The sequence below is a fragment of the Schistocerca americana genome, chromosome 1, assembly GCF_021461395.2.
Source record: "Schistocerca americana isolate TAMUIC-IGC-003095 chromosome 1, iqSchAmer2.1, whole genome shotgun sequence".
NCBI classification, from domain to species: domain Eukaryota; kingdom Metazoa; phylum Arthropoda; class Insecta; order Orthoptera; family Acrididae; genus Schistocerca; species Schistocerca americana.
The window spans coordinates 477,527,945-477,600,033 of NC_060119.1; the positions used below are offsets into that span (position 1 = coordinate 477,527,945).

At 41.5% G+C, this 72,089-nt stretch overlaps 1 protein-coding gene across 2 annotated transcripts; it reads right to left on the bottom strand.

Annotated features, from left to right (window-relative positions):
• Nucleotides 1–10,075: 10,075 nt before the first annotated feature.
• Nucleotides 10,076–38,025, bottom strand: LOC124623979 (mediator of RNA polymerase II transcription subunit 28). 2 transcript variants are annotated; one of them, XM_047149078.1, is made up of 4 exons: nucleotides 37,719–38,025; nucleotides 37,459–37,638; nucleotides 12,519–12,878; nucleotides 10,076–10,231 (listed from the first exon to the last, which is right to left on the bottom strand). In XM_047149078.1, exons 1-4 carry the CDS (start codon nucleotides 37,776–37,778, stop codon nucleotides 10,091–10,093), a joined length of 741 nt encoding a protein of 246 aa, XP_047005034.1. In that variant the 5' UTR covers nucleotides 37,779–38,025; the 3' UTR covers nucleotides 10,076–10,090. The 2 variants fall into 2 exon arrangements, with proteins under 2 accessions (XP_047005034.1, XP_047005035.1); XM_047149079.1 differs by having other exon boundaries at nucleotides 10,090–10,279; nucleotides 37,719–38,019.
• Nucleotides 38,026–72,089: the final 34,064 nt, after the last annotated feature.

Genomic DNA, 72,089 nt, shown 5'->3' on the forward strand with positions numbered 1-72,089 from the left:
AGGATTTGATGGTGATCACTTAGGATCATCTTCATGAGCTATTGTTACAGAGCTCAACATGTGCAGGAAATAAAACCAACTGATTTCCTAAGGTATGAAGAATCTGCCCAACTGTATTTCTGTATAGATGAACAATAAGACTAGTGGTTGTGGTGAGGTCAATTTCACTATTGTTAGCATTTGTAGATAAGCATATCCTCAGTCTCTTTCTTCAGCAGCTTCTTAAAAATATACAGACCCATCTTTTATCTTCGGGTTATGAACTTGAAGCCAATAATGCTTAAAGATCAACAGGCATCACTGCCAAGGTAAGTGTTCACAATTTCATCACAAAAAAACATCTGAAAGCCTTTTCAGTGTTATGCACTATGTCATACTTCATTTGATGATGTCCTCATGACAAGACAGCTGTCACACTGAACAAAGTTCTGGGAAACGGACTCAGTGCTTCCTCCCCCTACAGCAATACAAGATCTGTGTCACCATAGTAGGACTCTCCTTTCCTGTTCCAGCACACATTAACATCCGATGAAATGCCTCTCATGTGGGTTGAAAATTTATGAAAATGTAACCACAAATGTTTTCAAAAGAAATAGCAAAATGGGAGCATAAATTATACTTGTGGCTCTTCAGCATTACAAAACCATAAGGAATGTGTATAATCTGTACACTGAGGACAGGAGCACAACAGGTCAAAGGCTTCAGCAAAGTGTTCTAAAGTTTCATCGAAGATACAGTTGTGAGGTATTGATGCACAGTGGGAGATCAATGCCAGATGAGTAACGAATTAGCCAAGATATAGAATTCTTTTGGAAAATAATGTACAGAATGCTTGGACAAAAAAATGGTTCAAATGGCTCTGAGCACTATGTGACCCAACTTCTGAGATCATCAGTCGCCTAGAACTACTTAAACCTAACTAACCTAAGGACATCACACACAGCCATGCCCGAGGCAGGATTCGAACCTGTGACTGTAGCGGTCGCTCGGTTCCAGACTGTAGCGCCCAGAACCGCACGGCCACTCCGGCCGGCTAATGCTTGGACAATATGACTAATTACAACCTAGTGAATTCTGCATAGTTACTGTTACTTAATCCATATAGTGCCTGTATGTAAGATCCTGTAACTTTGGATGGTATTCAAAGAAGACTGTGAGATTATTCTGCTGCCTCAAACATATACCCTGTGTAGGGATCTTGAGAATATAAGACTGAATGTATGCCAAGGCATTTGAAGTTGGCTGTAGAATTATTCTACTGCCACCAACTTTGCATAAGGACAATGAAATAAGAAAAATTAGGCAGCGTAAGGAGGCACATAGACAGTCGTTTTAACCTCACTCTGAGTGGAAAAGGAAAGAAAATTACTAGTAGTGGTACAACGTATCCTCCGTAATGCACCAAATACTGGTTTGCAGACTATATATGTAGCTGTAGACAGACAGTCATTTTCCTTCAGTCTGCATGCAAACAGAGGACAATGATATCCATATTTGCATGGACTACTCTCTGCCATGCACTGACAGTGACTTGAGAATTTATGCATTAATTTATTATTTAATGTGGTCCGACTACTTTGGATTACATATTGCCAAACTTTTCCTAAAGTAATCCTAATAATAAACAAATGTCATTCAAACAGCAAGCATATTGATGCTACAGTTATAATATCTAAAAACTGTTAAAAAGACCATAAAAGGATACGTAGGGAATTTATCTACAACACCTGGCACAAAAATTGAAGAGCCCAGAAGAAACAGACAGATGCAAGGGTAGCATCCTATATGTACACATCGGCGGATATATAAATGAAGAGTTGCAATTCTCTGTGACATGTGTCAGCCACCAGATGCATTAATGTTGTCGGTTGGATTGGATTGATTTGATGAAGAGACCAAACATGGAGGTCATCGGTCTCGTCAGATTAGGGAGGGATGGGGAAGGAAGTCGGCCGTACCCTGCCAAAGAAACCATCCCGGAATTTGCCTGAAGCAATTTAGGGGAATCACGGAAAACCTAAATCAGGATGGCTGGACACGGGATTGAACTGTCGTCCTCCTGAATGTGAGTCCAGTGTGCTAACCACTGCGCCACCTCACTCGGTAATGTTGGTGTTTAGTGTTGTAACCATATATAGTAGGGCATATAATGATTGTAAACACTGTCAGATGTTTAGGAATCATTGTGAAGGACATGGAGATGCCACATATGGGTGTAAGATAGCATTATCAGCACCTGTTAAGAGTTTGAAAGGGGGTCTCATTGTGTGTTTCCATACGGTTAGTTGGTCGATTTGTGCAGTATCCAAATGTATGGGGCATTCATATATCACAGTGGCCCAATGCCGGACTGCATGGGAACCTGACGGAAGGTGTACTCATCAAGAGTCCGACTGACCACTACATGACAGGATCACTGAATTGTGCACTCAATACATCATAACACATTCACATCTCCACTTGCCATCTGAGAAAAAGTAATGGACTCCCTGCAACATTCTGTCATTCCATACTATTGATTGGAGGCCAGCAGCAGCCAGCTAACGAAACACAATCCTGTGTGCACAGGCGCCGACTCCATGGGGCCTGAGCCCCCTCAAAACTTCGTTTGGGGGGGAACAGAGAGAGAAAAAAAAAAAGGTATGGTGTGAATCATGATAGTGTTATGGTGCTGCAGGCACACTTAGAATTTGTCCCAGTGTGCAAAGTTTTGGGCAGTCTGGTGCTGGCGAGCCAGTGCTGCGACCACGGTGACATCAAAAGGACTGGAGTACAAGTACCCGGAACCCTCCGCCTTGGTGTTTAGAGACATTACACCACGGCTGTATAAAGCCCACCCTGCTGTCGCAGTCATTCAGTGTGGGTAGTTTCATTCAGTGCATGCTGCGGACTTATTTAGTGTTCCGACTTTAGTGTCTAGTGAACTATTTTATATATTTTATTCATTTACTTTTGTCTCTTAGTGTATTGTGAATTAAGTAAGCAAAAGGTGTGCTTGGAAGTTGATACTGCAAGTCAACCTCCAACAATTATTGTTTAGTCAATTGCTTCGTCATCTTCGGGTGAGAACCGTTCACCGCCGAAACCTGGACAATCCAGTAAGGGAAGACCATTTCAGAAGTCTTGGTTGGTCAAATATACATGGCTAGGATATGAAGCATCTACTGAAAAAGCTTTTGCAAAACCTGTAAAGAGGCAGATGCTAAAAATCTATTACAATTTTCTTCCAAAAAAAAAAAAAAAAGAAAGATGCACTTTCTTCCATAGGGTTTTCTAACTGGAAAAAGGCTTCAGAAAAATTCCATCTTCATGAAAATACGTTTACACATACAGGTGTTCTGAAACTAAATTCTACCACTAACTGAGGTGTGGCCTCCCAATTGAATGAACAGTTAGATAGAGATATAAAGAAAGGCCGTTTATCTCTTGAGGAAATTTTTAATACCATGCAATTTCTAAGCCGACATGGACTAGCAATTAGAGGGCACGAAGATGTAAACTCAATTTTGTTTCAATTGTTGGAATTCTGAAACAATGACATACCTGAGTTTAAAGATTGGTTAGGGCATTCAGAGTATAAGTGGATGTCCCATGATATTCAAAACGAGATCATTGATCTCCAAGAAAAGTGTGTGTTGAGATAGGTATCGGCTTCAATCAGTAAGACTGAACATTTTTCTATTAAGGTTGACAAAGAAAGTGATTCTTCGATTCACAAACAAGTGTCATTTTGTATTTGTACTGTCGATGATTCCTTAATCATCAACGAAGTCTTTATTGGCTTATATGAGACCCCCAACATTGAATTACAAACTCTGTTTAGTATTTTAAAAGACGTTTTTGCTCATCTTGATTTGTCAATGGATAACTTAAGAGGGCAGTGCTATGATGGTGCCTAAAGTGTGAGAGGTAAGTTCAAAGGACTAAAAAAGTTAGTTTTGGATATACAACCAAAAGCATGTTACGTGCACTGTATGCTCACAGTTTAAACTTGGCAGTTGTACACAGTCTCCGCCATCTTACGTCTGTGAGGGATGTTGTGGCTTTAGCCAAGGACTTCGTAAACACCATAAGGGAATCCAACAAAAGGATGGGACTTTTCGGAAGCGTACGCTGTGAGAGCGCCAATGACCAAGCTGGTCTACAACCCTTTTTCCTGAATCGATGGACTATGCGAGCTTCTAGTATCTCGAGAATATTGGAAAACTTTGAAGAACTTCTAGAGTTTTTGAAACATTTTCTCCAGAGGACAAAACAGAGGCAGGTTACAAATGTGCAGGCTACCTTGAGTCAACATTACAATTCAAGACTTATTTCTTTTTACATCTTTATTGCCATGCAATGGACCCAGTAGAGGATGTAAATGAAAAAATTGTTGCTGATCTGGAAAAAATATATGAGGGCTTGATTTGTATATTGAATGGAAGGCATGATAGTTTTGAACATGTTTGGGAATTGTGTTTAAAAGAAAAACCTTCACAAGTTGATGATCCTTCACTTCCTCAGAATCGAAGTACACCAAAGAAGTATGAAAACAACAAAGCCAGCTCACTGCACATTTTTAAAACCCCGAAGGAATACTACAAAGCTATTTACATTGAAGTTTGTGAAACAGTGCAATCTTGCATTACTGAGCATTTTGCTTCAACTGGACTCACACAGGTCATTGCAGTTGAACAAGAGTGCTTGCTTTTAGTAAACAGAGGTGAAACAAATTTGGAAAAATCAACTGAGTTTTTCAAAAATTACCTAGACATTGAGAGCCTGCACTTATACTTGAATATGTTAGCCAATATCGCTTATAAAAAAACAACTGGTCTTAAAAACATGCATGATGTAAGAAAGTACATTAAACAAGAGCTTGCAGTTGGAGAAATGTTGTGTGAAGTGCATTAAGCTTCTCCGAGTAGTTCCAATCATGACAGCAACAGCAGAAAGGTCATTTAGTGCCCTTAGATGTCTGAAGTCATATCTCCGATCAATAATGGGACAGAAGCGATTGAACAACTTGGCTGTTCTTCATGCCCACCTAGATGTTTTGGATGAATTGGATATCCGACCAGTCATCAATGACTTCATATTCAGTAATCCAGTCAGACGGTCGACATTTGCACCTTTGTAAAGACACTCTAGCCCTAATAATGGCACTTACAGCACTATTAAAAAATCTTTATAAAATAGAGAATTAAATACATACATAATGTTAAATTTCCAGTTTCGAAATATTAGTTCTAGTTTAGTATTGTATTACTATAGTACTAGTTATTTTCAAATACTTAAATATTTTTAAGGTGTAAGACCCAATTAAAACCGGCTATTTACGTATTCTTTTGACAAAGTATTAGGCACACAATATTAATTTTATTAAAGCATTAACTTTGAGATATTGTTTTTCTTTAATGAACCCTGAGCCTTATTCGAGTAAGCATAAATTAGCTATTTCACTTAATAATCAAAGTGCTATGACTGTGTGACAGCAATATTTTATGTTTTATTCTTTTAATGATAGTTTAGGATTTATTTAAATATAAATTTAGTCTTTTCAGAGTTATATATTCACTGCTCTGTAATAGGCTATAAGCACGATTATTACTGAAAATTAAATTAGCTTTTTATGAAAGTGCGTGTATGTTTTGTTTTGTTTCTTTTTCAAAGCCAAAAAATGTGTCAGGCTTGTGGAGTTTCCCGGCGTGTCGAGAGTCCAGTTTTCGGGGTTCTAATGTTGATCACGTAACTCTAAAATGCTTTAAAAAAACTTTGAAACTCACTATTTTTCATCCAAAATTTTCTAAATTTCGTGGGGCAAGACCCTAAGTATGCCCCCCCCCCCCCATATTTTTTATAAGTTGGCACCCTGCCCATGTGTACACTAATTAATACTGCAGTGCAAATGACTGCATTTGGAATGGTGCCATGACCAGGATTGTGTTCAGCAATAAATCTGCATTACCTCGGATTGCTATCATTGATGAGTGGTGATGACCTGCGGAATGGTTAAAGCAGCTGGAATTCATTTCTTGCAACTGGGAGGGTACTGAATGACCAGTTCTCCTGCTAGATACCTTTACTGCATACTGTTTTGAAATCACTGTCCTCCACACATAAATGTCAGTTAGGCTGGAGTTCATACAACTATAAAAACAGCAGCACACTTTTCTGCATTCCAGAACTTAATAAGCATTATCATTTCCATGGACTGGTCAAGTCAGTGTTCCAACTTAAAAACAAAAAAAAAAACAACACACACACACACACACACACACACACACACACACACACACACACACACACACACACACACCCACCATGTTACTACCCATTGGTGACTTACAGAGTTTTGCTGCAGCATTTGGTAAGATTAGTAATACAGCATCAACCTCCATAGCTACATGGTAAACATGTATGTCTACTGTGCAGAGGCCTGGGTCCAGTTTCTAGCACTGCCCACAAGTTTTCTTTGCCGGGAAGATTGGAAGATGGTGAACTGAGCCTTGTGATGCCAACTGAGGAGCTATTTGAGAGAAGTTGTACCCGTACAGTCTGGAAGACAAATGGCTGAAAGAGCTGCAAGCTGAGCCCATGTCCCTCCATACCTCATCTGAATGATGCAGTTTGCCAAGGATTGAGGCTGGTTGATATTGAGTGCCTGCCAGTCCACAGAGGTGAAGAGTATTTCAGTGGGGATAATTATATTCAGATCTATTGATTAGGAGTTGTTATTACAGAAGTGCTGTAGACATCTCAGGTCCTTCAAAAATTTGTCAAAAACTTGTCTGTATTGTGGACTATATGGGTAATAAAGACATATGTGAAATGCATCCATGCTCATATGAGAGGGGACCCAAAAGTAACTGGAATCGTAATGCTGCACATCGTGTACTTGTAGTAGCAGGTTGCGCCGCCAGAGGGTTGTAGTAGGAGCTCTGCTGAGTCATTCTGTCACGCGGCGTCACCCAACAGTGAGAAGTGTGGTTTCTTTGGCAGTTCTTTGAAGTGTGCGTACAGTGCAGACGTGACATGAGGAAATGGCTAGTTCTTATGAACAACATGTGGCAGTGATGTTTTGTTTCTTGCTCGGCAAGAATGCAGCAGAAACTGTTGCGACGATTCAGACATCCTACAAAGACCTTGCTCTTTGTAAAACGCAAGTGTACGAATGGGTTTTCTCGGTTTAAAAAGGGAAAAATGGTGGTTGAAGATCAGCCCTGTTCCAGTTGATCTTCAACTGCTCGAAGCGAAGACAACATCGACAAAATCCGTGACCTCATCAGTGAAAATCGACGCAGGACAATCGACCAACTCGAGAACTTGTCCGGGTTGTCCTGGAGCTCAATTCAGTGCATCTTGACCATCGATTTGGGGATGCGAAGAGTGGCGGCAAAATTTGTGCCGAAGCTTCTACCAGAGATCAAAGGGATCGTCGCGTTCAAGCCTGTCTCAAAATTAAGGACGCGTTCAAAGATGATCCACATTTTTTCAACAAAATCATTACAGGTGATGAGTCATGGTGCTATGGGTACAATCCAGAAAGTAAACAACAGTCATCACAATGGAAGTCACCTGGCTCACCTCAACCAAAAAAAGCTCGACAAGTGAAATCAAATGTGAAAATGATGTTGATCTGTTTTTTTGATATCAAAGGGATCATACACTCTGAATTTGTCCCTGAAAACCAGACAGTAAACCAACAATTCTATTTGGAGATTATGAAATGGCTTTGCAGAAGTTTGTCACAAAAACTTCCAGCTTTGTGGGATTCTGGCGTGTGGTTCCTGCATCACGACAATGCTCCCGCGCACACGGCTCACGGTATTCGCCAGTTTTTGGCCTCAACAAAGACGACAACTTTGACCCACTCACCCTATTCGCCGGATTTAGCACCCTCGGACTTCTTCCTATTCCTGAGGATGAAAAGAGACTTGAGAGGGAAGCGTTTTGCAGATGTGGAAGACGTAAAGCGCAATGTCATGAAAGTGCTAGCAGGTATCAAAGAGGACGAATTTAAAAGGTGCTTCGAACACTGGAATGAATGTTTGGGCAAGTGTATTAATGCTAATGGAGAGTACTTCGAAGGAGATTAAGGCTGTATTTGATAAAAATAAAGTATATGCTTTCTAGAACCGGTTAGTTTTGGGTGCCACCTCGTATCTTCATTCCTTTAACTTCTACAATAATGAGACATGAGCCCAGACATCACAATGTTTACATATCCATCTACAACTATTCTGAATTTTACTTATTTCCACACATAATTATTTCTGATACATCACTGTATGCACATTTTTGAACAAAACAATTTTAATGTCCAAAATAAAGGTACAGAATGTGACATCAAAATATGAATCCAAACAGATTGATATATTTACACAATTTACAATTTGAAAACAGTTTTTACATGTGTATCCAATCGTATACATTTGTTTTGTAACAGGCACTGGGTTATTTACAGAATACATAGAATTTTTACTTTCCTTTCCACAAATACAGATTGTCAAAATTGTCTGGAAAAGACAAATGTCTAATTTAGAATCCTCTTTTTAAGAGAGCAGAGGCAACAATACCAAACCTCAACAATTTCTCAGTCCAATAAATAACTTTTTGCATTAGCGCTAGACTTTAAATAAGAGGAAATAAATACTTTTTTGACACTTCTTCCAATAAGCCTGTAACAAAAAATGTAAATTCTGAACATCCAACAACACTGTCTTGATCCTAATGACAATATATGATGTGACTGGCAGAACGTTCATCAATGTAAGCAATGTACTACAAAACAAAATATTAATAAGGATCTCACAAATAGAAAATACCATAAGGCACTGATTGTTACTTGTGAAATGCCAGGGCATTTAAGCCCCTAAAAATCAATATAACTTGCAGCAATAGGGAGTGTACACTAGTCGGTTTAAAGTAAAATTTATTTGCAGTGAAACACTAAAAATATTTACAGCCACGAAATGACTGCTACTGCAGATATAAGAAATACCAGTTTGAAGAAGAAACTGTGACTTATGCATCAGTGCACATAGGTGAGTATTTTATTAAAAAGGCACATGAACAGATAGATGCACATCCTTTCCTATTGTAATGTGAAATGATTAGCTGAGAAATATTTTGTGGTGAACTGTTACCTAAAAATACAAATACTAGTATCATATTCACAAGAGTTCTTAAAGTTTTACAGGAGAGCAGCAAGGATAACATCAGATCAAAATATAAAATCAGCTGAAGATACATATAAAAATAATTTACAGTTAGTGATCTGAACCATGATAAATGTTCATCAGTTTTGGCATCAGATTTTAAGGTATTAAAAAATAGTCATAATATTGCAACTGATTTCTGTAACATTTGCTGAATTATAGAAACCAGTTGTTTCGTGGAACTACCACTTAAAACTGGAAAGATGCCATTTATAATCAAATATTGTTTTTCTTCTCTCACATTCTATAGCATTAATACAATTTTAAAGCTACAGTTCTCAGCCTATGTCCTATCCGCTCACATCTCTGACATCCACAAAATTCCCAACAGTGCAGCAGAGGTTTCTGTTTCAGTCCCTCCAACAAAATAAAAATTCAAACCAATATACTACGGAAACTGTAGATGAAGATCTGAAATGACAGTGAAAATTTTTACATCAGTATTTCACTGCAAACTGCAATCTAGACAGACAACAAAGTCCAGGTACAAAATGTTGAATAGTATCAACGATGTGTTTCATTCGAGAATTTTTACAAGCCACTGATTTCCCAGCTGTTGCAAGAGGTTAATACGAATCATCTCATAATTCAGGAAGCACTAACATACAGTTTCTTTGCCAATTCTTTCATATACTGTCAATTATATCAAGTAACACCAGCTTCATCAAAACAGAGATCACAGACTGCAACTTAATTGGTGAAATGATAATAGTTAATTCTATAAATATGGTAACATTTATAAAAAAATTAACATCAACAAAACAATTGGCTGGAAATGAAGAGACAGGAGGGAGGGTTTAGGGGGCAGGCCCGTACTCAGGCGGTGCGCCACGCCCCCGGCCGCGCCCACGCCCCCGGCCTCTGCCCCGCCCCCTCCCCCGCCCCCGTCACCTCCGTCCTTCCGACAGCCCTATGTTGCTCGTCGTCTTTTCGAGGTAGGCCAGTGGACCCTGCAACGGACCCTGAGGGGGGAAAGGTGGCCCTCCCCCTTGTGGGAGAAACACCAGAGGGCCTGCACCTGCCATGCCCTGCAAGCACACACAAACAGTTCCAGTGAGAAACCCACAGGGGGCTCACTGAAACACACAAAAACCAAATGAAAACAGAACTTAAAGAAAATAAAAAAGAACTGATAAAATTAACATGGATTACAAAATTAAAATAATAAAAAAAAGCTTTAAAAATAGAGAAGAAATGAAGAAGGAAAAACCATAGCGTTCAATAGATGTATAATTACAGAAATAAAATCTCTAATTACTGGAAAATATTTCTGTGTACTTTAAATTCATGCAACGATATACCTGTAACAATGAATATATAACTGTAATAGTATCATCAAACCATACTGAATGCATGTAGGCTAATTTATTTAAAGGGGAAAGCACGCCCAATCTGCTCAATTAAGAATGTGAATAAACTACATAAGCTTTACATGAAAATAAAATAGTTCAATACATCATACTCTCAAAGTCATCCATAGAAGTGAATGTGTTAAACATGAAAACAACTGACTAAGACCTATGTGCTGCCTTTATATTTACTGCAAACTAATCTCCAGATGCGATTAAACAAGCTGAATTTAACTGCAGCTATTCAGAAGCACGAAAACATTTATGATAAAAATGTACTCTAACAATAGTCAGAAAAGCAACTTCACCAAATATGCTTCACAGACATCTGGGACACTTAGGAAATCCATTGGCACAGCTGTCTTCCAGATATGCACTGAAGATTTGATGGCCACACTTCTATTTAATATTAAAAACATTATTTATAACATGCCATCAAGTATGTAGTTTTTCTTATTTATTTAGCTTTGCATTTCTGAACAGTAACAGAATAGCTTATATGAATCTAGTTAGTGCTTATTTATAATAATAAATGTTTAAAAGGTACCTGTCATGTAAGATGCTGACTTTTCAACAATGTTTCCATTGTCTTAAACAGGTTAAACCCTCAAACTTACAAAATTTATTACTGTGTTTAGTTCAATGAACAGTAACATACAAGAAGGTACAACTGAATTTATGAGAAGCCAACTCCGATGAAGTCAATAAATATCTATCATCAAGAATATGTATTTCTTTTGCATATACTGTATGCATTCTACAATAAGATCCATGTCTATTAAGTAATTAATAATATTTTCATCTAGAAATTTACCATTTGTGCTATTAGAAGTACGTAACAAAACTATCGCCAATAACAAATTTTATTAGATTTGTGGTTATATATCTGATTCTTCACGTGAACTATATATGTGCATTTTCTTTCATGATACAAATGGCAGGTTGGATAAGTGTTTTTTTTTTTCTTCAGTTTCTATAGGTAGTATGCTCTTATCAAGGACTATTTTCCCACAGTGAATTCATATTTCCAAATTTCTCTTATTTTCAAGATGATAACCAGAATATCACTGCCTGAAATCTCCATATTCCTGTATCATATCCTTCACTATTTCCCATTCCCTTCACACCTCACAGTAAGTGATGCCAATATTGTGCAACAAACATGGAAGTAATAGTAAAAAAAGGAAGCTGTCATCAATCCGAAGATTTGTTTGAAGACCACAATGCTGTACTAGGCATGGTCCTGTCGGAGGCGGTATGCCGTTACCTACCTTCAAACTTACTTACCCTACCAGTTACAGGGGGCCAAAGTTTCACAAGGGCTCCATACCATGGTATAACTCAGTCTTTTTCACAAAAAAAAAAAAGCCTCCCAGAGGTGGAATAAGTGATAAAAGAAGGATAAAAATCCTACAATTAACCTGGGGTCAAATCCAAGACCTTTGGATCTATGGTAACACCGATATAATCCTTGTTCTTAATTTTCACCAAGAATGATAAGTAATGAGTATTCTCTTCCATGATACTGCACTGGATCCTGGATATTCTACAAAGGGCAATGCCAACTAAGCAGAATATACCTGAGCAGCAGGACATTTCATGTCAATTTCATGGGTACAATAGTCATGCAATATGCTGAATCATAGGTAAGCACAATTCAATGCAGGAACAGTTTGCTAACTTGAAACAAAAGTCAGCATATGAGATTTAGGTGGCACAAATTTATTAAAGGCAACAGCAAGGAGCTGTTTTAAGAGATATGCATGATTGTAGAGAGAGTTTGGAAGTATATCTTAATAAAAGCAATTTTAAATACAAACAGTTTCAACAAATGTTCTTCAGAAGTTATTGTCATGCCTTTTGTGATACATTTATTCTTCATAAAACTTTCAGTAAATGTGATTGTTAACTACTAGATGGATTTGTTACGACATGTGCACAGATTGAGGAATAATATAAAACATACCTGTTGCTGCATCTGTTGCTGAAGTTGCTGTTGCTGCTGCTGCTGCATTTGTTGCAACTGCTGCTGCTGCAACTGCTGCTGTTGGTGTAACTGCTGCTGCAATTGTTGCTGCTGCTGTTGCTGCTGTTGTTGTTGTTGTTGTTGTTGTTGCTGCTGCTGTTGTTGCTGTTGCTGGAGATTAGGGGCTGCTGGAGGTTGTGGTGGTTGTTGCGCTGTACCATTGGGTATTCCTGAGGATGCTGGAGACTTGCCCCAACCCTGCAGGTCAGCCAGCATATTCTGCCAGACAGTGATTTTCTCGTAGTGCCTTTTTATGAGTTCTTCTTTGCGCATTAACTCCACACGCAGTTCTGTAACATCCTCGAAAAATAAAAAGGTTCATTAATTTTGAGTTTAGGATTATTAATTTCCTAAGAAAGGTAAGAATCAGTCAATGATAGCTGGTCAAAGAAGCAACCAAAGGTTTTTGCAGAACTTTGCTACTACTGCACTGCACACCACTATATGAGCATATGCAACATTTCTTGACAAAGCATTGCAGACATTTTCAAAGACACAAACGCCATTAAATTTAACACATTTTAGAGAACAAGGGCAAAGACAGGGTTAAAATTATATTGTGCCTAACATTTTACAGTCACATTAAGCTTCCAAGTTGCACAGCTCTGAAATGGGGAACTTCAGTACCCTGGGAGAAGAATTAGATAACTATTGTTCAGAAAAAAATGGGTGATGATACTTAAATGTTTTTATGCAGCTAAATGTACAGTTTTGATACAAAGAAAAGAAAATAATATACAATCAAGTTTTTGCAATAACGAAGGAAGATTATGGTTTAACATCCTATTGACAACAAGATGATTAGGGACTTGAGTGTGAGGTTGAATTGGGAAAGGAAATTGTCAGTGTGCTTTTCAGAAGATCTATTCCATCACTTGCTTTAAACAGTTTAGGGAGACCAAAGAAAACATAAACCTGGATGACTGGATGGGGATATAAGATGTTCCCTCCCAAATGCAGCTCCAGTGCCGTAACTACTGCACCATTTTGCTGGTAATAAAATACATAATAAATTGATTAGAAACAGGCTTTTGAACCATCAATTTCACCAATACTACTAAAGAGAGAGAGCAAATGAACTTTAACGGCATGCAGCTAACTATTACCCTCTCATTCACCCTTATCAGGATATTGCTAGACTGAAGGCACCACTTAACATCCTTTCCACGCTGACTGTTTCTCACCGTTTCCACTGGAAGAAATAATAAAAGCAGAGACTAACTGGTGTTGGGAAAAAATAAGAAAAAAAAGTTTGATAACAACCCTGTATGACGCATTGCAGTGGCTCATGGATATTTACTCACTTCTGCAGCAATAATCCACATGTATTTTCTGAAGAATCCAAAAATCTGTTACTGTTACTCAAAAGTGTGTCTACCAGTACCAGTCCTGCGATATCTTTTGGCAATGGTTATAATGTATACAGTGATCACCATTATACGTCACCTACAGTAATTCATATTTCCTAGAAAGCTGTATGTGAAGTTTTCTTTTTATTTACAGGCCCTCAATCAGTTTTGTGATATGAAATCTCATCTTCAGGTGTAAATCTACAAGACAGGAAACAACATTGACATTATGATAAAAAGCTGGATACCTATCCCAATAATCAATGCTCTATGACAACCAATAAAATAATTACACATCTATCAAACATTAAGCCCATGTAAATGTAAATGTCGTGTGACTGGGGCCTCCCGTCAGATAGACCATTCGTCGGGTGCAAGTCTTTCGATTTGATGCCACATCGGCGACTTGCACGTCGATGGGGATGAAATGATGATGATTAGGACAACAGAACACCCAGTCCCTGAGCGGAGAAAATCTCCGACCCAGAAGGGAATCGAACCCGGGCCCTTAGTATTGACATTCTGTCGCGCTGACCACTCAGCAACCAGGGGCAGACATTAAGCCCATGATACAGGTGGAGTGGACTCTATCTTTTCAAAATGAAATACTGTTACCTGCAACAAGTAGGACATCATAGATCAATCAATAAAGGTATACTGCATATACATGAATTCGCTAAAAATAGGGAGAAGTCTAACAGTAATGAAACCACGCAGCAGGTGTTCGACGAGGCGAAAGACGAATTCATTGGTTAGCACAGGATTCCAAACTTTGGCGCAATATCACATAAAGTAGGTGAAAAACTAAGGACAAACAAGATAAAGAAAGCAATCTTTATTCCACAGAATGAAGGCCAAAGACTTGTACATAAACAGAGGAGGCTTGCGAAAAACATGATGCTTCTGGTGTATATTACATCAGTTGCAACAACTGTCCTGTCAGACATGTGGGGCAGACTGCCAGAAGGTTTGGAATTAGGTTCCGAGAACACCTAAGTATGAAGAATTCAAAGTTTACCTTAAGTAACCACTTATGTGATTCTGGCCACTACACACAGGGTTGCCACAAGTTTACCCAAGTGAAATTCCCTTATATTTCCCTGACTTCCAGACAATTTTTAGCATTTTTCCCCAACAAATTTTGACATCAAGGGCAAGTTAAGACATAAGTTAATACACTGTCTTTGCAGCTATGGTACAAGATACAATAGTGCAAACAAGGAAATATCTAACAAAAACTTGCAAGCACATGATGTTTCCTGATAAGAGAGAAAGTATTATGTACTAACATAACATCTTTTGTAATGAACTGCTTTTAGATGGAGAAAGCAAGACAAATGGTAATGTTTTCCATTTAGACCACTGATGTTATTTTATTTCAATAAAGTGAAACACATTTGGTGACAAAAATTTCCTTGGATTTGCAAGTCAGATTTGAAATACTTTCACTGAGGCCTCTTGAAAGAAGGGTATAAGTTGGGGAAGAATTGCGTAAACCAACACTGTAGGTGACTGCATTAAATGTTGGTTCTACTATGTTCATTATTGTTGGTTATTACCCACTGTGTTATACCTATTATTTTACATGTATCTTGTGATCTTCCTTTCGAGAAATCTATGAGTACATAGCATAAAATCGTCACTGACTGACAATCTTCTTCTTCTTCTTCTTCTTCTTCTTCTTCTTATCGCCCATACTTTCCAACATATAAACTACTTTTGAAGTGCCAAAATATACTAGAACAAATAAAATGTCCAGAAAATGCCATACTGTAGAACGTACTTGTGGTGAGACAGTCGCATGTCCTGAAATCCATCACCCATGGCCTCTGGCATGCTGATGAGCACCGCAGTCCTGGGTCCACGGATAAACCATGAAAATCTGCTGATTTACGCCACACCAAACAGATCCGGCCTGCAGGGAGATTGGTGAGACTACATCCAATGGGCAGGGTCTGCACATTAGTGGGAAATGAATGGCTTCAGATCAGTTACAGATACCCACAGTAACGGTCTGTGGCTTTGGCCTGTTGTGGAAATCCACTCATGTGGCCAGCTATTCATGAGCCAAAGACAACATGTTGTTGAAATGAGAGCACGGTGGTCAATCTATGCAACTGATAACTTGTTCAAATACTCTGATAATCAATAATAATGAGGATAGGTAGCAACTCACCATAAAGATGATTGCTGAGCCACAGGCAGGCACATAAAAAAGAGAATTACACTCTCACAACTAAATTTTGAGTCATAGCTTTTGTAAGTAAGTGACAGCAAGCATACGTACATTCACACAATCACTCAGACACAACTCATCCACACAGGACAAGCATCTCCGGCTGCTGCGTCTACAGTATCGGAGAATCAGATCCAAACAAACCAATCCTCATGCCTCCTTGCCTCTTGTCAGCAGCTGCTAAGCTAGTGGTAAGAAGTGGTGGCAGCACTGACTGCAAGCTGAGGGGAGTGGTAGGAATGAGAGAAGCAGTAGTAATGAGGAAGTAGGGAAGTAGTGCACATACTCAGCTGCACCCAGCCAACAATGATGCATGCCTCAGTAAACAAACCATTTCAGCTACTAAGACAAAAATGAGATTTTTTTTCCAAAGTTCCCTGACGTGTTTGAAATTTCTTGATATTACCTGACTTTCAGGACCTGTGGCAGCCCTGCCATAACAGGTATAGCCAATAATTTAAAAGTCTTACACAGAGAAGTAAAGGGGTAGACAAACATTCTGGAGGCAACAAATTATGTGGTGTCCAACACTGTACCCCTAATATGTCCTCAATACGGACGTGGAGTTAAGACGTTACAATATACTATCTAACTTTGCCTTTCAAGGACATGTCATAGTTTTTTGGCTGTTTGTTTATTGATCCTGAGCATGTTGAACGATTTTGTGTCTGGTCTATTTGGTTTCAATTTTTTTTATGCCGAGATATTTTATAGTGTATACTGTTGTACTGTGTAACAGGGGCCTCAATCAATGCCATATATTTTGATAAGCATGAAAACATTTGTATCTTTCCCTGTTATGTATGTGGTGGCACTAGTGCCCTCTCCAACACATGAGCATGCTGACTTGCAGTGCGGCCCTGCTCAGCGAGATGGTTGGAGGGTTGCTGTTCACTGCTTCCTGGTATGAAGCAAGTTCTCTTAACCATGAGCTTTCAGCTTCGCTAACTGGGACTTTTCACCTTTTTTGTTTTCTTATTTTGCTCTTGTCATTGTACGTAAATTCACTTTTAACAGGTCAATTTGATCTGATGCCCTGCTTGTTGTGGGTAACAGTATTTTATTTTGAGAAGGTCGAGCCCCCCTTCTTCCCATATGATGGGCTTAATGTTTTACTGACATGCGAATAATTTGCATTGTTTGTCATAGACCATAGATCATTAGGACAGGTATTCAGTTATTTATCTCAATGTCAATTGTTTCCTATCTTGTACGTGTACACCAGAAGATGTGATCTGAAATCATGAAACTGGTTATGCTCCTGTAACTAAAAAGGAAAGTTCATATACAGCTGCAAGCAGTTTATTTCTGAAATATTGCTGCAGTTACCCTCAAGAAAAAATTATTTCTAACGGACTGCCTCATGAGGCTAACACGATACATTCAGGACATATTTTCATCTCCTGAACTTGGAGAAATCATTAGTTAAACTGCATGCTAATACTATTTTTTTTTTTTTTTTTTTTTTTTTTTTTTTTTTTTTTAAAAAGACATGTTTAACAAAGAGGGTTTTACCTACATATAATAGATATCCATTTAAAAACCGAGTTGCATGGCCTGCAAACTGCATAAGAGGTGCTATGTTCTACTGTATCAGGAAAGAGATGTATCACTTGTTTTTTGTTAGGGGCATACATCTGTTACACTTAGAACTTGCAAAGATAATAAATACTAAAAAGTGGCTCTGAGCCTGTGAGCATATGTTGCCAATAGTCTTTAAGAGCAAAATAGCTTGCACTCTTGTCAATAAGTTGGGTGGAATGGGTATACATGATAAAAAGGATGAGGAGCATTTGCTTACAGGATGTGATTTTTAACTTTTATCCTCTGATATGTAACTATACAAACATTATGTTTAGTGGCAAGGAAAACAATTGATTGAGAACAGGATTGGAGTGTAATGTACATTGGACTAGCCTGCAACTGCAGGTAATAACACAAAGTGCTCACACAAATGTGGCATTGGATAGTGTAAAATTCACCACTGTGGAACACAATGTAGTTATAAGTTAGTGATAGTATCAAGGGCATATGAAGGAGATCACAAGGACTGGATAGGGCAATATATTATGAGAAAAGTGTGGAGGTAACTCTCAAGAATACTAAAAATGAGTTAGCAGAAAATCAAATATTAATTGTCCCAGCTGATAAGGGCAAAGATATAGTTATTTTAGAAGAGGGTCACAGAATGTTGAGAAAGTCCATCAATTCTTCACAAACAACCAGAATGATGAGTGTTTTAGGGATTCTATGCTGAAATATTAGAAGATATTTTCAAAGACACTAAGATCTTCCATGAGAAGTTTCAAATTAAGAACTCAGCTCCCATGCACTCTAGACCACTTACGCTGAGAGCCACGATTAAGGTACATAAGATAGGGCTCCAGAGAGACCTATTGTTAATGCAAGAGAGGGTTGGGTATCAGACTGAGCAAGCACTGGAAAAATATCTAAAAGAGCATTATTCTCACACAAGCAACTTCTTCAGTATTTGTAATAGAGAATGGTTAGTTAATAAGCTATACGATTTGAATATTCCGCAGGGCACACATCTGGTTTCGTTAGATATAAAAATAATGTATATTGATGTTCTGGTCGACACTGTACAGGATAAGATTGATCACAACTTGAGGCATTGCAGTGGATGGCCCACAAATGAGATTGATGACACCCTGACACCCTCAAGCTCCTCAATACAGTGCTCAGCTACAATTATTTCAGGTTTGGGAGTCATACCATCATTCAAAAGCACGGCCTGGCCATGGGCTCCCTGTTGTCATATTGCATTGCTAATATGTTTATGACTAAGCATGAGATTGATATTGGTGCTCTGCTTCCCATCTATGCTAGTAAAATTGTAGTATGGTGCAGATGTGTTGATGGTTAATGATCCCAGTATATTGTGCAGTGTAACAGGGCATCAATCATTTCCATGATATTTGGATATGCGTGAAAAGTTTGTAGCCTTTCCCACTAAGTGTGGTGAAAATAGTGCCCTCCATGACTTGCAGTGAGACCTTGCTCGGTGAGGCGAAGGTGAGGTACTGTCCGCTATTTAGTAGTATGAAAGTAGTTTTCTTAAGCCTAGGCTTTCAATGTTGCCACCTGGGACTTTTACCTTTTTTTGTTTTCTTATTTTGCACATGTCATTTTTTGGTAAATTCACTTGTCAGTTTTCCAACTGGTCAATTTCATCTGATGCTCTGCTTGTTGCGGGTAACAGTATTTTATTTTCAGTTGGCTGAGTCCCTTTCCATATCATGGGCTTAATGTTTTACTAACATGTGAGTATTTCATATCAGCTGTCATATAGCATATATTACCAGGATAAGTATCCAGTTTTTTTTATAACAACCTCAATTGTTGTTTCCTATAATGTAAATGTACATCAGAAAATGTGAGCTGGTATCATGAAATATGTCGTCTTCCTGCAAATAAAAAGGAAAGTTCATAGCCAGCTGAAAGTGGTTTATTTCTGAAACATGGATTACTTCAGCTGTGGCTGCCCTCAACAAAAAACTGTGTGTACAGTAATTCACTACTGGAGTGCAAGATGAAAATTGTAGGGAGTTGCACAGCAAACATAAAAGATTTTTTGTGGAGAAAACCTATGCTCTTGTTCTCAACATGTCATACTACTTCAGCAATGGACGTGACAGAGACTTGCAAGTGCAGTACTCAGTGACACGGAGGGGGGGTTGACACAATCTACGTTTAAATTGCAGTAACGACCGAGATGAGGTGGGTACATCATAGAAAATAAAATAAGTGTCTTTTATCCTTTCACCAGAATGTAATTCAAATATTGGCAAAAACTGTTCTTTTGCTTATTTCTGTTGGATGGTATCAACTCATTTGTGCTTTATCAGGAGATAAAGGACACGTGCAAAAGAACAACAAATGTAGCCTCACTCAATTTCTTGGTATGTTTATAAATTTCTTTGCAACAATGCAAGAAATTTCAAAAATTGTCTTCTTGTTTTAGTCCAAGACAATGTAATGAAAGACATTTTAACATAAAGGCACCACCTAACCAGAAAACAAACCCAGTGCATCCACAAACTTTGTATCCCCAGTGCATCCACCAACTTTGTATCAGTTACGAGTGCAAAGGAAAAAATGTTCCAAAAGAAAATGTCCTGGTTGTGTTTTGACTGGTCTGTGTGTTCCAAAGCATACCATACTATGCAAATGGTAAGAACTATTTTTGCAAGTTCTTTTTTCCTTCTTCAGGATAAAATACTGTGTATTCTGTTATTTATAATATAAAACAGAGAGACCAAGTTTGAACATTTAGAAACACATCCCTAAAATTTATAGCTATAAATGTGTAGACTTTTTAAAAACTTTGAAGAGAAATACTAGTTATTAATACTGCACCTTCCCTTATGCTTGTCTACACAGGATATAATGGGTGTAAGCATGAAAACTTTAAGTGATACCTTAATTTGTTCACATATTGATGTGCGTGGGGGGGGGGGGGGGGGGGGGGGGGAGCGGTTAGTTGTTTTGTTCTCTGCGTCAGGCATTCTTCCCACAAGCATGTGACAAATGTTATGACGTTCTCTGCATGGTCATAACTACACCACTAAGTGGCCTACAACTGTCAGTGAAGACTAACCATTTCATGTCCATGTTCCTACACTTCTACACCTGACCTGCTAGCTGGGGGCAAAATAGCTAATTAATGGCTTGCTCTTGCCCCACATACTTGGAGGTACTATTAAATGACCTTTTTTTTAATATGAATATTTATGTGTGTGTTTGGAGTGAGAGAGAGAGATTGATTTTTGATTGAGATTTTTACTTTAAGTCTTAACTGGTACCTGAATTTTGGTTGCTGCCTCCTTGAATGATCAGCTTCTGCACCAGTTGTTGACGTATTGCAATTTGGAGGAAGTTATTGTTCTTTAAGGTTTAAAATACAACTGTTTGTTACTTGGCCGTATAGCTTTGAGTCCAAGTTTTCGTAGCTTTTCATACCAAAGGGACCACTGTTGTAAGTAAATAAGATCAAACAGCAATCTGCTTTTCGTGAGAAAAGGAGATTGCTTAGCACACAAACTTCCTTCAAACTACACATCCTGCTACATCAAAATTGGTCAGTGGAGTTTATCACCATGCTATTGGACAAGAACATAAACCAATTACTGTAATTAAGAAATTATGGGAGGTTGTTACTTATTGAATGAAAACTATACAGAATGCATTTCTTTTCCTGTATTTTAGTGAATTTTGTACACTTACAATTCTGTCGATTGATAGACTGCGACAACAACGAAGTTCACCTCCTTTTCCAGAAACAAGATATTTCTATTCTTCACTTCCAGAAAATTTGTATACATAAATGTTTGGCAACTCTTACGCATATTTTACTCGGTTTTATCACTAAAATATCAATTTTAATTAAATGTAACAATTCGCTCTCAGCGATGGCCTAGCAACACATCCTCTTTCTACAAGATACAGATTAACAAATCTCTTTTTTTTATAAATCAATTGTCTTTTTTTTGAGTCCATACTTAAAGATTCACAGCTACTATTGTTGCGGGGATTGCATGCTCAAGAGTTTGTTGCTGTCCAGCTGCGCTTCGCTTCACTTCAAGCACTTTTTGAATCAAATTTACATTTACTGCATTTACATACATTACTGAGCTTCTCAGAATAAAATCAGACACAAAAATCAGCGGTGGCTGAGCACAGTTTGTTAAATAAACATAAGATTTTATTCGATGAAACAAGACTACTTGCTCACGCTTCAAACTATTGGGACTCTTGTCATCAGGGAAGCAGTTGAAATTAGACTCTGTGAAAATAATTTCAACAGAGATTCCGGTTATGCACTCAGCAATGCACGGAAGCGCGCAATTGATATAGAAAGAGCACAGAGGGAGACTTCTTACATTCCTCGCAGTTCTCCGCCTGTTGCGATGGATGGCGCTGCAAGCAACGCTGGATAAAGCGCGCAAACAAAATCTATGGATATAGAGGCCGCCACCTCAGTACACATCGGTTTCACCGTGACGTCATCCAGCCAATGAGAAACCGTCCACTGCTTATAAAAGAGGAAGCCTCACCGGTCCACGACAGTCAGTTTTACCCCTGACGAAGATGACGGAGGTAGTCATTGAAAGCTTGGGATTTTATCCAAATTTGACGCGGCAAGTAAACCGAGAACTTTTTATGCAAGGACTCCGTCGCGAAAGACTTCGTAGTCAGACACAAATTAGTTTAAAAAAGGGGCAGTGAGGCTCACATAACATTACAGTACCAACAAACCTAAAAACATACAACTTGCAATATCTATAATTATTAGTCTGCAAATGACATGACTACTGATTAATGTTGTTCAGTACATCGTCCTCAGTCACTGGCAGAAATATTTGCTTTCTTTCCTGTTACACCATCTCCAATCAAGCAAATATCCAACAACTAAAAATTAATATGTATTTTTTCATGAATTCAAGATGCCATCAGATTTTTGGTTTTATGTTCATCATTCTTCTCCCAGGTGTGTGTGTGTGTGTGTGTGTGTGTGTGTGTGTGTGTGTGTGTTTGTTTAGGTGCTCTAAAATTACAAAATTACAATAAAAAGAAAGGCTGTGACCCTTTCTGGATAGGGCACTACTAATTGTCAGCAATGATTACCCTATGAAAGAAGTATTATCAGCCATTTGTCAAAGAGAACTAACAATGAGAATTACAGGCAATGGTACTGATATTTTCAAGAGTAGGGGCAAGCAGTATCCAGGTCACATGAGACTGCCTAGAGGCCCTTGCCATATCTAGGAGGAATCTCTTCCTTATAAGAATGCGAAAAGTATATAGAATAAATTTTAAAGTCTGAACCAAATATCCTAACACAGAACTCTATTCCCTATTTAGTGTTGGATCTCAGAGTAAGTGACACCCATCTAACCCTTGCAGCCAACACTTGCAGCGCCATAATTTTTACTCAAGAACTATACTCCTGCTATACTGTAAATCAACATTTTAATGGTTAAGTCTCACTAGGGCGTTCACAGACTGAGAACCATTACCACCTTGTCCAGAAGCATATCCCATGACTCACCTACTAGTCTCTACACACCTACTGTCTGGCCACAAAGGAGCAATCCTCTTGTGAGTCAGTACCACCCAGAACTGGAGCAAATGAATCGCATTCTCTGTCAGGGTTTCAATTAACTCTCATTGTGTCCTGAAATGAGGAATATCCTCCCCACTCTTCAATCCAGCCAATGCATAATCCTTGCTTCCAAGCCCCTTGACACATGGCTCATATCCCTGACCTAGATGCAAGGCATACCCCATCCCTCCTCCTGCAACCACCTACTCCAGTCCTGTCAATGCCATCTCCTACCCCTCAAAAGGAAGCGTCACTTGTGGAAGTAGCCATGTGATCTACAAACTTAGCTGTAACCACTGTGCCACATTCTGTTTGTGCCTGACTACTAACAAGTTGTCTTTCCACAAAAAAAGCCAAACTATGGCCAAGAGAGAGCCCAAACACCCAGTTACATGATGTGCTTTGCTTTAAGGGGACCACACCGTGGTTCAGGTAAAAAAAAAAAAAAAAAAAAAAAAAAAATCGATTTTCGGTTTTCATCATATTTCGAAAGATTAAGGTTTTATCTAAGTACTCTTTTCTTCTGAGCATTTAAAGAGCATTTTCCTACCACATGTGTTTATGTGCCACGCCCACTTTTCTGCATATATTTTAGATCTTTATATTCCCTACATGCACATTAGGGATTTTTTTCTCTACTCTTGAGTGTGTTAGCTATCCTTGGTATGCAATGGTTGGTATTCTTTTGTTTCTGCTGTTTGTAAACAACACGCTTTCAAACACACATTTAGTTTTGGTCAAGTGTGATTGCAAGTAGTAGATATACTTACGTTTGCAGTGCTTGTTTGTGTGTGTTTATTGAAGATGGCAAAACGTAAAGGTGTTTTCAAGAAACGACAATTTGGAGGAAACAAGTTTAGAAAGCTTTCTGTACAAGAGGTTATGTCACATGGCAACGATGTTTCTAATTGGAATTCTTCAACAAGTGCATCATCAAAGAAGCTCTCACCATTTCAAGAGAGTTACAATGAATTTACTGTTAAGTGACAAGGGGTACAGTAACATTATTATAAATTTGAGAATATTATCAGATGTAATTTCTAAATTTGTACAATGTAGACAGTGTGGTGAGTCACAGAGTGTGAAAATTAGTGAGAGTGCCAGTGGGAGAAAAGGCCAATTGCTTTGGATTTAATTTGCACTAAATGCTCAGCTGTGATTTCATTTATGAGTTCTTCAAAACCAGATGCAAGTGGCCCTTATGAAATCAATACTAGATTAGTTTATGCCCAACGATCTAATGGCAAGGGCATGGCTGCAGGGAGAACATTTTGTTCAGTTGGATGTTCAGATATTGCAGTTGCACTTGATGGAAGTTGGCAGAAAAGAGGACATACTTCTCTGAATGGAGTAGTGACTGCCACGAGTGTAGACCCTGGTGAAGTGTTAGATGTGGAGATAATGTCTAAATATTGAAAATGTTGTAAAGTCAATGAACATAAAGAACACAACTGTGTGGCTAATTTTAGAGGAACAAGTGGTGTTATGGAAGTTTATGGAGTACAACAAATATTTCATCGCTCCGTAGAAACAAGAGGCGTACAGTAGGGCTCAGGCAACTGGAGAATCTTATCACCACCAGCATTGTCTTCCTGCTGCTGTTATTACAGCAATTAAACCTATTTTCAGAGACTTGGCTCATCCAGACCTTCTAAGGAAATGTCTGCATGGGCACACACAGAACCCAAGTGAATGTTTCAACAGCATAATTTGGAATCTCCTTCCTAAAACTGTATTTGTAGACATGCATACAATGAAACTAGGAGTTCATGATGCTGTTATTACATTCAATTGTGGTAATATTGGAAAGTATTGGGTACTGAAAAAGCTGGGACTTAATCCTGGTGAAAATATGATCACTGGGCTGCGACATTGCGATAAAATGAGGATAGCCAATGCAGACAGGTCTGCACATAATATGTGCCAAGAGAGCAAGACAAACATCCAGGAAGGTGAAAAAGAAGCTGGAAGACCCGCTAGAGGCCAAAGAAGGGCTATCATATGCAGCAGGGCAGTTTTAAGTAACTGTAAGTAACAAATTTCAAAAGTGTTTTCTTTAAAGTCAATTTCCCGTAAACTAAAATTTTCACTACATATCCTCCATAATATCAGAAATTATCACAGGTAAATGAATGAAATTTTCAGAGACTCTGCATAACATAAAAAGCCACCTGTGGTACTACATTCATTAATATTCTCCCATTAGGAAGTTCACAAAAAATACTGTCTGCAGAAAAAACTTAATATTTTTGTTAAGAAATTTAAAAAAATATTTCTTAAAAACTATAAAATGGATAAAGTAGATTTTAGTATACAGTTGACTATTAGCATCATCTAACATACAGTAAAAATATTAAGGTCCTGCATCAAATAGTTTTTTTCAGAAATGGGTCAAATACTTGCCTAAATTAACATGGGTTAGATAGGCAGGTGGTGGTCCCCTTAATGACAGCTTCAGGGCCTATGCCATCTGGATACTCCTCATCAACACCAGTTTCTCTGAATTGTGCAGGTGGAAACTCTCCTTGCAACACATCCTTCCCCATCACCTCCCAGGCCTCTACCTTCACAAGTTCCTATCTTCCACTTGCTATCCCCTTCCCTGCCCCCATGCCAGTACTACAGGCAACTTCTATATAGCAAAAACACATGCAAGTTCTTTGTCATTCTCTTCTTCTCTCCTATCACCTTCCCCACACTCCCCTCCTCTCTTAGCATAGCAACCTGATGCTGAACCTGGCAGCCCTATCTTGCCCTCATGACATCCCTGCATGCTCCCACAGGCATCACAAGTATCTTCCCCATCCCTACCCTGCTATCCTTCCTCCTCCCTGCCACACACCTCTTCCATATCCCCACTTCCTGCCCCAGCTAGACTAGTGCTCACCTCAGACGCAATGCAGTCCGTCAGAGATGAAAGTAGTTTTGCGTGCATGAGTTGTGCTTGTGTTTCTTTTCTATTTCTGATGACTCCACGCTTCCTGTGTGTGGTGAATAGCAGTCTATCCTTTCCATATTGTTATCCTATCCTGGAATTTCCATTGTATGTCATAGATTTACACATAACATGTTTTACTGCAAAGCTTCATTTGAGCAGAATGATTGTATTTAATGGCAGTGTCAACATTTAGATCTTTTTGTGTATGGCTGGTGTGTCTATATTACAGTAAAAATAGCACCACTTCATTGCTAACAAATGCTAAATGTATCCTGTTCCACAAATGACTAAGTTCAAAAGTAAAATAAAACATTTCTTGTATTTTATCAACTGTTTATCTGTCATCTCTTTCACACCTAATTTTCTCTATAATTAATGAGATGCTGAAATTATTTTGACCATGTCACATACTAGACATAAGCTATATAACTCCAGCGAAGAAAGTAATGTTTGTTATGCTTTCCAAATAAAACACCCCCACCCAGCACTTACGTAAATCAGCACGGAAATGCACTCTGATCTTTGATGAAAAGGATCCTCTATGATTTAGTGGGAAACATTTTCCAAATACCGAGAGTAACACTCAAAGAAATGCATAGTCATCAAAAAAGAAGTCCGAAGGCAGAACATGAAATATACTGCTATGTGTTGTGCCATGTTTTGAGGTTTAACATATAAAAACCATCAACAACTTCACAGGAAAGATGATGTTACATTGATACTGTTCTAAAACTAAATGGGGAAAAAATCAGGCCAAATCAAAAATAAAACAAAAGTGTACATCTTCAACTTAGCCAGTGCAAGTCCACAGCACAGATGGAAAATACAGGGTGTTAGGGATGTAAGTGCAGATCAGAGCTGCCTACAAGGTGTTGTCATATCTAGGACGAGTGTTTTCGTCATTAGACTGAGGACAGTGTACTGAACAACATTACATCAGTATTTACTACATTTGCGGACTAATAATTATAGCTATTAAGAGTACTCTGCATTTAGGTTGTTAGTACATTCAAGAACTCGAGGCGAGAGCAAGCCATTAATGTTTATTTTCCCCTTGTTAGCAGGTAAGGTATTGAAATGTTTATGCACAGACACAACATTGAGAGTCAATACTGAGAGGTGTAATCCACTTGGTGGTGCAGTTATGACTATGCAGAAAACATCAGGTAGTAAATTATGTTATGTGCCTGTGGGAAGACTGGTATACGCAGAGAAAAAAAATAACTAACACTACAGTGGATAAATATTAAGGTATCAATGAGCACAATATCTGTACCTATACCCCTAACACCCTGTATACATATGGTGTAAAAGGAATTCAAACACCCGGGATCCTAACTTTGAACATTCTCTCTGGATGAATTACTGTCCTGATAAATGTACAAAACTCACAGACTACAGATACAGTAATGTCTATTTTATATGTGAAGTACAAAAATTAAAAACACAGCATACACTGTATCACTGGAACAATATTATATGCAATTTCCTGTTACCAATTTGCAACTACGTATTACTATATTATTGAAGTATTCAGAAACCTTTATTATGTGGTTTAAAAGAAAAACTAAGAGAAATAATCTGGAGTTGTGCTCAAAATATAATCGTGGCTGATAGTGTGTTCTCTGGCACACAGACTTCTTCCTTTCCAAGTTGTTTGCAGAAGAGTTTTTGTGCTGACAGACTAACAGGAAATGAACAATAACTTTGAATCCTACAGTGTATATTTCCAAAGTTACAAAGAAAAAAAAGCAAGTTAAGAATTGTTGTGCCAAATAAAGCTCAGTTGGAGATAGGCAACAACTTCACGTTCACAAGAAATGGTTCAAAATTACAGCAATCCTTTGATTAGCTACTACATAAGACTGATGCATCTGTTCGTTACCAACACTGTTTACACAATGTACTTATTACAGGTAGCCTGTGATTAAGCCTTCTGTTTTCTACAGTCTAACGAATAAAATACACATGAAATTACCAAACAGCTCTCATGTAACGTATTCAACAAAGTGAAACAAAGACATCTAGTATACGATTTTCTCCTTCAAATGATATAGTAGGAAGTTTTAACCCACAAAACAAGCTTAAAATTAGCTGTGGTTTGTTTATTGTTTCTTGTATTTCAACTAAAAGGGATGCATGCAGAAAGGCAGTTACTGCAGGCAAGGAACTAAGACAGGTCACTTTCATCATAAGCTACTGAAATTGTGTATTAAGCTTCTGAAAATGTTTTCGAGAAAACACATTTAATGACTGAGTATGTCAAGCAACCCATCTGTAGGGATTGGAAAAAATCATTTTATTTCATGGCCAAATTTGGTGTTAATTTTTGCTAAATTTAACGTGTTATTTTTTCTGTCAAATTTTGTGTTGGTTTCTGCCAAATTCTGTGTTTCTTGCCAAGTTCGGTGTTGTTTGTTCTTGCCAAATTTCATTGTGTTTTTTGCTGATTTTTGTGCTATTTGTCAAATCACAGTTTGTTACCAGGAATTGAACTGATCACACATGGACCCCCAGCCTTGAGGAGATTAAAAACCACAATGCAGTTTTAACATGCACTATCAGATACGAAAATTAGTAAACTGCCATCTTTATTTGTATAACATTTTTATACACTGCAAAATTACAAATCCCCAATATGTCATAACCACGCCCTTTCACAGGGACCATCCTGGCATTTGCCTGAAGCGATTTAGGGAAATCATGGAAAACCTAAAAGAGGAGGGCCGGACACAGCTTAGAACCATTGTCGTCCTGAAAGTGAGGCCAGTGTGCTAACCATTGCACCACCTTTCTCGGTTTTCATTCTCCTGATCTGCAGGGCCAGCAGATGTGGCCGAGCGGTTCTGGCGCTACACTCTGGAACCGCGCGACCGCTACGGTTGCGGGTTCGAATCTTGCCTCGGGCATGGATGTGTGTGATGTCCTTAGATTAGCTAGGTTTAAGTAGTTCTAAGTTTTAGGGGACTGATGACCTCAGAAGTTAAGTCCCATAGTGCTCAGAGCCATTTGAAGCATTTGTTCGGCAGGTTTCTCTATTCTTTGATGAAGTTTCTTTTTGTTAAATTTTCTCCTTTCCTTGGAAATTCTTTACATGGTTAATTTAATTTGTGAATTTACCTGTTTTGGTAGTGGTCTTTGTAAGTGTAACTTAATGAAGTATCAGTAAATCGCTCCAATAATCCAAACTACCTTGGCACCCTGTACAGTAGTAACAACACAACTTGGCACTTTTCTGGGAGCGAGGAAGCTGGTGGAAGTCAGATGACTTAGCGGCGGTAGGAGTTGGTTCTACCTGTTGCCAAGCATAGCTAGAAAAAAATATAGAGTGCTGCGGCGATCTTCCATTTTATGGTGTAGCCATTGTGAGATGGGTCCCTTCCAAGGGTGCACGTGAAGAAGGGGCGCAAAAAGTAATGGAAAAACAAGCTAGAAATGAAGATGGTTTAATAATTGCTCATAGCACGGCGCGCATTGTCACTAAATTTAAAGGAGAAAGTATGTGAGAGTGCAGTGGAATGAGATGCGTATTTTAGAAAAGCTACACAAGGTCATAATTTCAGTTACACAATTATTTATTTCTCCACAAACTACACACAAATGAAAACTACTTATAAAATTGTTTAGCAGTCTGTTTATTACAGTTCTGATCCATGTTGGTAGTGTTCTTAGATTCTCCAGTCATGGTACAAAATAAAGTCTCACAAAGAAATTCAAACCAGTGACACATTTTAATTTCCCACCAGCATAGGATGTGAGATTCTTGATTTGAGAGAGTATTACGACTGGGCGCCATCGTATGTGGAGGGCAGAATCAAAACCCTGTGAGTCCAGAAAGTGAGGAAGTGGGGTGCACATGGTTGCTAGGCGTGGACAAGAATCAGTTAATACTTTGCCAAAATTATATAACCACATGTGGAATTCATTGTCCTGATATCAGAGGGAAGAGCCTACAATGAAAAGCTGCCTGAGTTAAAATGGGCAGCTGTACATTCAAGCCATGCCGTTGGGTACACCACTTGTCCTTTTTGGTAAAGAGTGCCTGCAAGTTATTTGCAAAATGCGATCCAAGACCAACTCATTGTAATTTGTCCATATATTGCCACTGGAAAGCCATTGGGTTGCATCAGTTATGACTCTGGGTCCTCTTTAGAAAACACTGCACCTTCACTGAATTAGGAAACAAAATACTCATGAAGCCACTGTTACTATTGCTCAGGGCACGCACACGCACGCACACACACACACACACACACGAGAATGGTGCCATCTACAGCTAGGAAAAATCTGACGGAAGTGTCTGTTTTCACATGTGGTGGTGAGGGAAAAGACACTGCTGTCAGCAGTTTCCAATTATGTAGAGGCGCTTTGGAGAAAGTTCAGGTGTGGCTGAGCAGATAGAGTCATCAGCTAGGGCAGAGTGTGGGGTATGAAATTTAGAATTTTGAGGCACCACATAGTTTCCTCCTTAGTAGAGATGGATACTGGGGTGGCAATGTATGAGGGAGTCAGTCACAGATATGAATATCCGTGGGAGAGGTGCATGGAGACACTGATCTGACCGCACTTTGTATGGACAATGCTCACCATGTTGGCAGAGTTGTGCAGCATCGTGGCTTGCAGTGGGGAGAAGCAGCTGAGCCACTGCTGGTGGCTGTGACGATGGGACAGTGGCATTGGGTGGGTGGTCATGGTTGATCTTGGCAGCCACTGCATTGATGCACAGTTATGGTGGCATGGTGTGTGGCAGGGTAATGCAGCTCGCTGCTTCCACTGGCCATTGTATGACTGCAGTGGCCATGGCATATGGCTGTGACACGTGGTTGGCAGCAATGGTAGCAAATGTCTACGGCAGATAGGCAGAGTCGGGAGTCAGTCTGGGCTGCATTCTGTGTGTTGCAGCAGGCAGCAGCCAGAGCATGAGATTAACAGCTGGACCTGTACCTCAGGGAAGAAGGTGTTACATGGTGCAGTGATGGTTACAGGAGCACCCCAGGCAGCGTGAGGAACTCCGCTGTGGTGCAGTTTCTCTTGATGCGGGGCAGCAGTGAGGAACTAGGCAGGCAGGGTATTGCCAACCACACACAGTGCGACCGGTATGTGTGCCTTAACGTGCATCGGAGTGCTCAGCCATCAGTGAGTGCTACTGCTGACTGCACTGTCTGCTAGATGACCTGATGGGATGCTGGTTCAGAATCAGGGGCACGTGTAGCTTCTTGGGTGTTGGGGGCCATGTTCTGAGCTGCAGAGAGAGCTGCTCAGCTGACAGACGATTGGTACCTCTGGCTCTATTGGTCGGCAGTAGTGAAGCTTTGGCCTCAGTGTCGCATGTCATGCCTTTGGCGTTGGGTTCACTCAGGAATGACAGTGGGAGGGGTATCCAACAGGAGAAATGCGGCTACATCTGAGTTCCAGGCACTGGTGGTGTCAGGGCAGGCATTACTGTCGGCAGTGGCGTCTGTGGTGTCGGAGGTTGGCAGGGATATCTCGACTGCCAGTGGTGCATCGGTATTGTTGATGATGAACACATAAGCTGGCTTTAGTTTGTCAATTGTCACTTCACTGCAACACAAGGTGAGTACCGAGTACTTGGGTGGTGCAGGGCCTGACAGTCATTGACACATAGTACCATGAGAGTGCACAATGCAAGGTTGCCACATTTTTGCGGTATTATGGGGATTGAAATGCATAAAGGGACTTTACAAGAGAACAAAAGGTGTAATAGCGACTGTCTTCTCAGTATTCTCCAATGTGACCTGAATCTGTGTAAAGGCTTTTGTGCAGTCTGCATGTGGTAGGGCCTGAAATGCCATTACTGTACCTGTGTAAAAGGGTGATGCATTAACAGTCAGGAACTGTTCATTTACTCAAATGCCGATAATCACTGCAAAAGCGCCAGGTGTCATCCTTCAAGGGAGATAAATGCAGTGCAGAGGAGCATGGGTTTTTTGAAGATCTCATGATTCCAGCAGTAATGAAGACTTCAATTTCTGCCCATCCAAACTTGTTTCTGGCCAGCAAGAGAGGGTGGATGTGTCACTGTACCAGCAGGCCTGCTGTGGTCCCGATATGGTACAATGTGTTGTGGCATGCCCCGTGGGGGTCCCTGTAGGGGGAGGGGGGGGGGGGCGGGAGTGGAGCGGAAATTTGGAGAGGAGATCGATGGAAGGACTAGAGCAGGACAGCTGCTTCTTGAAGGTGAAGTGGGAGACAGGGCGAGTGATGCAGGGTGCAGAGCAATGCCATGCACTGCTGAGCAGGCGATGTAGTGTGAGGTCGAGGAGGAGATTGAAGTTGGAAAGGAAATCCACACTGAGAATCGGGTCGATGATGTTGGTCACAATGAAATTCCAGAGAAACTCTTCACTGAGGTTAAGGTCAACATGGTGGTTGGGGGGGGGGGGGTATAGGAGGTGATGACAGAACTGTTTGTGGCAGCTGGCCGAAGTGGCCGTGCAGTTGTAGGCGCTGCATTCTGGAACCGCAAGACCGCTACGGTCGCAGGTTCGAATCCTGCCTCGGGCATGGATGTGTGTGATGTCCTTAGGTTAGTTACGTTTAACTAGTTCTAAGTTCTAGGGGACTAATGACCTCTGATGTTGAGTCCCATAGTGCTCAGAGCCATTTGAACCATTTGTTCGGCAGGTTTCTCTATTCTTTGATGAAGTTTCTTTTTGTTAAATTTTCTCCTTTCCTTGGAAATTCTTTACATGGTTAATTTAATTTGTGAATTTACCTGTTTTGGTAGTGGTCATTGTAAGTGTAACACATGTGAAGTTTCTCTGTACAGTAATTTATTTTTTGTTGGTAGAATTTTTGAAGATTTGTTTACTTAAGTGTTTTCTTCCACTTGCTTTGTACACCATCATCCTCCAAGAGTAACACATTCTCAATGATTGTCATTAGTATTACTGATGAAATTCATAGATCAATAGATATAGTGGCTAAGCAGTAAATTGATTCGGGATTAAGAAATGAATAGTACAATATTTGTGGTATATGCATAGATGGTGAAGGGAAGCAGGAACAAGATACAATAAATGTTTAGGAAACAGGAAGAAAAGGACTAACAGTCAAAGTGTTTTCTGTACAATCAAGCAAATATCCAACAACAAACGAAGCTACAGTGCGACTATCTTGTGGTTCCATCACTACACTCTAAATTTGATGTATATCAGTGATTTCTGTATGTACCTCCAAAGACAACAACTTTAACATTTTGTACAGAGAAATGACACTGCAGCTATCCAGCTTTGAAACCAGTCCTCTAATAAATAAATCAAACATTGTAGCAGTTTGGTGGTTTCCTTCCTCTATTAAATTATCTGCATAACTGTAGACTGCAATATATCCCACTGTGGGAACACATCAATAAAACAGCCAAGGTTGAGATCCCAGAAAAATGAGCTACCTGTGGTTGATACATCAAAACTCAAATTTAACCTTGAAGGACACATAGTCAAGAACTGAAATAGAAAAAGTAAAACTGTCATTCACCTAAAGGTTGGTTTGAAAAATGCAGTGCTTTACCTATAGTTGTACGTGGACTCTTAACAAGGTTAGAAATATGGAATGCGGATTTTAGACAACAGATGTCCCACCGATGCTGTTTGTGCTATAAAGATTTAACAATGCACCATGCTGTTGTGTCATCAACAAGTGTCAGAAACACAAGAGTGACAAACTGGGAAAGTGTTGCACAGTGTTGTGTTCAATATGCTGAAATTTCTACCGAATGAACAGCATTCACGGACAGCATTAATTTTTTTTTTTCTTTTTTTTTTCATTTGAAGAAAACTGCTGCTGAACCATACCAGCTACTTCGAGAAGCTAACGGTGAATATTCTCTATTGCAAGATACACGTGAACAATGGTTTTGGCATTTCAAAAATGGCGACTTTGATGTTGCAGACAGGAATGGGGGAAAAAAAAAAGGGACAATGTGGAATCGGAAGCATTGTGGAACGAGGATGATTTGCAAACACAAAACCAACTTGCTGAGCAATTGGGCGTCAGTCAACAGCCTGTTTCCAATCAGCTACGAGAGACAGGAAAGATTTAGAAGACCAGTAGACGGGTACCACAAGTTGAGCGACAGGCAAATGGAAAAGCACAAAAACTCATGACATTTTTCTCACTCAGTACAAAAGGAAGTCATTCCTGCATCATATAGTTACAAGGGATGCAAAGTGGATTTATTTTGAGAATCCCAAGTGCAAAAAGTCATGCGTAGATATAGTCACACCATCCACAACAACCACAAGACCGAAATGCTTTAGCAGAAAGACGATGCTCTGTGTTTGGTGGGACCAGAGGGGTGTGCTCTATTATGAGCTGCTAAAACTTGGGAAATGATTAATACTAAATGTAACCAACAACAACTGACTAATCGGAACTGTTCACTGCTTGAAAAAAGGCCACAATACCAAAAGAGGCAACAGAGTCATTTTCCTTCATGACGATGCTACTTCAGATATGGCAAAACCTGTTTGTGACACATTAGAAGCACTTGGCACGGAAGTTCTACACAATGTGGCTTACTCACCAGACTTGGCTCCTTCCAATTACCATTTGTTTGCATCAATGTGTCATGCATTCGCTGAGCAACACTTTGGTTCATGCTAAGATGCGAAAAAACGGCTCGATGAATGTTTTGGAACAAAAGGGGAAAATTTTTTACAGGTGTAGTATTCACAAATTGCCCAAAAGATGAGAAAAATGTATAACAAACGATGGAGCATACTTTGAATAAAGCACTGTTTATCATTCTCCTGAATTTGACATGCTCTTAGACAAAAAAAAAATCTGCATTTCATACTAGTACACTTGATAAAATGTTTGAGCAAATAACCAATTTTCACTTTAACAAACATTGCCAGGGGAGAATGAAGTGAAGAGAGCTAAAAAATCTTAGGGCTGGCTGAGAACTTAACCCTAAGCGTTTGGATCTGTAATCTGGCCTTTGAGCACTGAGCCACAGCAGTGTGTGAAGTATTAGACCGCAAATACGAATGAGAGAAAAGTATATTCATTTATTAGAGGGGCGGGGGGGGGGGGGGGGGAGGAGAGGAAGAGGAAAGAGAGAGAGAGAGAGATCACTGGAATAGCAATTATGTAGAATATGAAAAGAAATGAAGAAAAGGGAAAGGCATCTTAGGGGCACAAAGAAAGAAAACAAACCAGGTGGATGTTGCCCTGCACAAGTTGGCTAATGATCTGAACAAGCCAGATAACTGTGGTGCTGGAACAGGTACTGGTTTGGGCACAGGTTTCTAGTTTTGTTGTGTGCCTAGTCTACTGCACTGTATACACAATATGAAGTGTTTAATTTTCAAATTGTTGTCCCCTCCTAGGAGGCTACAATTGGCAAGCGGTGTTAAATCTGTTTTACTTTGAAGCATCTACTCATCGAGGGATCATGTCACACAGTAGAGTGAAAATCGGGTAACAACTGTGTTGTTAGTGGATTGGTGATGTCAATAGTAACTTAATTGTGTTGAGGGTAGAGTTTTAAAATACTGATTATGCCGAAGTGTGTGCATGCACTGAAATAGAGGATAGTGTCATCATCTGACAACACTGGAAGCTAATCCACTCTCATCGCATAGTGCACAAACAATATATATAGATAAAAAACGTTTTTCGATGAAAATGTTTCAACATTGAAAACATCAGCTCTATTGAAGGAGAGAAATGGTTTTAGATCAAACCAATACCAAATGCATAAAGCAAAAAAGGTGGTATGCGCCTTCTAAAAATAGTTTAATGACTATATATGTGTGCAGGCTTACATATTTTCCTGAACAATGAAATAGTTGATGTTTTAAAATGTTTGGAAAAGCCTTTCTTTGTTCCTACAGTCCGAATCTGGTAGTAGAATTCATGACATGAATTTTGTCAGGAACAACAACTACAAATTTTGTTTGGTCATTAATTAACAATACTACTAGCTAGTTTATTAATGATGTTATACATTCCGTCTTTTTGTAAGGAGGATAGTTCCCACAAGTCCCCTTTTAACAATCAGTAAAGGTAGTGGTCCAAGTGATTCTACATTAAGCACATACTTCACCTAATCTAAACACACCAATGATTATTTAAAGGTGACATTTCCTTCTGTCCAGAGACAAACCATATATGCTCATTGTAAATCATCCTAATACACTACAAACTTATGCACAAAACACAGCAAACAGCACTGTACACACACAACTAAGGGGGAAATGTGTAAACATACATGAGCATCTGTGAAGCATGGCTAGTTAACTGAGACAAGAGAACCACCTGTGTAAAAGGGGCTGATAAACCAAGATGTTTGATATCACTTTTCCAACTCGGAACCAAACTCTCACCTTTCAAACTAATCTAGACCAACAGATATGTTAAATATGAGGACGCCATCATATCTAAGACTCTGTATTCACATTTGTTTGACTTCACTAATTCAGATCCAAAATGTCACCTTACAACCTAACTCAAACCTCAGTCTAGGCTACAGTTCAGTCTATAGCCACAATCTACGTTACAAAAATTAATATAATGCAAAAAATATAGTATGTATTTTGTTTGCCCACACACAGAAACATTCGTTTCAGGAGAAAGCTGTATCTAGCTTCAGTACGTTTAGTTCACCCAAATGGACTTTTGTGGGTCGAGTAACAAAGTAAAGAGTAGATCATTGAAGAACTAATGTTTTCAATGACTGTGACTGGTTCTCAGGGCACAAACACACTACCCTCCATCAGTTTGAAAACCTAACCAAGTACACCCAATTATTCTAAGAAAAATCACTACTGCAAACAAAATACTTGTTGCAGTATTCACAAAATAAAGGAATATAGAAATAAACTTCCAAGCTGATACTGTAACAGCTGCTGGGTGTTCTGAATACCTTCAATTCAATGTGTATTGCAATTAGAATGACTGTAGATTATACACATGGTAACACATCGTAAATACACGATTCTGCAGCTTGAAGAATAGAAGTACACTAGCAGAAGCCATTTCGGGACAACTGTTATTCTGTGTAAACAGACCTTACAGAAAACACTCATTCCACCACATCTACCACCCAAACTGAAAACATTCCTTAATACTGAATTAATTTTCTAGAATTTGATCTAACAGATTTAAAATACTTACATTAGTCTTGAAAAGTATCATTATTTACAAAGTACAAGTCGAGTATTATTTAAGAGATGTGGTGATCTGTCAAATGTATTATATTTTACCTCTTTCACAACTAATTCTGGCTTCAAGGCTGAAAGTAAAAACCGTTTCTGTAGAAAAAATGCTTCCATCTGACGGGCCAGATCGATAAAACGCAGGATTGTGTGATCAACTTCAACTTTAATCTCATCTTTCTCCATAGCCGGCACGGTCTCCTCTTTCGTAAGTACATTCAAACATGACTGAAACAATTGGAGGGAAATGAAGCCAGCACTTAAATGAAGCAAATACAGGGTAATTAAATTACATAAGGCTCACGAACCTGAAAAGCTTCTTCGAATTCATCAACTAAGTTGCCATTACCATTTGTTGTCGCCGCCATTTTGCGCTGAGCAAACACTTCGGTAACCGAAGATATGCCAACTTGCACTGTTCTTCACAGGGCTGGAAATGTAAGACACACAATTTGCCTTGTGGACGATTAATTATGGGTGTTTATTGTTCTGTTTAATGGCCTAGTGAGTTTATTAGCAGATAGGGCAAAGCCTCAATTCTATCATATAAGCTACGTGATTGTTCTATAATGATAACGTCACAGTCTAACATAACAGTCGTGACACTCCCTGCCGTTAAAGTTGTTACCGTCTGACAGCTGGTGCGACACTAGCGCTCCAAGCGGTGAGAAAGGAGAACTTCAGATGCGTCTAATGTTTGTTTTGCTTCCCTTTCCTACGTGATTTACGAAATATTTGAATTGTTTTTTTGGCTTCGAGAGTTTGTGTAAATGTCGGAAGGCATAGATGTTTCTAAAAATGATTCTAAAATAAGCGCAAGTAGGCATAAAAATAATGAATCTAGTGGCAAGTTACAATACATTTGTGAAGAAACACTTGTGACGTTGGATAGAACTGCAGCTTACCGCGTAGATATCAACGTAATATAAGTACATAGATTCACACATAAGAAAGCACTCCCAGCCAAGACTGTGTTACCTACCACCATCTCAAACACTGCCCTCCCTCCTTCCTTTCAGTCCTTGCCGCCCTCTACAACATAATCCTTGCCACTGGCTTCTACCCCAACCTGAGGAAAACCTCCCATAACCTGATGTTCTCCAAACCCAACAAGCCTTCTTCTGATGCCTCTTCCTATCGCCCTATATGTCTCGTTGTTCAGCAAGCTCTTGGAATCCATCCTTACCCGGCACATCCACCGCCTCCTCCACCAACACCACCTCCTCTCCAACACTCAGTGTGGCTTTCGACCTTCCTTCTCTGCCAATGACCAACTCCTATGCCTCACTCATCTCCTCTCCCTCCAGCTTAACTCTTGTCGCTCCACCATTTTCGTTTCCCTTGACCTCAAAAAGGCCTACGACCAAGTATGGCATCCCAGTCTCCTGTTTAAACTCCAGACCTGCGCCCTTCCTGTCAACTATGTCCGTCTTATTGCCTACTTTCTCTCCTGCCGCCTCTCCTACGTTAACATCCACAACGTCGATTCCCACACCTTCTAACCCTCCACGGGTGTGCCCAAGGACTCTGTCCTCTCCCCTCTCCTCAACCTCCAGTACACAGCAGATATGCCCCAACCCCCCACCCCCCTCTGGTCCACCTCCTGCAGTATGCCCATGACATCGCCTTCCTCGCCCTTGCTCCTACCCTTCAACAGTCCCAACACCTTCTTCAGAATCATCTTGATCCTTTTACCGCATGGTGTAACCAATGGCTCCTTAAAATCAATCCCTCTAAGACCCAGGCAATCGTTGTAGGTCGTACCTCTTGCTCCTTCTGGCTCCTTGATTTTTTCCCCTTACCATATGTGCCCGTCCTGTCCGCCTCTCCCCCACCCTCACCTACCTTGGACTCATCGTTGATGGTCACCTCATCTGGATCCCTCATCTCCACTCTATCCAATCCGAAGCCCACAACTGACTCTGACACTCTAAACTCCTCTCTGGCCGGACTTGGGGGCGGAACCTCTCTACCATCCTGCACACCTACAAATCCTTAATCTGTCCCATCCTCCCCATCCTCTGTTATGCTAGTCCTGCCTGGAAACCCCCCCCCCCCCAAATTCTATAAGTCCCTCCAGATTCTTTAGTGCCATGCCATCTGCCTCGCCTTCCATATATGCCTCCTGTCCCCCACGTGGATCCTCTATGATCTGATTCCTTTCCCCGATCTGCTCCTTTTCCTCGAATATGTCCGCATCCTCTACACCTCCCACTGCCTTGACACCCTCATCCTCTGGTTGCTCGTCTCCAAACCCAACCACTGCTGTGCCTTCACTGTTGTGTCCCCCCTACCCTTACCTCTACACTATCTCCTTTCCCAAGGTGGCTTCCATCAACTCCCCCTCCCGGATGATGCCCTCTATCCCTCCATTTATCCCTCCTATCAGCTCTGATCATCACTTTCCCCTCCATCCCTCTGTCCTTTGTGTGAGCTCCCTCTCCCTCCCATCCATCCTGTTTTTTCCCCACCTACCCTTTCTCTGACTCCCTTCTATCCCCTGAGTCCTTTTGCCTTATCCTCCACTGGCTTCCCCACTCCTTCTTGTGTCCGCCTTGCCGCCCTTTTTCTATGTCCTCTCCCTCCATCGGCTCACCCACTCTTTTTTCCTCTCCTCCCCCCTTTTTCACTCACTGGTCTGGGTCCTCCCCCTGGCCCCATCTGCCGCTGTGTCGCCTCTATAGTGCTGTTTTAAGTGAATGTTCATTGTTGTGCGTCCCCTGTCAGTGTTGCGAACAGCCACCATACTGTTGCTAGTTGTGTTTTTTTTATCTCGTGCAAACAGAAACCAGACTGTCACCGTGTTTTTTTAATTGTGCCTGTCTACTTACTGTGTGTCTTCATCCGCATCGTCAGCACTGTGTTTTTATATTTCAACTTCCGCCTTTTTATAGTTTTTTACAATGTCACCATTTTATCATCTGTTTTTATTGTTTTTTTATATTCTCGTTATGTTTTTTAAACTTTTCTATAGGGTGTAGAGCGGCCTATTATGCTGCTGCGAAATGCAATAAAGGGAAAAAAACACATAAGAAGCACAGACATGTACTCTACACGCAAAAGGGATTGAAGCCCCATTTGTGATTCCGTAGACCGCTGTGTTTCAGTCACTGTCGCCTGTTGCCACAAGTAAGACCTTTATCTTTATATTATTCTAAGTGGGGCAAGCAACTGCGAAGTTTATCAGTATCAGAGAAATGCTGTACCTTCTGCATTGAAAGGTGGAACATATTGTCACTGATCCCAAATTTAATTTGTATCCCTTCTGCATACCTCTGTAATGAACACACTGATGGAAACATAAAACAGCATGCAGCTTATTTTTGTCTTTCCATCGTGCAGATGGTATGCTAATTTGGCGTAACAACAAGTCAAGGGCATCTTTTTTTAAATATCAGGGCCCTATAGTCTTCAAAATTTGTTTGTCATTCTTCACTTGATCCTTGTGATACAGTTTCTGTGGTTGTCTCTGCTTAAAATGAGAGGTAATTTCCTTGTCCCATAATAGATTTACATGAAGTCTAGCGATCTGCACATTCTGATACTCCACACGCATTTTCTACACAGATATAATTACCCTTAATTTTACCACTTCATCGTCAAAGCAGGTCTGTGTTGACGATTCAGGTGAATCTGGTACTGATATATGGAGAGCTGAACTGGCTTCTTCTGTGCCATAGGAGTGTTTTAAAGCTTTAGACAGATTGTCGTATCTTTGTAGTAGGTTCCTTTTATCGTCTGTTGAAGTGACTTATTTGCAATGTCAAACAATTTGGTTAACTGCATTCCACATTGTCTGCATTAATGAACTGGTTTTGTTCGACGTGTAGAGGGCAAAACTATACATTATTATATAGGTAAAAAGGGTCATTTTTCATAAGATGTTCTCATCTGCTATTCATTATCCAGTTTCTACTTCTAAAATGTAACGTTAATCATCAATATACATGTAGTTTGCAAGCGAATCCTGACGATACAGTTTAATAACATGATATATACCTCTCAGAGTACTTAGGAAACCTAAAAAAGACAGATGTTATCTTCTTTTTGTTGTTTCTGCAATTTATTGCCCTACACTTTGTTCCCATTCACAAAAACCATTGTACATACCAAAATAAACACCTATTCGCTCTCGCTTTCACGATCGCGCCGAACTCAACAGTTTAATTAACTTCTCATGGTTGGGATTCACAGTCATATAATAGATCTTAAAAGACATCATAGTCGCCGTTGACTGTATAAAATATTTATTATTATTATTGCAATTTCGGCCTTATGGCCATTTTCAATTAACACTGCAAAAGTTACATAAACACAAAAATACAAAAGTGAAGCACAGGGTGTATATAAATAATAAAGCAAACATTTCATTAAGAAAGTAGTTCAATTATAAAAATTGGAGAGAAATTTACATTACTTACATTACTATCCGACATGAGTACATGTCGTCGTCAAAATGCAGCCTTTTGACTGTGAGAGTCCCACAAGATCCGACGAGTAATGCAGTAATATCCCATATGCCTGGCTAGGCATACATTTGATTAACTTCTCACGGTTGGGATTCACAGTCATAAGGTCATAAGGCCGAAACTGCAATAGTAATAATAAATATTTTATACAATCAATGGCGACTATGATATCTTTTAGGAAATATTATATGACTGTGAAATCCCAGGTAACTTTTGCAGTGTTACTTGAAAATAGTCATAAGGCCGAAATTGCAATAGTAATAACAAATATTTTATACAGTCAACGGCGACTATGATGTCTTTCAACAGTTTAACTTACTGGCCGCTTGGCGCACTGCTGGCGCACTAGGCAACAAAATCGAGGCGAAGTGTCGCGACTGTTATGTTAGACTGTGGTATCGTGGAGTGCCTTTGGTGCTGCCTAAAGGCTGATTCACACCACAGACTTACATTTTTTACTAGAGTGGCAATATCGTATTATGCAGTATCATTGGTGTCACTGTAGCCAGTAGTTTAGAATGGCAATATGGCAGTGAGTGCAAAGGACTTGTGAACGGCTGTTTATTCACTAATAAAACACTCGTAAGAAATGGGAATAAACTGATACAACTACGTTATCTTCAGAATTTTGACGCAATGGTCAATACATGCATCGTGTTTGACTGTAATTTTTCATACAGCATACAGAAGATAATGAAATTGTCAAGTCTCAATGCAAGCATAACTACGCATTTTTGCTGTTTGCTGTATTTAAACCTAATCAATCTTATTACAGTTTGTCTTACCCGAAATACCGGTAGCATTTAACTTAAATAGTGTATGTCTATTTTACATGACTTACGCAGCTTAATGATGTGTTTTTAACCAGTTTTGATCAAATTCGGCTTTTCTCCGAATTGTATGCTCGTTATGAAAGAGTTCATATAAGTAGAACGTATTATTCGTCGTTGATAACAAGCGTCTTTATTCATTTGAGTGTTCCTATAAAAACTACAGTCTGCTTTAAACGTGCATATATGTAAATCGATGTTCTTCTCGTAGCACGATTCTACGTCGTATGTGTTAAACTGAACTAGTACGCAAATATTTGCTCAACTCAAGAAATTCTTTAAGCTACCTCATAAAGCTTAAAATGCCGTTTCATTTCTTATGGTGGCATTCACACAGGCCAGTACGGAACGGAAGGAGCCTCATCATCGATGTTTCTCAGGAAGAAAGTTTTGTTGTTGGCGTTGGAGTTGTTAATGGTTTGAGGAGGGGGGAAGGAACCTGTATCATCGTCTGCCAACATCGAAAGTTACGGTAATCTAATTTTGGAATGCACCTTCAGTAGTGGATTTATGGTTTAGCGTCTTCTTATTCATTATTTTATAATTTTGCTACGTTTTAGTGACAAATTGCAAATGTTACATAACGAAATGGATGTTTTTTCCATTGAATGTTCTTCTGCATGAGAAACCAGATTTTTGAAAGCGGAAGTTGATTTAGGTTTTACAATAACTGGATGCACTGCATATGTGAAAACATAAACTGATGAAGCACTTTTCAGTAAATAAGCTTGTATTAAGTGAAGAAGTAAGCTCTCTTGGAAGCAAAAACTACAGTTGCATATGACCATATTTGCTACACAGTGGGGAGAAAATGGATAAAGTGAACAGGCTCTATGTATTCTGTATAAATATTGTTTTCATTTCTCAGCAATTTACCTTAAAAACAGAGCATCTGTTATGAAGTTTGCTTTGGTCATTGGTGAGTGCACTATCAACAACAAGAAGAGTATGTACATGTTAACAGTAAATATTGCAGTTCATTATTGCTAGTTTTCAGATACATAAAACCTGAGATAATACAGAGTATCAACCAGAAGGAAGTAACAAAAAAGTCGGGTAGACAGATAAAATATAAGAAAAGCTAGTCCACACTTCAGTCCTTCAATGACTGCTTCGAACATTCGATTAACTGTGCTGGCACAAAGACCCCCCCCCTCATCCCCTTCCTCCCACCCCAGATAGAGTGGACTTTCTGGTCTAAAGGGATATTTGTAGTATACAATTGTACCAACACTAGGCTGGGCTGGAGGTCATACAGGAGGTACAGGTTGAGCACCTGATTGCAGTGGAGGCTGGTCATTGGCACCATGGTCTCAATCTCGTCCACATCGTGTGGTGTAGAAGTCAGGCAATGATTGGAATCCTGATCCAAAGCAATATCATCTTTCTAGCGGATAGACAGGTTTAACTTGTTCCAAGGACATCATTATGTACACGCATCAAAAAAATTTTTCATCATGCGGGTTCTCAGAACTCCTGATGTAAATGTAAATGTCGTGTGACTAGGGCCTTCCATCGGGTAGACCATTCGCTGGGTGCAAGTCTTTCGATTTGACGCCACTTTGGCGACTTGCGCGTCGATGGGTCTGAAATGATGATGATTAGTACAACACAACACCCAGTCCGTGAGTGGAGAAATCTCCGAGCCAGCCGGGACTCGACCACAGGCCCTTAGGATTGACATTCTGTCATGGTGACGACTCAACTACCGGGGGCGGACAAAACTCCTGATGGTAGACGTTGACTGTGGATATTGTATCACAGACACAGTCCTTTGACTGTTCAGAGATGTCACTAAACCCACCCAAAGACGTAAACAACCACGCATGAGCAGCGCCTATCAGATGGAGGGGGGGGGGGTCTGACAGCCAATCAGTTCCAATCATTCCACCAGGAAGGAGGTTCACGGCTCGTGTTGTCTGTAGCTCAACCATTCCTAGATGGTCAATACCGCGGTTCGATCGCGTCCGCGTTGTTACTTCGTCCTACGAAAGAACCTCAACAAGTGAAGTGTGCAGGTATTTTGAAGTGAACCAAAGCAATGTTGTTCGGTCATGGAGGAGATACAGAGAGACAGGAACTGTCGATCACATGCCTCGCTCAGGCCGCCCAAGGGCTATGACTGCAGTGGATGACCACTATCTACGGATTATGGCTCGGAGGAACTCTGCCAGCAACGCCACCATGTTGAATAATGCTATTTGTGCAGCCAAAGGACGTTTTGTTACAATTCAAACTGTGTGAAATAGGCTGCATGATGCGCAGCTTCACTCTCGACGTCCATGGCGAGGTCCATCTTTGCAACCACGACATCATGCAGCACGTTACAGATGGGCCCAAAAACATGCCAAATGGACCGCTCAGGATTGGCATCATGTTCTCTTCACCGATGAGTGTTGCATATGCCTTCAACCAGACACATTGTCCAGCGAGTGCAACAAGGTGGAGGTTCCCTGATGTTTTGGGGTGGCATTATGTGGGGCCAATGTACACCACTGATGGTCATGGAAGGCGCCGTAATGGCTGTATGATACCATCCTCTGACCAGTAGTGCAACGATATTGGCAGCATATTGGCGAGGCATTCATCTTCATGGACAACAATTCGCGCCCCCATCATGCACTTTTGTGAATGACTTCCTTCAGGATAATGATGTAGCTCGGCTAGAGTGGTCAGCATGCTCTCCAGACATGAACCCTATCGACATGCCTGGGATAGATTGAAAAGTGCTGTTTATGGACGACGTGACCCACCAACCACTCTGAGGGATCTACACCTAATCGCTGTTGAGGAGTGGGACAATCTGGACCAACAGTGCCTTGATGAACTTGTGGATAGTATACCATGACGAATACAGGCATGCATCAATGCAAGAGGATGTGCTACTGGGTAATGGAGGTATCGGTGTATACAGCAATCTGGACCACCGCCTTTGAGGGTCTTGCTGTATGGTGGTACAAAATGCAGTGTGTGGGTTTCATGAGCAATAAAAACGGCGGAAATGGTGTTTATGTTGATCTCTATTCCAATTTTCTGTGCAGGTTCCGGAACTCTCGGAACCGAGGTGATGCAAAACTTTTTTTGATGTGTATATACCATCACTAATATCTTCAAAGAGTGTTCATCCCATGATAATACAAGATCAGGGCTTATGCACAGTTTTTGTAACACTGACTGGACAGCAGTGGTTCATATTTAGGCATTGTGGTACTGCAGCACCCCTTATTTCCACTTGTTATTATCGATAACATTTAGTATAATCATTCCTTTCTTTAATTCTTTATTTATAGTTTTACAATAGGTAGTATGATCCTTAACCTTAATGTCAGTAGCTATCGTCCAGTTCATCAAAAAGATACAAAACTCTTTGCATGGGATTGTGTGCTTTGGAGTTACAGTGGCATAGTGTTTGGCAATTGTGTGCATTTGCACGTAGGAAGCTGCACACGAAGCTGTGAGGGATAGAGAACACTGTTGCTCCTGCAGTGCTGACCCTGGCGTATATTTAATTCATTCTTTATGTTTTTTTATTTTACAGAAAACTTTAATCATGACCTTAAATTACCAATAAATAAGTTACATGATTGATTGTTAGTGACCTCTAACAGCTTAAGTTTTCACAGCTGTCTCTATATGAGTTTCAGTTAAGAAAAAAGGACCTTCAACAGCAGGTATTCTCGTTTCTCAGCTTGGCATAAGCAGCAACAAGAAATGTATTTGTAGCTCTATTTTTGAATGGTACCAACGAAAATGTTGGCTTTGTGGGTGTGAAGTAAAAAATCTACTGTTTTGCTTCCTGTGGTTGTACCTGGAGGTGATGTAACATGGACAAAAGATGGTTTTAGGAATATAAACAACATGAAAGAAAAGAAGTTAAAGATGCATGCAAATGATGTAGTTACACTATGACTTTTAGGAACTGTAAGTATGAAGTAGAAACTTAGGCATACAGACAAAGAGTAAAAATTTGATGGAGCGGCTCACCCACTATTTCCAGCTATGATCTACCACTGACCTCATTGGTATCTGTATGCAGCTTAACATGAAAACACATCTGTACATCCTAGTCTGTATGTTAGAATGCTGGTGGCAGACGAAATTTAGAGATGCAATACTTGACTTGCTGCAGAAGATATGAAGACTCTCATGGATGATATCCGTTGCTTTAAAAATTCCAAAGGAAGTCTGACAAGTTCACCAAACATGAATTCTGCTGCAGAAACTCCAATTTCAGGGTGTGGTACACCATGGGGCTGGGTGCTGAGAGCTGTTTGTTGTACCTAGATTTCCACATTATGTCACCATCTATGCAGATTTATGCTTGTCAGATGGACAAGTCATTGTTGAAATAATGCAAGAAATCAGTGCCAAGATTGAGTTCTGTGATATCAACTATTAGGAAAGCCACCTATAATGATTTCTTGAAACCTATGTTCACCACCCTGGTGTGTTTACCAAACGTAAATATTCTGGTGTTGTTAGCAGTTGTTAACCAATAGTTGGCCAAAGATTTTTTTGTCCTGATATGCTGGAAGTAAACTAACATCTGATCCAGAATCAACTAGATGCACGTGCAAAACACTTGTGGCAGTGACATACAAGTGATACACATACAAGTGATGCACTGTACCCTACATACTGCACCTGGTGTGGAGGTAGCCTGTGTCAAGGATGGGAGAGGAGGCTCTGGAAAGGAGGCAGTTGGAAATGAAAGAGAGCAATAAAATTAACTTTTGACTATATTCTGACAATACAGTGTGCATTCTGGCTCATCCAGGCTGGACTGTAAGGTCGTTCTCCAGTACGAGTGATAAGGCCCCCGTACACAGGCAGATGTAGCTGCTGACCTGCCTGCCAAGTGGATCTGCCCTGACCTATCTGCCTGTGTGAGTGTGATTGGTCCAGGTGTGTTGGATTGACCGGTGGACCTCTACCTGCTAGCCTCAACTGCTACCCGCCAGCCAACACTATACTGGTGCAGCCAGGTAGGATCTGCCAAGCAGTCACCAGTGTCCACACAAGGTCGGACTGATCGGAGAGTGTTTTCATGGACCAATCAGGCGTGAAGAGGCATTTTCAGCGAAATACAGTGATAGGAATGGGATAAAAAGGTGGCTTACCTTCGAACTAGCCAGTGGGCAGTTGGGGAGGGTAGGAACAGAGGCAGATGAGCGTCTACTCCATCTGAAAGTCATGAGTAGAAAACAGGAGATCATCTGCTCTGTCTCGAAGCTGGAAAACAAGAGAGTGAGTTCAGTGTTTCTGCTTCCCAAGGCATGGCCAGCAGCAGCCAAATGACTCCTCTCTTACGCCTCCCTGTTGATTAGCCTGAAGCATGTGGACTTCACAGCATTGAACAGAGAGCTGAAAGCATATCAAGGGACAGGCCTGTTGTTCATGCAGGCACTGCAACAACTTATGCTGGTTACAGTTACATGCATGAAAATAAAATTTTAAAATGCTTAATGAAGTATCAGTAAATCGCTCCAATAATCCAAACTACCTTGGCACCCTGTACAGTAGTAGCAACACAACTTGGCACTTTTCTGGGAGCGAGGAAGCTGGTGGAAGTCAGATGACTTAGCGGCGGTAGGAGTTGGTTCTACCTGTTGCCAAGCATAGCTAGAAAAAAATATAGAGTGCTGCGGCGATCTTCCATTTTACGGTGTAGCCATTGTGAGATGGGTCCCTTCCAAGGGTGCACGTGAAGAAGGGGCGCAAAAAGTAATGGAAAAACAAGCTAGAAATGAAGATGGTTTAATAATTGCTCATAGCACGGCGCGCATTGTCACTAAATTTAAAGGAGAAAGTATGTGAGAGTGCAGTGGAATGAGATGCGTATTTTAGAAAAGCTACACAAGGTCATAATTTCAGTTACACAATTATTTATTTCTCCACAAACTACACACAAATGAAAACTACTTATAAAATTGTTTAGCAGTCTGTTTATTACAGTTCTGATCCATGTTGGTAGTGTTCTTAGATTCTCCAGTCATGGTACAAAATAAAGTCTCATAAAGAAATTCAAACCAGTGACACATTTTAATTTCCCACCAGCATAGGATGTGAGATATTCTTGATTTGAGAGAGTATTACGACTGGGCGCCATCGTATGTGGAGGGCAGAATCAAAACCCTGTGAGTCCAGAAAGTGAGGAAGTGGGGTGCACATGGTTGCTAGGCGTGGACAAGAATCAGTTAATACTTTGCCAAAATTATATAACCACATGTGGAATTCATTGTCCTGATATCAGAGGGAAGAGCCTACAATGAAAAGCTGCCTGAGTTAAAATGGGCAGCTGTACATTCAAGCCATGCCGTTGGGTACACCACTTGTCCTTTTTGGTAAAGAGTGCCTGCAAGTTATTTGCAAAATGCGATCCAAGACCAACTCATTGTAATTTGTCCATATATTGCCACTGGAAAGCCATTGGGTTGCATCAGTTATGACTCTGGGTGCTCCTTAGAAAACACTGCACCTTCACTGAATTAGGAAACAAAATACTCATGAAGCCACTGTTACTATTGCTCAGGGCACGCACACGCACACACACACACACACACACACACACACACACACACGAGAATGGTGCCATCTACAGCTAGGAAAAATCTGACGGAAGTGTCAGGGCAGAGTGTGGGGTATGAAATTTAGAATTTTGAGGCACCACATAGTTTCCTCCTTAGTAGAGATGGATACTGGGGTGGCAATGTATGAGGGAGTCAGTCACAGATATGAATATCCGTGGGAGAGGTGCATGGAGACACTGATCTGACCGCACTTTGTATGGACAATGCTCACCATGTTGGCAGAGTTGTGCAGCATCGTGGCTTGCAGTGGGGAGAAGCAGCTGAGCCACTGCTGGTGGCTGTGACGATGGGACAGTGGCATTGGGTGGGTGGTCATGGTTGATCTTGGCAGCCACTGCATTGATGCACAGTTATGGTGGCATGGTGTGTGGCAGGGTAATGCAGCTCGCTGCTTCCACTGGCCATTGTATGACTGCAGTGGCCATGGCATATGGCTGTGACACGTGGTTGGCAGCAATGGTAGCAAATGTCTACGGCAGATAGGCAGAGTCGGGAGTCAGTCTGGGCTGCATTCTGTGTGTTGCAGCAGGCAGCAGCCAGAGCATGAGATTAACAGCTGGACCTGTACCTCAGGGAAGAAGGTGTTACATGGTGCAGTGATGGTTACAGGAGCACCCCAGGCAGCGTGAGGAGCTCTGCTGTGGTGCAGTTTCTCTTGATGCGGGGCAGCAGTGAGGAACTAGGCAGGCAGGGTATTGCCAACCACACACAGTGCGACCGGTATGTGTGCCTTAACGTGCATCGGAGTGCTCAGCCATCAGTGAGTGCTACTGCTGACTGCACTGACTGCTAGATGACCTGATGGGATGCTGGTTCAGAATCAGGGGCACGTGTCGCTTCTTGGGTGTTGGGGGCCATGTTCTGAGCTGCAGAGAGAGCTGCTCAGCTGACAGACGATTGGTACCTCTGGCTCTATTGGTCGGCAGTAGTGAAGCTTTGGCCTCAGTGTCGCATGTCATGCCTTTGGCGTTGGGTTCACTCAGGAATGACAGTGGGAGGGGTATCCAACAGGAGAAATGCGGCTACATCTGAGTTCCAGGCACTGGTGGTGTCAGGGCAGGCATTACTGTCGGCAGTGGCGTCTGTGATGTCGGAGGTTGGCAGGGATATCTCGACAGCCAGTGGTGCATCGGTATTGTTGATGATGAACACATAAGCTGGCTTTAGTTTGTCAATTGTCACTTCACTGCAACACAAGGTGAGTACCGAGTACTTGGGTGGTGCAGGGCCTGACAGTCATTGACACATAGTACCATGAGAGTGCACAATGCAAGGTTGCCACATTTGTGCGGTATTATGGGGATTGAAATGCATAAAGGGACTTTACAAGAGAACAAAAGGTGTAATAGCGACTGTCTTCTCAGTATTCTCCAATGTGACCTGAATCTGTGTAAAGGCTTTTGTGCAGTCTGCATGTGGTAGGGCCTGAAATGCCATTACTGTACCTGTGTAAAAGGGTGATGCATTAACAGTCAGGAACTGTTCATTTACTCAAATGCCGATAATCACTGCAAAAGCGCCAGGTGTCATCCTTCAAGGGAGATAAATGCAGTGCAGAGGAGCATGGGCTTTTTGAAGATCTCATGATTCCAGCAGTAATGAAGACTTCAATTTCTGCCCATCCAAACTTGTTTCTGGCCAGCAAGAGAGGGTGGATGTGTCACTGTATCAGCAGGCCTGGTGTGGTCCCGATATGGTACAATGTGTTGTGGCATGCCCCGTGGGGGTCCCTGTAGGGGGAGGGGGGGGGGGCGGGAGTGGAGCGGAAATTTGGAGAGGAGATCGATGGAAGGACTAGAGCAGGACAGCTGCTTCTTGAAGGTGAAGTGGGAGACAGGGCGAGTGATGCAGGGTGCAGAGCAATGCCATGCACTGCTGAGCAGGCGATGTAGTGTGAGGTCGAGGAGGAGATTGAAGTTGGAAAGGAAATCCACACTGAGAATCGGGTCGATGATGTTGGTCACAATGAAATTCCAGAGAAACTCTTCACTGAGGTTAAGGTCAACATGGTGGTTGGGGGGGGGGGGTATAGGAGGTGATGACAGAACTGTTTGTGACAGCTGGCCGAAGTGGCCGTGCAGTTGTAGGCGCTGCATTCTGGAACCGCAAGACCACTACGGTCGCAGGTTCGAATCCTGCCTCGGGCATGGATGTGTGTGATGTCCTTAGGTTAGTTAGGTTTAACTAGTTCTAAGTTCTAGGGGACTAATGACCTCAGATGTTGAGTCCCTTAGTGCTCAGAGCCATTTGAACCTGTTTGTGGCAATGAGCAGGAACAAGGGTAGGAGTTAGCTTGGGAAGATGGACGAGTCCAAACCAGTGTCAATGAGATAGGACATGGACAGTGTGGAGGATTGGTGGTATAATAGGAACAAATGGTTCAAATGGCTCTGAGCACTACGGGACTCAACATCTTAGGTCATAAGTCCCCTAGAACTTAGAACTACTTAAACCTAACTAACCTAAGGACATCACACGCACTCATGCCCAAGGCAGGATTCGAACCTGCGACCGTAGCAGTCCCGCGGTTCCGGACGGCAGCGCGAGAACCGCTAGACCACCGCGGCCGGCTGATAGGAACAGATACCGTGAAATTGCAGAGCAACTGGGTGCACCTACCACCAGTTGCTGACCGTGTTTGGGCGCTATGAACACAGCGGACGGCAGTTCCCTGGATCACTGCCAAAGCACTCGTGGTACTAGCACACAGGATCAGTGTCATGGGATTCCTTCTGCTGGCCGAAGGAGTGGACGAAGGCATGGAGACTGTCATGCATATGCGGCCATGGGTGCCGGCAGTCGCATGAGCGACGTGGGTAGTGGCCTTGGGCTGTGAAGGGGGACAGTTAAGTTGGACATCTCACTGCTCAAGCGTGTCATGACCTGTGCTAAATCGGATTGTATGTCCTGAAGTGCAGATGGTGGGATCTTCTCTGACTGTATTTTGGAATGGCTGGGAGACTTGTTGACATGGTGGTGGGTGGTCAGAGTGAGGGGAGGCAGGTAAGGAGAATAGGAAGGGGCCTCTGCTGGCGAGAGGTCGAGGCATTTGAACACCTGACCTGCTATCACAGCGGCCGCATCTATGTCTGTATGATCCTGCATGGCAAGTGCGGTACAAAGAATGGTTCAAATGGCTCTGAGAACTATGGGATTTAACATCTATGGTCATCAGTCCCCTAGAACTTAGAACTACTTAAACCTAACTAACCTAAGGACATCACACTACACCCAGTCATCACGAGGCAGAGAAAATCCCTGACCCCGCCGGGAATCGAACCCGGGAACCAGGGCGCGGGAAGCGAGAACGCTACCGCACGTGTGCGATACAGATGGCTGCAGGCAAGTAAGAACTGTAGTTGTGGAGGAGTAGTTTGTCTGACAAGACATAGGATTTAGCTAAGGTGCAGAGGTGCTGCAGGATCTGGCTGGGTCTCATGCCGGAACATTATCCAAAGAAGAGCGCTGCGTTTCTGATAATTCAAAGCACGTGATAGGTGCTTTTTCAGTTTATCGTAGCTTGGATAGTGGGGAATTGGTGATAATGTCATGAGCTTCCTAGCTGAGCTATGTTAAGCGTGAATTTCGTTGTGTCGAATGTGATTCCAGACCCAGCAAAGATTGTCCCAGCAGAGACAAACTGCAGGTGCAGATCACGGGCACTGAATACAGGGAGGTGGATGGAAGTTCTGCTCAGTTGACCTGTCGTCGCCGAGGCCTGTGGAAGGGGCGCAGCTGCGCTCGTGAGTTGGTCAAACTGTGTGAGGAACTTATTAAAACAGGCTGCCTGTGATTGTGGTGGGAAGGACTGTGATTAGAGGAAATGCTTTCTGCCGTGGACGAGGTTCCGGATGTTTGATCTGTGGGACCGTCCCCTGACGTGTGCTGCATCTCAGTAACAAGTGTGGCTGGACAGATGGGAAAAGGGGAAGACAAGAAGCTGCATGGAAAATACAAGAATCGGGGTCACCAGTGTGGCTACGTGTGCTGTGCTGCCAGTGCTCACTGAACGGCGCGCATTGCCACCGAATTTAAAGGGAAAAGTAGGCGGGAGAGAAGTAGCCTATTTTAGAAAAGCACACAAGGTTAGATTTTCACCCATATGATTATTTATTTATCCATAAACTACACAATAATGAAAACTACTTATAAAATTGTTTAGCAGTCTGTTTATTACAGTTCAGATCTATGTTGGTAGTTGTTACTTTCTCTAGTCTTGGTACTAAATAAAGTTCCATACAAAAATTCAAAGCACTGACTCACGTTCTAACTTCCGTCCTATGTGAGACGTGAGAAACACAGTCTATATCTGAGAGAGTATTACGGCCAGGTGCCAACGTATGGAGAGAGTGAAATCAGAACCCTGTGAGTCCGGAAAGAGAAGATACGTTGTTGCTAAGCGTGGGCGAGAATCAGTTAATACTTTGCAAAAATTATATCGCCACATGAGGGATTTATCGTCCCGTTATCGGTGGAAGGGACCTACAACGACAAGCTATGTGAGTTAAAATAGGCAGCTGTACATTCGAGCTATGCCGCCGAGTACGTTACGGGTCCTGTTTGGTAAACGAGACGCCTGCAAGTTACTTGCAAAATGCGATTCAAGGTCGACCCACTCAACTATGTCCATGTACTGTCATCGGGAAGCCACTGGCCTGCAGCAATTAAGTGTTTGTATAGCGTCCGGGTCCTCAATAGCAAACGCTGCACACGCACTGAATTAGGAAACGAAACACTCGCGAAGCCGTTTTACTATTACTCAGTGCTCTCTCTCTCTCTCTGTCTCTCTCTCTCTCTCTCTCTCTCTCTCACACACACACACACACACACACACACACACACACACTCGAGAATGGTGTCGTCTCCAGCTAGGGAAAGTCCGGCGGAACGTCTGTTCAGACGAATTGAAACTTAGTTATTACAACACTAAATAATGCCACGAAAAGTTAAGTACATTACGAGACAAAAATAGGAACAAATAGATAGTTTCAAGGAAGTACATAACATTGAACATCCGTTTTTAAATGTGAACTGGCAATGAAATGTATGTGCTCAGTAACTTAAATTCCTGTCGTACTTAAATTTGTTTTTTCTCGTTCTTGTATGAGCCAAAAGGACTATATTTTTTTAAAAAATCGGTATATAGTGCTTTTTCATATTCTACCTAACTTACACATCTACAGCTTCATTTATACTCTACATTGCCAACGATATTAAATAAGAATAATTTTACTACAGGTAAGAAATATTTTACATAAAAGTGTACAATTCATTTAGTGCCTCAGCAGAGTTGCCATTGCTATGCCCTTTCATTCCAGAACGTTCACTTACCCTGTTGCTACTTATCAGTGTTACCTGATAAACTTAATACAATTATTTAAATTGTTCTCCACCGAGAATGTTCATTCCAAGGACTATTTACTTCCTACGCCATGATTCCTAGGTCTGTACACTTCTCACTAAAGGAACGCATAGTCTTCATTGCAGTTTATCCTAGTTTGTACACCTACTTAATGCTCATCCTTTCCATTTTTAATCTTCATAAGGCCTCACATTATTAGAAAACTGTCTAACACACATCTTACTAACAAAACCATTACTTTGCAAACAAAAAATAAACTTACGATCAACATTACTTCAAAGATTACAGACTAAATAGAAGCATGAAGAGAGTAGAACATGGAAAGGAAGAACTGCCTACTCAACTCGAGTGCGCACAATTGCCCAACTGCGAAGTTCCCAAAACAATGATGGCCCCTACTCCATTCTAATTAATGTACCTCTTCAAGTCCAATACATTCCTTAACTCAAAAGGCTTCTTTGAGTACAAAAACTCTAATTGGTGTGGATTCAGATGAGGAGAACTTTCCACTAAAATTATCCATGGTAAACCAGTGGAAATTTTTTACTTTCTCGATCTTTCCTCTGTTTTTACCAACACCAAATCTCCTGGCTTTAAACGAGTAGACTTTACTCTCTCGTCATGTCAGTTCGTCCACTCTTTGTCCTTCTTTTGCATTCTTTCTTTGGCCATCTTCTCGATTTTTTCCGTTATGAACTCCTGTTCCAAGGGGAAACTTATTCCTCGACCACCAGGTTAGTCAGTTTGACGCCAAACATCAATTCAATGGAGCACATCCTGTTGCCTCGTGTTAAAGGTTGATGATTGTCTTCTGAAATGATAAAATAAAACTCGCTCACGTAGTATTCCTTCTATTACAGAAGGTTCAGTCCTGTTCAGTTCAACTTGCTCACTGAGATTAGCTTGTGGAAAACGAAAGGAAATTTTAATACACCTAAAGCTTTTCTCTCTAACACTTCTCCAAACTTCTTAGCTACGACCGGTGGGTCATTATGCAAAAGTAGCCACTGAGGTTTCCTTATCTGAACGAAATAATCTTTTTCAAACTTATCTACCAGAAGCCCCGATATTGGCCTGTGTGGGATAAAACCTGATATATTTTGGAAAAATATCAAACACAAGTAAAATATAAGTACTCTGACCTCTGGAACATGAACAGTAGCCCAGCGGACCTACTGCTATTAGCTCTCTAGGTTTCCCTGAGTAAGTACTGAAGTGGCTTTCACCTTCTGGCTTAGATCGCATGCCATGACCTGCTTCTGTACTCAGCTGTATACATTTTCAAGTAGTCCCGCCTCTTGCAACTTCGCAATACGTTTTATCTCTATAATGCATGTAACTGTCATGCACTAAATCATATAGTATATCCACATGGTGATCTGGGAAGCAGTGCTTTCAACCCTCCACACTGGCTTTCCCTCTGTGAAAGAGAGTGCCTCAGTGCAATTTATACACTACGCAAAAGAATCAAGGGGTCACTTTTTTGAAACACAATCATTTTCCCCCATTTTCCCCGAGGTGTAGCGGCGTGTCTGGGGTTTGTCTGTGCGGGCTGCATATTAAAATTCACCTACTTCAGAACGGCGTCTGCTCGATGTCCCTTCACTCAGCAACGTAGATACTTACAAAATGATGTAAAAGCAGCACCATCTAATATCAACAACTCTAGTAATGAAATAAAGTTCTGTAGAAAAACTGTCATTAAAATTTTATAGAGCAGTAAGAAAATGGATTGGCTTCTGGAAAATAATGTCCATAATTTCCACACAACAATGTCTATTTTGTCCTTATAGCCAAAGAAACGGTACTATTCAGTCCACATTGAAACTATTGGCTATTACCTTCCCATTAGTGATTCATACATACATTTCACACGCACAGCAGCCAGAAATCTGTCCAAACCTGACCCGATTTAAACCACGTTTTCACAGTCATTAATTCCACCACTAACATGAGTTATTACCTTCGGTCCTTCTTGTGGATTTCTAAGAAAAGAAACTGCTCGCCAAAAATGCTCAGTGGTTGAATACTGAAACATGCCACGCGGATACTATGAAGGTTTCACACTCGAATGTCATTCCAACAAAACAATTCCAAGACTTCCAAACTTCACAAAACTGTCAGTAACTACATCAGCGTTAGTTACGACACGTATCAAACGCGAGGAAGTCAATATTCCTTCATTTCACACATAATGAGAAAAATCGCATTTAACATGTCCTTCCGCGACCGAAGCTGGCGAGCGACTTCCCTTCTTGTCGTCTCACTCCCAGTATAACTATCAGGTAACGAGCGGGAAGCGTCTCAATTCTGACTGGCTGATCATACTCGCTACCAATCACAATGCTCGCTCATGATCATGCTTGGGCCAAAGCTGGCCTGCACCAATCCTTATACATAGACCCATTTGCGTCAATCTGACATGCGAATATTAAAGTAATTTTTAATGAACGAAAATGAAATGGGAATCATTCTGAAAATATTCTTTAGATGCAGATTTTACTCCAGCCGAGTTTCTGGCTGCTCTGTTACAATAGCAATCACACCTAGCCATACGTCATAAGCAAGGTGGGTAAATTCCCTAGGATCATTTTCCCACGACAGGCTTGTGTAACTCTCGCTGTTTGAAGCATCGCCGAGCCCAAGGTCGACGTCACAGGGCGCAATGATTTTGCACCATTGGCCTAATGGCCTAAATTCACACTTTTGATGCGCATTGTTGGTAAATCACGAGATTTAAAAAAGTGATTCTTTAATTCTTTTGCGTTTTTGTGAACCAAAGATTTGCTTAACAGGCTTCAGTCTCTCGTCGCTATTCTGTTCTCTACGCATCCCACTGCAGATCCAATGACTTCATGTAAAACACCTGCAGGCCATCGTATGTTGGAAACAGCCCTTCTGACTGTCCTCAGGATTTGATTCAGGTATGGATTACTAAATATTTGTGAGGAGGATAAGAATCTCCTACAGAAACCAAACAAGCCGAAAATCGCACGCAGCTACTTTTTATACTTGAGACTAGAGAGCCCCTGTATAGCCCTTAACTTACTGCCTTCCAGGACTATACTCTGCACACTAATGAACCGTCCCAAGAATTAAATCTCGCTCCTGAACAACGTGGTCTTACTCTGCTTTGGTTTCATGTCACCTTTCTGCACAGCCACTGAAATCTGCTCCAACAATTCACAGTGTTCTTACAAAGTGGGCACGGCCAGCAGTATGTCATCGACATACACCATCAATTTATTTATTACTTCTGTTCCCAGTATCTGATGCACTGCCCTCAGGAATGCACATATGGGTGCATTCAACCTAAAAATTATTGCGCAGGACTGATAGCACAGCCCTCCTTTCAAGGACGCAGTACACTTTCTCGATTCGGTTCTAGTCGCAGGTTTCGGTGTCCATAGGTGACATCTGGTGACGATAGGAATTTTGCTCTGTGAAACTTGTGTAGAAATAAAAAAAAATCGTGTTAGTCACTTCCTCTCTCCACAGTCTAGTTAAGCGAGAAACAGACTACAATACTGACTCATTTTAGTACGACAAAGTGTTGATACACTAGCTTTAAGCCCACTCAGTGATTCCCCAGTCTACCTATTTGTTTCCTTCTGTGCAAAAGGGACTGGTTACCTTTTTGCATTGTTATCTGGCTTGATTGGAAAACTATTTTCAAATGTTTTGACTACCTTGGGTGAGGCCAAATGTACTTTTTCTATTTGCAGAGGCTCTTCCCCTAAAGTTGCTAAATTGCTCCTGTTCATCAACCAAGTTCTCTTAGCCCTAAGCTATTAAAATGACTCACTCTTGTTCTTCTTCAAATTTTTCCATGTAACTTCCGTCGTAGGCTACGTAAATTCTGTAAAAAGCTGCCATTGCAAAGGCGTTTCACCTACATTAACGTAAGCTGAAATGCTTCAAAATCAAGTTGACAGGCATAATAATTGAGGAAATCAGCAACCGCTATTACGTCAATACTGAGGTGCAGAATAGTTAAGAATTGTTCTTCAGTCTCAACTTTATTTGATTACAAAGACAGTAGCACCACACGCCTAATATCTTTGGACAGTTTATCAGTCACTCCAAAAATTTTCACACCTGACACATGCATTATAACTGTGACAGCGTAAAGTCAAGCCGTGGCACGCCAGTCGGGAACGACAAGGAAGAGAAGGCTGTGAGAAGACGTCAGCCAACTGCGCGCTGATCGGACCTTTTTCCAGGACGACAACGCGACAGCAGCGGCCCCTATGTGAAGAGGACGCAAGCGGCGCGATCGACTGGTGACAGCCCCAGTTAAATAGCAGCTTCAGTACTAGTGACTTGGTTAGCAGCGTCAACGCTACATCACTTCGCTTGTACTCTCTATGTAGCACAGACTTGAGATGACTGTACTGTAGAAGATTGTTTATTTTTTGTGTCGCCCTTTGCTTGTGACACATCTGTGTAATTGACAAAGTTAAGTATTGTAATCTTTTCTTATTGTTTTATTTTTATGTCTTTTCTATATGATGTGTTATATACCATAAGCTAAATAAATAAAAATAAATTGTTTTAAAACTCATTAATACGACTATTTGATTGTTTGTCTAGCGAACCGAATATGCAGGCTTCCTAGGCGCCATATATTTGGCGTCGAGGTGTAAGAACAACCCAGAGCCTGGCTGCTACAGTTTTGTTTTGTCGTGGACTTTGGTGTTTTGCTGGCGCCTTAATTCTACCCTGTCTTTTCTTTGAAGGGGTGTGTTTACACGTCTCCTATAGTGTTTTTCTATTTAGTGTTTTCAGGTGGGCGTTGCAGAAATTTTCTACGCTTGTGTGCTTATTTTTATTGCTTGCATTGTCTATTTATTGCATTTTCCTGTTGCGAAATGAGCAACCCACCTCCCCATTGCCGGCCGGGGTGGCCGAGCGGTTCTAGGCACTACAGTCTGGAACCGCGCGACCGCTACGGTCGCAGGTTCGAATCCTGCCTCGGGCATGGGTGTGTGTGATGTCCTTAGGTTAGTTAGGTTTAAGTAGTTATAAGTTCTAGGGGACTGATGACCTTAGAAGTTAAGTCCCAAAGTGCTCAGAGCCATTTGAACCTTTTTTGAACCTCCCCTTCCCCCCCCCCCCCCCCCCCTCCTCCCTTGCTCGGGAGTCACAGCTGAAAGCGATAGATGTGATGCAGCTCACACAGATTTTTCAGTTTCAGACACGGCAGACTGCACACTACTACTAAACACGGTACTGCAGCTCCTGGCGAACCAAGCCACCAATGAAGCGCCACAAGCAACAACTTTAGGTCCGAGTGTCATACCGCCTTTTCGCCAGTTTAATGAAGTAGAAGAGGAATGGCCCGAGTGGTTGCAACAGTATGATGCCCACGTAATTGCTGACAACGTGTCAGGTACTGTGAAACTACGCTACTTTTTGTCAACGGTAGGAAGTGCAGTCTTTCGCCTAATCCAGAAATTGCTCCCTAACGCCACTCTGAGTGAACTTTCCTATGATCGGGTTGTAGATTCTCTAGCTAACTATTATGACTAACAAGTGAATGTGTTGGCAGCTAGGTACCAATTCTTTTGTTGCAAGAAAAGGTCAGACCAAACTTATCGCGAGTGGGTAACAGATTTGCAGCGTATGACGAGGAAGTGCAAATTTAGATGTGCTTGTGGTGCTTTATTTTCTGATGAAATGTTGTGTATTGCAATCGTGTACAATTTAACTGATGTCAAACTTAGAGAACAGATTCTGAAACAGTCAGGTCTATTCATTTCAGCATGTACTGCAAATTCTGGACCAGTGTGATTCAGGTGCCGTAGTGGCCAATAAATCTGAGCAACCACCAGTTTGTCAGGTCGAGTCGTCCCTTGCTCGTGACTGGCCCAGTAGGCAGCAACTGCACACGCGTTCCAAGCCACATAAACAGTTCTCTAAACAGGCGAAAAGAATTAGGTCATGCCCTCAGTGCTATTCACGGCACAAACGCCAAGATTGCCTGTCCAGACAAACACAGTGTTACGCTTGTGGCAATAAAGGTCACGCTCAATCCATATGTTTGCAACGAAACAAACATATGAATTCAGTTCACTCACAAAAATCTCGTCACAAGGCCCATGTAATCAGTACAGTGTATTCAAAGCCTTGTGCAGGCATTAGCAAAACTAACAAGCAACCAGTTTCTTCAGTGCTGCGCCAGTCCAACAAACTTTTTGTTTCTTTGCATATTAGTGGAAATTTCAGTTGTGCACGAGTGCCTCTGTTACATTGCTGAATCATTACAGATATGAATTTTTAGGCTCCCCACGCCTGTCTCAGACCAGCACACACCTGATGGCTTGTAATGGACAAGACATTCCCGTTCTCGGAAAATGTACTTTGCCTGCCAAGTATTGCTCGCATACACGAATTATGAATTTCGCTGTGCTATAATCGCGCGATTGTGAGAACATATTTTGTCTTAATTCGTTTGATTTGTTTGGCTTAAACATTTAGGAAGATGTGTTGTTACTGAGTGCATTCTCTGAAGGTTTAGGCAATGCCAACAATTTTGTTGCACATATTACTATGAAAGAAAATGCTCAGCTGAAATTTTGCTGGGCCAGAACTGTTCCCATTGCGTTGCGGGAGCAAGTGGCTGCTGAACTTAAAGAATTGCAAGATGGCGGAACTATTGCGCCCATACGAGCTAGTCAGTGGGCAAGTCCACTGGTTTTGCTCCCCAAACCTTCAGGTCGCATTCGCCTCTGTGTTGAATGTAAGTCTACAGTCAACCCACAAACTGCGGTTGATATGTGCCCATTGCCACACCCAGAGGATCTCGTAGATAGATTAAGTGCTGGTCGCTACTTTTCAAAAACTGATTTGCTCGGCGCATATCTTCTAATACCACTATATCAAGAATCTCAAACCGTGTATGTTATGAACACTCATTTGGGCTTGTTTAAATATTTCCGTTTGCCTTTTGGCAGTGCTTCCGCATCCGCCTTTTTCCAACGGTATTTGGAACAGCTGACTGCTCAAATACCAAACTGTTGAAACTATTTGGACGGTATTGTCATAGCAGATCGTACACCTCAAGAACACATTGCAAATTTGCCTGCTTTATTTCATGTATTATCCGATTTTTTTTTTAAACCTGAGTTGCAGTATCCTGGTCATGTCATAAAATGTCAAGGTGTACATTCTCTTCAGTCACATTTGTTAGCCGTACGTGACCTGCCAGTTCCTTGCAGTATCACAGAATTGCAGTCAGTCTTAGGAAAAATGATCTATTATATTCGGTTCATACCGAATTGTGCACAAATCGCAGCTCCACTGTATCGCTTGCGTGTCAAGAACGTCCCCTTTGTTTGGACAGATGAGCACCAAGAAGCTTTTTAAAAACTTAAAGATGCATTGCTCAGTGATCGATGCTTGGTTCACTTTAATCCTAACAAATCAGCTGTGTTAAAAGTTGACGCTTCCTCTTACGGAATCGGTGCAGTGCTTGCGCACACATTTGCTGATTAAGACAGGTCTATTGCTTTCGCATCAAAAGTGTTGTCTAAAGCTCAGTGTAACTATTCACAAACAGAGAAAGAGGCATTGGCTATGGTGTATGGTGTCACCAAATTCCACCACTATTTGTATGACAGAAAATTATACTTACGTTATTAACGGATCACAAGCCATTGCAGTCCTTATTTCATCTGATGAAGCCGCTTCCTGTACGAACTGCCCAAAAATTTCAAAGATGGCTTTGTTGTTGTCTCAATACCAGTACGAGATTGTGTACTGTCAGACAACTCAACATGGTAACGACGACGCACTTTCACGTCTTCCAATTGGCCCTAATACAGACTTTGACGCTTCTGCGGCATATTGTTGTCACGTCAATGCTCAGGATTCTGAATTGCTTCAATCCTTTCCTCTGAACTATAGGAAAATTGCACAGGCCACGGAAGCTGATGCAGATTTGAACATTTTGCTAAAATACATTCGCACATCTTGGCCTCACTCACTGCATGGCATAAGGAACTCTGTACTGCGCCGATACTTTGCACGTCGGCATAGCCTCGCTATACAGTAAGGTGTGATTCTTGTTCAAAATTCCAGTGGATAGTCTCCTGTGTTGATCCACAAAGCTTTGCAAAAAGAAGTGTTGCAGTTACTTCACCAAAGACATTGTTGGTTGTTCGTACGAAATAGTTAACGCGTTGGCACAGTACTTGGCAAGGTATGGACACCCTAATGGAACAGGCGATGTCACAGTGTCACGCATGTACGGAAAGTCAGTCCGCTCCGCCACAAAAGTTCTCTGCTTGGCCTAAGTCACAGTTGCCATGGCAACGTGTGCACATAGACTTCGCGGAACCTTTTTGGAACACTCGTTGGCTGATTGTGGTTGACTCATATAGCAAGTTTCCTTTTGCTGTGCCTATGAACTCGACAACGTCACGTAGCACAATTAAGCCGTTGTCCTCTATTTTTTGCCCCGAAGGTTTGCCTGAAGTCATAGTCTCGGGCAACAGCCGTCAGTTCACGTCAAATGAATTTGAAACATTCTGTGAACGCAATGGCATTAGCATCTAACTGAAGCGGAACATTTTGTCAGAAACTTCAAGCAACAATGGCCAAACTTCACACCGCGCACATCAAGGATCAAGCAGTGCAACTGTTTCTCGCCTCCTATCCTTCACATCCACGAGATGGACCATCGTCGGCGGAATTGCTTCACGGCCGCCGCCCTCGGACACTGCTCTACCTGCTCCAACCTCCTCAGCATCCGATGCTGAAGGAAGGCTGCAAGTATCGCATTGCGTTGCATGATATTAAGTTTTTCAGGGTTTTTAGCGGCAGCAGACGGTGCACGGAAAGCGAGATCCTTTGTCGACTTGGCGCATACATGTCTCTCATTTCAGGCCCAGATGGATAGCAGCCCCGACATCACAATCAAATTCGCCACTGTCATGTGTACGGTGATCCTTCTTCATCTCTTTTCCCAGATTCATGGATCCCGAGAACAGCGTGGCCACAACAGGTGTCTGAGGGTGTCATGACGACATCGCGGGACGACCCCATGGAGACGGAGCCTTTGCCTCCTCCACGTCCTCTAGTCTTACCGATGGAGCTAGAGCCGCCCACTCAGCAGCAGCTGACGCCTTCTACTTGTTGTTGTGGACCTCTGGAGGTGGACGCGTACCCTTCTGGGCGTTTTCCGGTGGTCGTTTCCACCAGAGTGAAGGCCGGACGACGGGGTACGACAGGGAGCGTGACGACCCCTGCAGCCACAGCTTCCGGTACCTCAGAGCATCTACGCTCCTGTCTATACTGAAGAAAATTGCTTGTTTTGTATGTCGCCCTTTGCTTGCGACACATCTGTGTAGTTGACAAAGTTAAGTATTGTAATATTTTCTTATTGTAGTAAAACTCGTTGATACGACTATTTGATTGTTTGTCTAGTGAATCGAGTATGCAGGCTTCCTAGACACCGCAACCATTCCTTCTTTACTTGTAAAATCGTCAAAATAATTTTGCACCACAGTAGAGCTCTCCAAGCCATGATCTATTAAGAGGATTACACACCCACATGTAACTGCACATGTACGAAATATTCTGACACGCAGGACTTTATACACTAAATGCAAGGATACTGAAATAATGTTTGGCACTGTTCACATAGGATTCTCTACTACTACTGCTTTTATCAAGTTAGTCGTGATCCTAAGATCGTCTTTAGTTATCTACAACAGTTCTGTGAGTATGTGCAGCAAGATACTGAGCACGGGCCTACTTGCCAGTGCAGTGGAGAGTAAAAATGAAGTGGAGTGGCGAAAGCTGCAATTATTTGAGCTAACCACATCTAATCTGTAATTATGATCACCATTCAAAAAAGAACGTTTGTGCACCAATCGAAGTAACTTCCTACACGATTGTTCATTGTTTCACTTTGCAACATCAAATAAACCACCAATTCAGCTTAGTGCGCCAGTGAGGCTGGACTGCCTACAGCGACATGATGTGTTGTCGACCAACTCCTATCATGATTTGCCTCTAGCTAGGGAACACCATCCTATTTCTAAACTTTTCCCTGCATTTTCCATTAGATACGTCATTTTTAATAATATCCATAATTAACATACTTTTCCTAAATCCAAGCGTGACTAGCGCTTATACTCACTGGAGACAATTGTGAGAATTTGAGGGTGTGTATGTCATAACCAAATTCAATTTTTACTGACGGACAGTTTAGTGTATCCCTCATTTCGGGAACGGCCAACGGCCTTGCCGCAGTGGTAACACCGGTTCCCGTCATGTCATCGAAATTAAGCGCTGTCGGACTTGGCTAGCACTTGAATGGGTGACCATCCGGTACGCCGAACGCTGTTGGTAAGTAGGGTACACTCAGCCCTTGTGAGGTGAACTGAGGAGCTACTTGATTGAGAAGTAGCGGCTCCGGTCTCGTAAACTGACATACTGCCGGGAGAGCGGTGTGCTGACCACATGCCCCTCCATATCCGCATCCGGTGACGCATGTGGACCGAGGATGACACGGCGGCCGGTTGGTACCGTTGGGCCTTCCAAGGCCTGTTCTGACGGAGTTTTCATTCCGGGAATAAGGACCAGCCCATCTCTCTGGAATAAGTAGCGCAACCCGTTTCAAACTGCATCTTACTTTTTAGTGTCGCTGTAAGTTTCCCTACACCACAGTTCGAGAACATTCGAGATGCCACTTTTGCTGCTCACCACGATATTATTTTCGAACATTTTATCGTCCTCGCTTCTTACGAAGTCGTCACTGTCACTGCGGAACAATCGTCAAACACGGATGCCTGGCACCTCCCTGGATTCTACTGTCCTTCTAGATTGAAAATTACGTAACAAGCAAACCAATAGCTGGATTTGTATGCGGAATGCATCACATAATTGCAAATTTCTTATAGCATATTTTATACCTATTATACATTAGTTTATGCTTTCCTTCAACTTAATGTTTTACGTAATATTCAGTTCAGAAGATGTGACTGGCACACGTCAAGATGACTGCCTCTCCCATAATTTTCAAGAGATTTTCAGTGACTTGCAGTCGACCTGACATACAGTTTCAACCTCTGTCCTCCCATTCTTTTGAGGAGCCTACATTGTGAGCAGAAAGGCTTATGATATAGTGTAATAATTCATTATCCCCCCCCCCCCCCCCCACACACACACGCACACACGCACACACACGAAAACACGAAGAGATGCCACATCTGAAAGCAACAATTCTACACATGTATGGAAATAATGATATGTCCTGATGTCGGTGGTCTCTGATGTGGGTGGTCTGTGTTAGATAGACTAGAACATTCGGTAGCTTTTCCTCCTGCACAATCAACACGGCCATGTAACTTTCCGAGATGCGTCGGGTACTCTGCAAACAGTTCCGAGAAATACTCCAGGCAATAAAGGAAATTGCCGGTGGAAGGAAAAACAAGCAGCGCTGGTGAGTTGTTGCTACAAGAGCAGTGATGTTCCTGCAATAACTTCACTGTAGCTTGCACAAAGTGGTTAGCTGGAAGAAGCTGCAGTTAACTCAAAATGCCTGTAATATAATATGAATGATGTTGAAAAAAATCGAGAAAACAATATGTTATTTACAAAGTAGAAAATTCAAAACAAAAATACACGATTAGCATAGCAAAAAATTGTCAAAAAGCATAAAATGATCATCATATTTAGCAAAATACTGCTACTTTTGTAACTTATATACCGCACGAAGTTTTGAATGTTTTTAAAATCCTTGTTTGAATGTTTATAAACTCCTTACATCAGCCGCTTACTTGTCTAAATAATTCATTTTTCTTTTCAACTGAACTGAATGATGACGTATTCTTAGAAAGTTACGGCACTCTGTAATTAAAGGAGGACTCTTTTTCTATACATACGTGTAAGAGAGCGTGGAAGGCCTTTGAGACTAAACTTGTGAAATGTATTAGATTACTTTCAAAGAGAAAACATCCTTCCTACAGGTTTTCAGACGTTGCTGTGTCTGGGACAGCTACAATTAATCGTGTCAACTTATAAATATCAGATAGTGCTGTTTATTAATTGCTACTACTTAACTGACAGACTAGAGGACAGTGGAGGTGGTTAATGAATTCTTCAAATGAATGAATTACGGAAAGACCATTCTTTAGTCGAAAGCCGCGCGGGATTAGCCGAGCGGTCTCAGGCGCTGCAGTCATGGACTGTGCGGCTGTTCCCGGCGGAGGTTCAAGTCCTCCCTCGGGCATGGGTGTGTGTGTTTGTCCTTAGGATAATTTAGGTTAAGTAATGTGTAAGCTTAGGGACTAATGACCTTAGCAGTTAAGTCCCATAAGATTCCACACACATTTTTGATTTTAGTCGAAAAAACAGAACGTAACTGTGAATTTAAGCCAATTTTTCAAATACAGAGAAAATAAAACTGTACTTGAAGGAATCTAAGAGAGACATAAAATGCAGAGGGTCTAATGAGCCAAAAATTTCTTGTATTTGTTCAGTTATGTTGGCGAATATCAACCTGTAAAGAGCAGTTCTTCAACGTATAGGTTCATGCTCATCCTCACATTTTCGTTTGACAAAAAAATGGCTCTGAGCACTATGGGACTTAACATCTGAGGTCATCAGTCCCCTAGACTTAGAACTATTTAAACCTAACTAACCATAGGACATCACACACATCCATGCCCGAGGCAGGATTCGAACCTGCGACCGTAGCAGCAGTTTAACAAAAGAATTGTCTTGGAAGTTATGAAGTCCTTGGGCGGTCTCAAGTTAAAATAACGCTCTTCCTTTATATAATGAGGATAATGGGCAAGGAGCACTACATTAGTAGTGTGTGGATAAGCTGAGAGTTTGGATCTGACTGGAGGCGTGCTAGGAGAATCCATGCAGTTGTGACCACCGTGTCCGGAAGGCTCAGTGATGCGGCGCGGTAGTTCAGAGGGTTAGCTGTCCTCTGTAATAATAATAATAGAAATAACAATAATAATAATAAAACTGAGTGAACGGATCAACGATGTCATGGAACGTCCGCCCCGAACGAATGCAACGAACAATAACGAATAAAACGAGATACAAAAAAGTGGTCGGGGCATCTGCCTAGTAAGCAGGAGACCCGGGTACGAATTCCAGTGAAGCAAAAATTTTTACCCCCTGATTTCAATCAATTCCCGCTCACAAGCAATGTCCAACTTCTTTGTGTTTTGAATCTTCCTTTAGTTTTAATGTCAGTAAAACTTGGCTACCTGTTAACTACACTAACGGAGCACAAGAAATAAACGCTGCTCGGAGTGCGTATTATGTCAGTAGGGGAAGAACATCACAGTGATTGCTACAAGTATATACAGTTCCGGGAAGCTCGTGCAGAAACTCCGTAGATATCCACTAGAAGAGAAAGATAGAAGAGGCCACCGAGGTAGTCAAGCAGCTTGTCACCATACCAGCAACTGAAATCACTCAACAGAGTTCGTCCACTGGACCTGACGGGATACCAATTCGATTCTACACAGAGTACGCGAAAGAATTTGCCCCCATTCTAACAGCCGTGTACCGCAAGTCTCTAGAGGAACGGAAGGTTCCAAATGATTGGAAAAGAGCACAGGTAGTCCCAATTTTCAAGAAGGGTAGTCGAGCAGATGTGCAAAACTATAGGCCTATATCTCTGACATCGATCTGTTGTAGAATTTTAGAACATGTTTTTTGCTCGCGTATCATGTCATTTCTGGAAACTCAGAATCCGCTCTGTAGAAATCAACATGGATTCCGGAAACAGCGATCGTGTGAGACCCAACTCGCTTTATTTGTTCATGAGACCCAGAAAATATTAGACACAGGCTCCCAGCTAGATGCCATTTTCCTTGACTGCCGGAAGGCGTTCTATACAGTTCCGCACTGTCGCCTGATAAAGTAAGAGCCTACGGAATATCAGACCAGCTGTGTGGCTGGATTGAAGAGTTTTTAGCAAACAGAACACAGCATGTTGTTCTCAATGGAGAGACGTCTACAGGCGTTAAAGTAACCTCTGGCGTGCCACAGGGGAGTGTTATGGGACCATTGCTTTTCGCAATATATATAAATGACCTAGTAGATAGTGTCGGAAGTTCCATGCGGCTTTTCGCGGATGATGCTGTAGTATACCGAGTAGTTGCAGCACTAGAAAATTGTAGCGAAATGCAGGAAGATCTGCAGCGGATAGGCACTTGGTGCAGGGAGTGGCAACTGACCCTTAACATAGACGAATGTAATGTATTGCGAATACATAGAAAGACGGATCCTTTATTGTATGATTATATGATAGCGAAACAAATACTGGTAGCAGTTACTTCTGTAAAATATCTGGGAGTATGCGTACGGAACGATTTGAAGTGGAATGATCGTATAAAATTAATTGTTGGTAAGGCGGGTACCAGGTTGAGATTCATTGGGAGAGTCCTTAGAGAATGTAGTCCATCAACAAAGGAGGTGGCTTACAAAACACTCGTTCGACCTGTACTTGAGTATTGCTCATCAGTGTGGGATCCGTACCAGGTCGGGTTGACAGAGGAGATAAGATCCAAAGAAGAGAGGCGCGTTTCGTCACAGGGTTATTTGGTAAGCGTGATAGCGTTACGGAGATGTTTAGCAAACTCAAGTGGGAGACTCTGCAAGACAGGCGCTCTGCATCGCGGTGTAGCTTGCTGTCCAGGTTTCGAAAGGGTGCGTTTCTGGATAAGGTATCGAACATATTGCTTCCCCCTACTTATACCTCCCGAGGAGATCACGAATGTAAAATTAGAGAGATTGGAGAGCGCACGGAGGCTTTCCGGCAGTCGTTCTTCCCGCGAACCATACGCAACTGGAACAGGAAAGGGAGGTAATGACAGTGGCACGTAAAGTGCCCTCCGCCACACACCGTTGGGCGGCTTGCGGAGTATAAATGTAGATGTAGATATACCAGCGATGCGACGAGGGTCGTTCAATAAGAAATGCCACATTTTTTCATTAATATATATAAAGGAAAACGTCCTTGCAAGGGATTAGATTTTGATGTTTCATCTGTGAAGCATCGAACAGTTCCGAGAGATGGCAGAGTCGTAATGAACCATGAAAATGGCGTCTGCGTAAGACAGTCGTTACAAGCTGTAACTGACTTCCTGGGTGCGTAAAAAGAAACTGTCATAAACATCCATAAACGTTTGTATGCAGTGTATGGTAACGATGCGGCTGATAAGAATAGTGTTGGATGATGGGTAAAGAGAGTTGAAGTGCCAGGAAGAGCAGAAACTGAGCTCCTCGGCCAGGTCGGCCACGTCCGCGGCGTCCTGTAACAGTCACTTGTCCCGACATAGTGAAATGGGCGGATGCCATCATTCGTGCAGACGAGCGGATACATAAGACAGCCGGCTCTGCAGCTTTCGATGACAACTGCAAATAAGCGAGCAATAACCGAGACCCTTGGATATTCAAAGGCGTGTTCAAGGTGGGTCCCACGAACGGTCGCAACAGATCATAGGATTCAAAGAAAATACATGTCGTCTGAGCTGTTGGAATAATTTGTAGTCCATGGAGAGACATTTTTGTCACCGATCTTTGCAGGTGACGAAACCTGGGTGCATTATTTTGAGCCTGAAAGTGAAAGGCATTCACTGGAGTGGCACCGCTTCCAGTCAGCAAAAGAAAGAAGAAATTGAAGGCAGATCCCTCTGCTGGCAAAGTAACGATCATAGTCTTTTACGAAACTCTCTTGAATGTGTTGCGAAAAGGGTCAACTATTTAACTGAGAGGCGTTCATGAAGGATCTGAACAAACTCAAGAACCGTTTCCGAAATGTCGATCCGACAGGAATCGAAAATAAATCCTGTCAGAATACGGCAATGCAAGTCCACACACAAATCTTTGAACCCAAGAACACATCGCCATAGTGGGTTGGACACCATTGCCAGATACACTCTATGGCACAGATGTGATATACTCAGACTTCTGTCTCTGCGGACCGCTTAACGAATCTCTACGCGGAGCATATTTTGAAGATGACAATATCGTAATTCATGCAATGAAAACACGGCTACGGGCACAGCACAAGAGCTTTCACCTACAGGAAATACATGCTGTTACACAACTCCGCCATTGTACTGGCTTGCTTCACATTCAGCAATGTCAGCCAATAGTAAAGTAAATTAAAATTACCATGAATAACGGACGTTGGGCCCGTCCTTCCCACTCCTAGTATCCAAACGAAAATCAAATTCAGTAACGTTCCTCAGAAGTGACAACAGGAGATTTATGAAATCTCAGGGGCCGGCCGGTGTGGCCGTGCGGTTCTAAGCGCGTCAGTTTGGAACCGCGTGACCGCTACGGTCGCAGGTTCGAATCCTGCCTCGGGCATGGATGTGTGTGATGTCCTTAGGTTAGTTAGGTTTAAGTAGTTCTAAGTGCTAGGGGACTGATGACCTCAGTAGTTAAGTCCCATAGTGCTCAGAGCCATTTGAACCATTTTTTTGAAATCTCAGGGATCACTGCACTGGCCCAGTAGTAACCGCACCATCACATACAACAGTGGGGCCGCGGTTGCATATGCAGGACTGTTTTATTGTAGCTATTTTCAATTGTAGGGAAATTTCGAAACCAGATATTTGCTTTTGGCTCTATGGTATCTTTTTATCATGAGTCTTATTTTCTACTGTAAGGCAAGTATGGATGCTATCGTTTTCATGTCAGCGAGATTCTCTAGTGAAAGTGAAAATCCTTATAAGCATTTTGTGTGACATTCGATGAATCTGACTAAAGAACGAGACCAATAAAGCCACATTATTCTCATAAAATAGTTACTTTTAAGTACTATTATATTTGCTTGTTTACACCGTAGGATAGAATGAATGTGGGTAACGAGGTAGTTCCTGTCAGATCGGCATCAGAACTGAGTGTTCGTTGGACGTTGCCATGACAACTACCGAACAACTACACAAAAGGAAAAACTGTAGTTACGTATGTGGCATGTCTGACAAACCATTACCGGCGCAGCTAAGCGAACAGACGCTGCAAGCTGAGAAGGAGAGTAGTAGTAGTAGTAGTAGTAGTAAAAGGAGGAGGCAGAGGAGAACGATAACATTTGTCGTTACTGGAAAAACACATTACAGCGGCAGCAGAGTTGTGATCCGAAGAATAGATCTACAAAATGCTCTGTGAGGAGTCATCAGATTGGAAAATGCTTTAATCTATTTCATTATACTCTGCCTGCATGAGGCATCCGGAAGTGGAGGAGGAAACTACACGGATTGTAGGGTATGTGCTGTTATTTCAGTGATCACAATGTTGAGTCAACTCTGCAAAGAGTTTGGCAGTACAAGCCCACCCATTACTACCACGTTACACTCCCTCTGGCCTGAATGCTTGCACTGATTCGATTGGGAAAGATATCATTGACCCGTTGTACCGTCTCCTGAGATAAGCTGGCCCA

What these genes read in the sequence shown, in the direction of transcription:
- LOC124623979 (XM_047149078.1), bottom strand. Translation starts at nt 37,778, where the DNA reads ATGGCGGCGACAACAAATGGTAATGGCAACTTAGTTGATGAATTCGAA. An exon ending in CAGAATTAGTTGTGAAAGAG is followed by an intron (nt 12,879 to 37,458) that starts GTAAAATATAAT and finishes TTATTTTTCGAG; the next exon opens with GATGTTACAGAACTGCGTGT. An exon ending in AGCAACAGATGCAGCAACAG is followed by an intron (nt 10,232 to 12,518) that starts GTATGTTTTATA and finishes GTGTGCTTGCAG; the next exon opens with GGCATGGCAGGTGCAGGCCC.